At 41.1% G+C, this 69,008-nt stretch overlaps 2 protein-coding genes and 1 pseudogene across 2 annotated transcripts; all 3 read left to right on the forward strand.

The window, feature by feature from the left end:
- The first annotated feature begins 6,333 nt into the window (after window positions 1–6,333).
- Window positions 6,334–20,256, forward strand: nfs1 (NFS1 cysteine desulfurase). The gene is made up of 13 exons (XM_024426381.2): window positions 6,334–6,677; window positions 7,118–7,194; window positions 7,380–7,496; window positions 7,585–7,668; window positions 7,903–8,055; window positions 8,251–8,344; window positions 8,451–8,585; window positions 8,886–9,043; window positions 9,389–9,494; window positions 9,832–9,913; window positions 18,516–18,599; window positions 18,780–18,869; window positions 19,212–20,256. Exons 1-13 carry the CDS (start codon window positions 6,584–6,586, stop codon window positions 19,273–19,275), a joined length of 1,338 nt encoding a protein of 445 aa, XP_024282149.1. The 5' UTR covers window positions 6,334–6,583; the 3' UTR covers window positions 19,276–20,256.
- Window positions 20,257–20,353: 97 nt separating this feature from the next.
- LOC112255223 lies at window positions 20,354–60,505 on the forward strand (annotated as a pseudogene).
- On the forward strand, window positions 32,552–35,176 carry LOC112254123 (RNA-binding protein 12). Its single transcript, XM_042325011.1, has one exon. The coding sequence runs from the start codon at window positions 32,552–32,554 to the stop codon at window positions 35,174–35,176; it is 2,625 nt and encodes an 874-aa protein (XP_042180945.1).
- Window positions 60,506–69,008: the final 8,503 nt, after the last annotated feature.

Here is a 69,008-nt window from a genome sequence, read left to right on the forward strand (position 1 = left end):
ATGTTTTACATAGATATAAATAGTTCTGTGTTACTGAACCTTAACCCATCCAAAATATTCAGTATGAACAAAAGTGTATGACAGGGATGCCAAATTTTGCCATTTTTATTCATTTTGGTTGTGAAACTTCTATCTCTAGATATTCTGAATAATGTAACTCTGTATGGCTTAACTATTTTTAACAAACAAATCAAAATGTCCCAACTGGCTGATGAAGACCAGGTCGCCCATGCCCTTAATGCTATCACTGCATTCTCTATTGCATCAGGATTAAAATGGAATGTTTCTAAATGTGAAATCTTATGTTTATTTTTTTAATTTTTTAAATTTATTTTATTTCACCTTTATTTAACCAGGTAGGCCAGTTGAGAACAAGTTCTCATTTGCAACTGCGACCTGGCCAAGATAAAGCATAGCAGTGTGAGCAGACAACACATCACATTTGACTGTGATGATAAAGAAATAGAAAATATTCCTGTAAAGGACTTTGTTCAATATTTAGGAATAGATCTGTCAAAAAATAAACACTTAGTCAGACAACATATGAATTTCTTTCCTAAAATTAAGAAAACAAAAAATATATTTAATAATTGGCTTCAAAGATATTTTTATACTTGGGAGAATACTTATGTCCAAGGCAGAGAGACTGTCTCACTTTGTGTACATCTCATTATCTTTATTTGTTAATATCGCTACTTGTAAAGAGATCAACAAGACTTAATCTGGAAAAACAAGTCTCACAAACTAAAAAAGTCAGTCCTCTTTAATGAAAGAGCTTAAGGCGGTCTGGAAGTCTTGGATTTTGTTGACATAAATAACACTTTCAAGATCAACTGGTTGAAAAGATGTTTGATCAATACTGATTCAATATGGTATTTCATTCCAAATAATATGTTTAATAAGTTAGGAGCTCTTCAATTTTTTCTGAAATGTAATTATATTCCTGAAAGATAACCCGCTAAATTGGCTAGGTTTTAACAACAAGCTTTTAATGGCCTGGAAAATATGTTTTCTGCACAATTTTTCCCCACATAAAGCTCTTTTGTGAAATAATTCAGACATAACTGTAAGGAATAAGTCATTGTTCTACCCCAGCTGGCATGAGAGGAATATTGACTTTGTTCTTGATGTTTTTGACAACAGGGGTAATATTATTACATATGAACAATTTATAACATTGAATGAGTTTCCAATTCCTCAGAGAGTTTATTTCTGTGATTAAAGCCATTCCCCCTGGTCTAACTACACCAATGAAAATTCATCTTAGCTTTGGTAATGATCACAAAGCTTATCCAAAACTCAATTTCGAAGGTGAGGGGTTACTTGAGAGATCTTGTTGTAATAAATATATAAGACAAATTCTCCATTCGCAGAAACGACTTTCACCTAGAGGAACATTTTTCTGGAACATGCTTATTCCTGACATTGTTTGGAGAAAAGCTTGGTTAAGGCCTTACAAATATTGTAGACCAAACAAATTTAAGGAAGTGCACTTTAAAATTCTACGTGAGAAATTGTCACACCCTGACCATAGTTTGCTTTGTATGTTTCTATGTTTTGTTTGGTCAGGGTGTGATCTGAGTGGGCATTCTATGTTACATGTCTAGTTTGTCTATTTCTATGTTTGGCCTGATATGGTTCTCAATCAGAGGCATGTGTTAGTCATTGTCTCTGATTGGGAACCATATTTAGATAGCCTGTTTGGTGTTGGGTTTTTGTGGGTGATTGTTCCTGTCTCTGTGTTTGTTGTCACCAGATAGGGCTGTTTCGGTTTTCCACGTTTGTTGTTTTGTATTATATTCATGTTTAGTTGTCTTATTAAAAAACATGAACTTCAACAACGCTGCATTTTGGTCCGCCTCTCCTTCGACACAAGAAAACCGTTACAGAAATATCCATGTAATTCTATGTTGTCCAAATTTGTGGCTATTGATGATGTCTGCGTTTTCTGTGAAAAAGGTGAGAATCTGACTCACTTGTTCTTTGAACGTTTATTTGTGTCAGAATTTTGGGAAAACCTTGCAGAATACTTATTTACCATTATGAACACTACCCATGTTTTTGGCATGCAGGATATATGTTACTATTGCAATGACAACAAGACCTTTGAAATGATTGGGGCTGCAGGTAGCCTAGTGGTTAGAGCATTAGACTAGTAACAGAAAGGTTGCAAGATTGAATCCCCGAGCTGACAAAGTAAAAAAAATCTGTCTTTCTGTCCCTGAACAAGGCAGTTAACCCACTGTTCCTAGGCCGTCATTGAAAATAAGAATTTGTTCTTAACTGACTTGCCTAGTTAAATAAAGGTCATATTAAATTGTGATTTTAAAAAATTGTTTTTACTCTTGTTGCCAAATACTTTATACACACAAATATTCCACAATTCTATACCAAAATTACAAATGTTTGATTTAATTATCTTGACATTATCCCAAGTGAATAACAAGAAAAACAATGAGATTTTTTCAGTGAATACAATGGCACTAGAATTGTTAATTTAAAAAACAAACATATTTTGTATATTTTAGTATTTTGTTAATGCCTGTTTTGTTAGACATGTTTGATGTAGCAATGTAAATATGAGTAAAAAAGGTATGGAACGCCGTTTGGGTCTTTGCGTGTAAAAGAAACACCATTTGACCCGTTAAATAAGCTTTTCATTTGACAAGTCAAATAACACAATTCTATTATAGAATGTGTCGTGTGTGCTGAATTTGCACGTGCAAGCCAAGCGCCACCACTATGATCAGTAGCACTGTCAAAGATGTAGAAAGAAAAGTGCACACACACACAGGTCATATGTTTAAAATGTCGTGTTGGTAATAAGGCATTTGTTCGATCGAATGGGAAAACGTCTGTGTGCGCATTTGAAATAAGAGCAGGATCAAAAATGTTTGCAAATATAGTTTATACAGATGTTATTAGAAACTTCTGGGGTAGCTAGCTTATGCGTGGTACCATCCTAGCTAGCACCAATGCAAGCAGCCTGAAAACAATGACAAGAAACTGCAGTCATTTTCAATGTTCATAGCAATGATTTAGGAATCCACGTAAGTATTAGCTAGGTAGCCACTTCCATCTCCTATGGAAATTGAACTTCAGTTTATGAAAATAACTACCTAGACAGCTACTAAACCCTTTTACCCAAGCTAACGTTATAAGCAGCCAGCTTCAATGAGGCTTGACCCTACCGGGTTATGTGTTGTACAGGTAGCAACAATAAGGATTAACCACAATAGTGGAATTGGCGGCTTGCCTTCAAAGTAAAAGTACCCCTTTGAATGTGACGCAAATGTTGACCATTTATGGAATCAAATCAAATGTTACGGGTGCAAACCTTACCGTGATATGCTTACAAGCCCAATACAGTTCAAGAATCAGAGTTAAGAAAATATTTACTAAATAAACTAAAGTAAATACATTTAAAAAAGTAACAATAAAATAACAATAACAAGGCTATATAGAGGGGGTACCAGTACCGAGTCAATATGCGGGGGTACAGGTTAATCAATGTAATTTGTACATCTAGGTAGGGGTAAAGTGAATATGCATAGATAATAAACAGCGAGTAGCAGCAGTGTAAAAAAAAGGGGGGTGGGGGTCTTTAACCATTTTTAGGGCCTTCCTCTGACACCACCTGGTATAGAGGTCCTGGATGGCAGGAAGCTTGGCCCCAGTGATGTACTGGGCCGTACGCACTACCCTCTGTAGCGCCTTATGGTCAGATGCCAAGCAGTTGCCATACCAGGCGGTGTTGCTACCTATCAGGATGCTCTCGATGTTGCAGCTGTATAACCTTTTGAGGATTTGGGGACACGTGCCAAATCTTTTCAGTCTCCTGAGGGGGGAAAGATGTTGTCGTGCCCTCTTCACAACTGTCTTGGTGTGTTTGGACCATGATAGTTTGTTGGTGATGTGGACACCAAGGAACTTAACTCTCGACCCGCTCCCCTACAGCCCCGCCGATGTGAATGGGTGCGTGTTCGGTCCTGCTTTTCATGTAGTCCACGATCATTTCCTTTGTCTTGCTGTCTCATCATTGTCGGTGATCAGGCCTACCACTGTTGTGTCATCTGCAAACTTAATGATGGTGTTGGAGTCGTGCTTGGCCATGCAGTCGTGGGTGAACATGTAGTCAATGAACAGCATTCTCACATAGGTGTTCCTTTTGTCCAGGTGGGAAAGGGCAGTGTGGAGTGTGATTGAGATTGCGTCATCTGTGGATCTGTTGGGGTGTTATGCCAATTGGAGTGGGTCTTGTTCACCTGGACAAAAGTAACACACATGTGAGAATGCTATTAATTTACTACAGCTCAGCGTTCAACAATATAGTGCCCTCAAAGCTCATTACTAAGCTAAGGACCCTGGGACTAAACACCTCCCTCTGCAACTGGATGCTAGACTTCCTGACAGGGCCGCCCCCAGGTGGTAAGGCTAGGTAACAACACATCCGCCACGCTGATCCTCAACATGGGGGCTCCTCAGGGGTGTATGCTCAGTCCCCTCCTGTACTCCCTGTTCACTGATGACTGCACAGCCAGGCACAACTCCAACACCATCATTAAGTTTGCTGATGACACAACAGTGGCTGATCACCGACAACGATGAGACAGCCTATATGGAGGAGGTCAGAGACATGACCGTGTGGTGCAAGGACAACAACCTCTCCCTCAACGTGATCAAGACAAAGGAGATGATTGTGGACTACAGGAAAAGGAGGACCGAGCACGCCCCCATTCTCATCGACAGGGCTGTAGTGGAGCAGGTTGAGAGCTTCAAGTTCCTTGGCGTCCACATCGCCAACAAACTAACATGGTCCAAGCACACCAAGACAGCCGGGAAGAGGGCACAACAAAACCTCTTCTCCCTCAGGAGACTGAAAGATTTGGCATGGGTCCTCAGATCCTTAAAAGGTTTTACAGATGCACCATCGAGAGCATCCTGACGGGTTGCATCACTGCCTGGTATGGTAACTGCTCGGCCTCTTACTGCAAGGTACTAACTGCAGAGGGTAGTGCGTACGGCCCAGTACATTACCGTGGCCAAGCATCCTGCCATCCAGGACCTCTGTACCAGGCGGTGTCAGATGAAGGCCCTAAAAATTGTCAAAGACTCCAGCCACCCTAGTCATACACTGTTCTCTCTGCTACCGCACGACAAGCGGTACCGGAGTGCCAAGTCTAGGTCCAAGAGGCTTCTAAACAGCTTCTACTCCCAAGCCATAAGACTCCTGAACAGCAAATAAAATGGCTACCCAGACTATTTGCACCCCCCACCACGCTGCTGCTGCTCTCTGTTATCATCTATGCATAGCCACTTTAATAACCCTAATTATACCGGTGCCCCTGTACCCGGTACCCCCTGTATAGCCCCACTATTGTTATTTACTGCTGCTCTTTAATTATTTGTTTTTCTTATCTATTTATTATCTTTTGTTGTATTTTCTGAAAATTGCATTGTCGGTTAAGGGCTTTTAAGTAAGCACTTCACTGTAAGGTCTACTACACCTGTTGTATTCAGCGCATGTGACAAATAAAATTTGATTTGTCTCGGGTTTCTGGCATATTGGTGTTGATGTGAGCCATGACGAGCCTTTCAAAGCACTTCATGGCTACCGACCTCAGTGCTACTGGGCGGTAATCATTTAGGCAGGTTACCTTTCGCTTTCTTGGGCACAGGGACTATGGTGGTCTGTTTGAAACATGTTAGGGGTATTTTAGATTATGACACCTAGCTAGATAGTTAACTATAACTACTGAAACAGATTATGTCGTTTTGTTTTTGGGGAAGAACATTATTTGCATACATCAGCTAGCTACCTTTTTTAAAATTCCAAGCACTCTCCCAGAGTTTGGGGAAGTGTGTCTGAGCTCAAGCGCAGCAAGTGAGTGAGTTAGACAAAACTTTACCAGCATCATAACAATCGTTATGAAATACAAGGGATTGTGTAATATCTACGTAAAAATGTTATGTGTTAAATTATGTCACGTGCAGTCATATTCCGGTCCTGATTGGTCAACAAGTTTATTTGAAACGTCAAACAGGATTATTTGATGTGTATCTTTTTTTGACACCCAAAACCCCAAATGGCGTTCCATAGTATGGTAATGAGTATGAATCTGTGTTTACTCCTGCAAAAGTGATTGCTTTTCATATAAAGGCTTTATCTACCTTCCCAATTAAAATACGAACATATAGTTTATGGAAAAGAGATGTTGTATGTTTCTGGACGATGCACCCTGCTGCCTTGTTGACAACATGACCAAACGGTGCAGATTGCTGTTGTATTTGAGAATGACGCTCCTCCCTCGCCGCTTTTGCTCATTCCCGTCGCTGGCCATAGACTCGGGTTAATAGAACTCCCTCGCTGCCATTTTGACCGTTCCTCACATGATGACCGTGTCGACAAGGATTTGATGCGTCTTAATAATTAAACCAGCCTGTTAATCGAATACATTGTTATACCTGGGTCTTACAAAACCAGGCAAACATAGAGATCTGCAAACTTATTTTCCTCGCTGCGAATCCTGTTTGTCACTGGTGAAGGTTAGCTACAACTGTATAGCAAAACATTACTGTGAAGATGATGAGGAAGACTGTTACGACGAAGCTTCTGGGATCCATGCGAGGGTTCCCAAGCCACCGAGTAAACTATGCCGTGAATGCTGTTGCGAGAGGTATTTTAGTTTATGCGGCTTTTTTACACAATGTTTTATTAGCTACTTATCGTCTAGCTAGCTAGCTCACGAGCTAATGATAATCATTCGATGACGCAGCAAGTTCGTTAGATAATGCCGTGTTTAAAATAACTGGGAACTTTGGAAATAAACGAGCTCCGACTGGGAAAAAATCGATTTCAACGGTCATCCAACTCGGGAACTCTGGCCTCTTTTTAGAGCTCAGGTTGTCCGATTTGAATATTGTATTTGTCCGATTTCTCAGTTGTTTTGAACATGGCATCCCAGCCGTAACCAGTTCTCCAACTTTTATGCCGTTACATCACATCCGTGTGACAGTGTCTTTCTGCCCTGAATGCATATAAGACGTTTTCCAATGAATTCCCAGATAAATGTGTATGCTTTCTTGACCCAAATGACACAATATTATGGTGTTACAGAATTGATCAAAAGTAGGGAACTGGAGAACGATGAGTTGCGACCTCTGTACATGGATTTTCAAGCAACAACACCAATGGTATGTGGCTCTTTAACGTTAGCTGCCAGCCTATAGCCTTTCCCACGATCATTATACCAAACTGGTGGCATGTCAAGTCTGTAAAACATTGCATTGAGGCGAATTAATAAGATCCAATGCCATCTTTGAGAACTGCCACCTGCACAGAATCTTCAACTCAGTATATTTTTATCTCATGACTCTAGGATCCAAGAGTTCTGGATGCAATGCTTCCCTATCAAGTTAATTATTATGGTAACCCTCACTCCAGAACACATGCATATGGCTGGGAAAGTGAAAGTGCAATGGAAAAAGCTAGAAAGGTAATTAATTTACAATTAATTGAGTAGCTATTGCATCATGTCATTTGATGATAAGGCAAACATATCTTCATTTGATTTCTCCTTACAGCAAGTGGCAGACCTGATTGCTGCAGATCCTCGTGAGATCGTGTTCACAAGTGGTGCCACTGAATCCAATAATATGTCAATCAAAGTAAGTCTCCCTTTTACCGCTTTAGTAGTCAGATTAACGGCAAAGATTTGGGAGGGTGAACAGTACATGCCAAGAACTGCCAGCTGATGGATAGATTAAGACATAAGAATGAGCTAAGGTCAATCAACTGTTCTGCTGTGTAATTTATTTGTAAATGAGGATACATGCTAACAATTAAGAGGAAAAGGAATTGAGTGGTTGTTTTTGTTTCTTCGTACAATGTATTCCTCCTAGGGTGTGGCCCGATTTTACAAATCCAAGAAGAAGCATGTGATCACCACTCAGACGGAGCATAAGTGTGTGCTGGACTCCTGTCGAGTCTTGGAGGCAGAGGGCTTTGACATAACCTATCTTCCCGTGAAGACTAATGGCTTGGTTGACCTACAGGCAAGCTCAATTGTTTGGTTGTTTTATCTAAATGTGGCAGATGTGCTATGTTTTATACAGCCCCATTGTATGAATCCACTCCACAATCTGCTCTTGTACCAAGAATAAGATCAATTGTTAATGTATTTCTTCAATACGTTTGTATATCTTGAATACCTCACATGCTGATATAAAAATGTTGCTATTTTTTCATAGCTACTGGAGGAAACAATTCGTCAAGACACAAGTTTGGTGTCTGTGATGACCGTGAACAATGAGATTGGTGTGAGGCAGCCTGTCGAAGACATAGGTAACCTTTTTAGCCTAAATAGATTCAGAAGTATATCCACTATGAAATTGAGACATTTCGTTTTATCTTTATTAATCCGCTATTATTTTCACACACACTTCTCCAGGTCGAATCTGCCGGTCAAGGAACGTGTTTTTCCACACTGATGCAGCTCAAGCTGTGGGAAAAATCCCCATCAATGTATCTGACTGGAAGGTAGACCTGATGTCCATCAGCGGGCACAAAATATATGGTCCCAAAGGTACATTGTTGAATATCAGATACTTTCACAGTGTTGGAGATCAATTCCATTTTAATTTAGGAACAAAACTGAAATTCCTGTTTTCATCACTGAAAAGCAAGCAGAGAAAATGTAATTGATATGTCGGTTTACTTCCTGAATTGATATGGAATTGACCACAAGCCTGACTACTACATTGAGTGAACTCTTTTGCGTAGCCACATATTAAACTCCTTTAATTGTTGGTGTTTATGTAAGAACAATGTGAGCAATTGAGTGACTACAAATAATTACAAGTGAAGTATGTTTATGATGTGACAGGGGTTGGGGCACTGTATGTGCGGCGCCGGCCCCGGGTTCGAATGGAGCCACTGCAGAATGGTGGAGGCCAGGAGAGGGGGCTTCGCTCAGGGACCGTGCCCACTCCTCTGGCTGTGGGACTGGGAGCAGCCTGTGATATAGCCCAGCAGGAGCTAGAGGTAGACAACTCATTACTGCCTGAAACAAACTTACACGGGATGTTGTTCATCAATGCTTGCTTCTGTTTGTTTTTCCTGTTTTCATTTTTTTTTATAGCTTGAGTTCAGAAGACATTGGAAAAAACAGTCAGAATGTTGAGGCTTGCACAGCAAACTGATAATGTTATTTTATCTGACCAATCCCTACTGCTTTATATGAAAGGTTCCATCATATATTTTTTGCTGCATGTTGTGTTGATGGGTAAATGAGAAGTGTTTACTGTAGTTGTGAATTCTTTATAGTGAAAGAATAAGTTCACATATTATTATTATTTTTGTTGCTTATTGGTCTTCTCTCCTTTCCAGTATGATCACAGCCGGGTGTCCATGTTGGCAAACCGCCTTGTGCGCAAAATCATGTCAGAGATCCCTGATGTTGTGATGAATGGTGATCCGGAGCAAAGATACCCAGGTGAAGCGCAGAGCAAGGGATTTGTGGACAGAATAATAGACACAGGCATATAAGTGGGTGGAAGTGGAATTCATATTTTTCATAATAATCATTAGATGTAATTGGCTGGTAATCTGTTAAATAAATCACCTTATTCCTTATGAGTTGTGTATGAGTTAAATCAAGTACTGTGCTGTACATTATCATAATCACATTAGAGCAATAGCATTTTGCATATGCCTACAGATGAAGTGAAACACAATAGTTTGTGGATTGTACTTTAGTCAGTTGATGAATCGGTGAAGAATTCCTTAAATGTTGATGCTCTATTATTAACTTGAATCTTTGCCTGACACAGGATGCATTAATTTGTCCTTTGCCTACGTGGAGGGAGAGAGTCTGTTGATGGCCCTGAAGGATGTCGCTCTATCATCCGGCAGGTCAGTAGCAAATAAAGAGCTATTAGATGCTTTTATTTATATACAGTACCAATCAAAAGTTTGGACACACCTACTCATTCCAGTGTTTTTCTTTATTTTTTACAATTTTCTGCATTGTAGAATAATAGTGAAGACATCAAAACTATTAAATAACCCACATGGGTCACCAAAAAAGTGTTAAATATATTTGAGATTCTTCAAAGTAGCCACCCTTTGCCTTGATGACAGCTTTGCACACTCTTGGCATTTTCTTAACCAGCTTCATGAGGAAGCTGGAATGCATTTCGATTAACAGGTGTGCCTTGTTAATTTGTGGAATTCCTTTCCTTAATGCGTTTGAGCCAATCAGTTGTGTCGACAAGGTAGGGATGGTATAGGGATAGTCCTATTTGGTAAAATACCAAGTCCATATTATGGCAAGAACAGCTCAAATAAGCAAAGAGAAACGACAGTCCATCATTACTTCAACACATGAAGGTCAGTCAATCTGGAAAATGCATCCTGCAGAGGATAGGTTCATTAGAGTTACCAGCCTCTGAAATTGCAGCCCAAATAAATGCTTCAGAGTTCAAGTAACAGACACATCTCAACATCAACTGTTCACGCAGGTGACTGCGTGAATCAGGCCTTCATGGTCGAATTGCTGCAAATAAATCACTACTAAAGGACAACAATAAGAAGAAGAGACTTGCTTGGGCCAAGAATACACGAGCAATGGACATCAGATAGGTGGAAATCTGTCCTTTTGGTCTGAGTCCAAGTTTGAGATTTTTGGTTCCAACCACCATGTCTTTGTGAGATGCAGAGTAGGTCAACGGATGATCTCCGCATGTGTGGTTCCCACCATGAAGCATGGAGGAGGAGGTATGGTGACACTTAACCAGCATGACTACCACAACATTCTGCAGTTATATGCCGTCTCGTCTGGTTTGCGCTTAGTGGGACTATCATTTGTTTTTTATATATAGATTTGTTTTTATATATATATATATATAAAATATCGTACACACACTTGAAGTCGGAAGTTTACATACACTTAGGTTGGAGTCATTAACTCGTTTTTCAACCACTCCACAAATTTCTTGTAAACAAACTAGTTTTGGCAAGTTGGTTAAGACATCTACTTTGTGCATGACACAAGTCATTTTTCCAACAATTGTTTACAGATGGATTATCTCACTTATAATTCACTGTATCACAATTCCAGTGGGTCAGAAGTTTACATACACTAAGTTGACTGTGCCTTTAAACAGCTTGGAAAATTCCAGAAAATTATGTCATGGCATTAGAAGCGCCTGATAAGCTAATTTACGTAATTTTAGTCAATTGGAGGTGTACCTGTGGATGTATTTCAAGGCCTACCTTCAAACCCAGTGCCTCTGCTTGACATGGGAAAATCAAAAGAAATCAGCAAAGACCTCAGAAGAAAAAAATGTAGACCTCCACAAGTCTGGTTCATCATTGGGAGCAATTTCCAAACTCCTGAAGGTACCACGTTCACCTGTACATATAATAGTTCGCAACTATAAACACCATGGGACCACGCAGCCGTCATACCACTCAGGAAGGAGACTCGTTCTGTCTCCTAGCGATGAATGTACTTTGGTGTGAAAAGTGCAAATCAATCCCAGAACAAATGCAAAGGACCTTGTGAAGATGCTGGAGGAAACGGGTACAAAAGTATCTATATCCACAGTAAAACTAGTCCTATATCGACATAACCTTAAAGGCCACTCAGCAAGCAAGAAGCCACTGCTCAAAACCGCCATAACAAAGCCAGACTAGGGTTTGCAACTGCACATGGGGACAAAGATCGTACTTTTTGGAGAAATGTCCTCTGGTCTGATGAAACAAAAATAGAACTGTTTGGCCATAATGACCATCGTTATGTTTGGAGGAAAAAGGGTGATGCTTGCAAGCCGAAGAACACCATTCCAACCATGAAGCATGGGGGTGGCAGCATCATGTTTCTTCGGGTGCTTTGCTGCAGGAGGGACTGGTGCACTTCACAAAATAGATGAATTCATGAGGAAGGAAAATTATGTGGATATATTAAAGCAACATCTCGAGACATTAAAGTTAAGTTAAAGTTAAAGCTTTGTCATAAAATGGGTCTTCCAAATGAACAATGACCCCAAGCATACTTCCAAAGTTATGACAAAATGGCTTAAGGATGACAAAGTCAAGGTATTGGAGTGGCCATCACAAAGCCCTGACCTCAATACTATAGAAAACTTGTGGCCAGAACTGAAAAAGCGTATGCGAGCAAGGTGGCCTACAAACCTGACTCAGTTACACCAGCTCTGTCAGGAGGAATGGGCCAAAATTCACCCAACTTATTGTGGGATGCTTGTCTGTGTGAGTGTGTGTGCACGCCTACACATACATATTTATTAATTCGAGATTAGACAGTATGAAAATTTCAAATCATGATTAGTGACCAAAATCATCACGGTTATCAGTATTATAGCGATATTATTAAAATGTGCTGGAAATGTTCAAAATGTACTGATACACACACTGAAATAATTTCAACAAGTTATATTGAAAGCCAACAAACAACAAATAAAATTAGCAGCACTATGCACTTTGTGCATGAACATTAAAGATGGCACCATGTGGTCATGAGAGTTAAGTTTCCCTAGTGCAATCAAATTTGCATTTAAAAGAAACACAAGTAAAGCAATGTGCAAGTAAGAACAATACAACTATGTAAACAAATCCAATGTGCAGGTGTTGACATTAAAACAACACTATGTAAACAAATCAAATGAACAGCACTGATTGTATGTCTGTTCTCTCCTTCATAAATAAATAAGGTGCTGCTGGTCTAACATCCTGTATGTCCGTTCTCTCCTTCATAAAGAAATAAGGTGCTGCTGGCCTAACATCCTGTATGTCCGTTCTCTCCTTCATAAAGAAATAAGGTGCTGCTGGCCTAACATCCTGTATGTCGGTTCTCTACTTCAGAAAGAAATCAGGTGATGCTGGCCTAACATCCTTATGTATGTTCTCTCCTTCATAAAGAAATCATGAAGTAAGTAAGTTGAGGTTGGGTGATTGTGGATGCCAGGTCATCTGATGCAGCACTCCATCACTCTCCTCCTTGGTAAAAATAGCCCTTACCCAGCCTGGAGGTGTGTTGGGTAATTTTTCCTGTTGGAAAAACAAATGATAGGCCCACTAAGCACAAACCAGATGGGATGGCGTATCGCTGCATAATGCGGTGGTAGCCATGCAGGTTGTGTTCTTTGAATTACAAATAAATCACTGACCGTGTCACCAGAAAAGTGCCATCACACAACCTTCTCCATGCTTCACGGTGGGAACCACACTTCCGGAGATAATCCGTTCACCTACTCTGCATCTCACAAAGACATGGCGTTTGGAACAGAAAATCTCAAATTTGGACTCAGACCAAAGGACAGATTTCCACCAGTCTAATGTCCACTGCTCATGTTTCTTGGCCCCATCAAGTCTCTTCTTCTTATTGGTGTCCTTTTAGTGGTTTCTTTGCAGCAATTCGACCATGGAGGCCTGATTTATGCAGTCTTCTCTGAACAGTTGATGTTGTGATGTCTGTTACTTGAACTCTGAATCATTTATTTCAGCTGCAATTTGGCTGGTAACTCTAATGAACTTATCCTCTGCAGCAGAGGTAAATCTGGATCTTCCTTTACTGCGGCGGTCCTCATGAGCCAGTTTCATAACGCTTGATGCTTTTTGCAACTGCACTTGAAGAACTTTCAAAGTTCTTGAAATGAAATGTATTGACTAACCTTCATGTCTTAAAGTAGTGATTGTTGACTGTTGTTTCTCTTCGCTTATTTGAGCTGTTCTTGCCATAATATGGACTTGGTCTTTTACCAGATAGCCCTATCCTCTGTATATCACAACTGATTGGCTCAAATGCATGAAAGAAATTCCACAAATAAACTTTTTGCAAGGCAAACCTGTTAATTGAAATGCATTACAGGTGACTGGCTCATGAAGCTGGTTGAGAGAATGTCAAGAGTATGCAAAGGGTGGCTACTTTAAAGAATCTCAAATATATTTTGATTTAACACTTTCTTGGTTGTTACATGTGTTATCTCATCGTTTTGATGTCTTCACTATTATTTTACGATGTAGAAAATAGTAAAAATAAAGAAATCATGGAATGAGTAGGTGTCCAAACTTTTGACCGGTACTGTGTATGTACACACTACCGTTCAAAAGTTTGAGGTCACATGTCCTTGTTTTTGAAAGAAAAGAAAAAGAAAAGCACTTTGTCCATTTAACAGCAAAAAAAATGATCAGAAATACAGTGTAGACATTGTTAATGTTGTAAATGACTTGTAGCTGGAAATGGCTGATTTAATTTATTTTATTTTAATTGAATATCTACATGGGCGTACCATTATCAGCAACCATCACTCCTGTGTTCCAATGTCATGTTGTGTTAGCTAATCCAAGTTTATCATTTTAAAAAGCTATTTGATCATTAGCACAGCTGAAAACTGTTGTCTGATTAAAGAAGCAATAAAACTGGCCTTCTTTAAGACTACTTCAGGATCTGGAGCATCAGCATTAGGGCATTCGATTACAGCTCAAAATGGCCAGAAACAAAGACTTTCTCATGAAAAACTCGCCTGTCTATTCTTGTTCTGAGAAATGTAGGCCATTCCATGTGAGAAATTGCCAAACTGAAGATCTCATACAACTCTTACAACACCCGCAAAACACCAGTCTCAATGTCAACAGTGAGGAGGCAACTCCAGAAAGCTGGCATTCTAGGCAGAGTTGCAAAGAGAGCCATATTTCAGACTGGCCAATAAAAATAAAAGATTAAGATGGGCAAAAAAAACACACACTGGACAGAGGAACTCTGCCTACAAGGCCAGCATCCCGGAGTCGCCTCTTCACTTATGTTGAGACTGGTGTTTTGCGGGTACTAATTAATGAAGCTGCAAGTTGAGGACGTGTGAGGCGTCTGTTTCTCAAACTAGGCACTCTAATGTGCTTGTCCTCTTGCTCATTTGTGCACCGGGGCCTCCCACTCTTCCTGTTTTGGTTAGAGCCCGTTTGTGCTGTTCTATGAAGGACTAGTCAAATCAAATTTTATTAGTCACATGTGCCGAATACAACAGACCTTAGTGAAATGCTTACTTAAGAGCTTACTTACTTAACCAACAATGCAGTTTAAAAAAAATACAGTTAAGAATAAAAGTAACTAAAGAGCAGTGGTAAAATAACAATAGCGAGACTATATACAGGGGGTACCGGTACAATGTGCGGGGGCACCGGTTAGTTGAGGTAATATGTACATGTAGGTAGAGTTATTAAAGTGACTATGCATAGATGATAAGAGTAGCAGCGGTGTAAGGGGGGGGGGCATTGCATATGGTCTGGGTAGCCATTTGATTAGCTGTTCAGGAGTTATATGGCTTGGGGGTAGAAGCGGTTTAAAACTTTCTTGGACCGAGACTTGGTGCTCTGGTACCGCTTGCCGCGCGGTAGCAGAGAGAACAGTATGTAACTAGGGTGGCTGGAGTCTTTGACAATTTTTAGGGCCTAACTCTGACGCCGCCTGGTATAGAGATCCTGGATGGCAGGATGCTTGGCCCCAGTAATGTACTGGACCTTTTGCACTACCCTCTGTAGTGCCTTGCAGTCAGAGGCATAGTAGTTGCCATACCAGGCTGTGACGCAACAAGTCAGGATGCTCTCGATGGTGCAGCTGTAGAGCCTTTTGAGGATCTGGGGACCCATGCTAAAGTCTTCTGAGTGGAAATAGGTTTTGTCATGCCATCTTCACAGCTGTCTTTGTGTGTTTGGACATTTTTTAGTTTGTTGGTGATGTGGAAACCAAGGAACTTGAAGCTCTCAACCTGCTCCACTGCAGCCTGGTTGATAAGAATGGGGGCGTGCTTGGTCCTCTTTCCTGTAGTCCACAATCATCTCCTTTGTCTTGATAACATTGCGGGAGAGGTTGTTGTCCTGGCACCACACGGCTAGGTCTCTAACCTCCTCTCTATAGGTTGTTTCGTCGTTGTCTGAACAGTGTTGTCATCAGCAAACTTAATGATGGTGTTGAAGTTGGGCCTGGCCGTGCAGCCATGAGTGAACAGGGAGTACAGGAGGGGACTGAGCACGCACCCCTGAGGTGCCCTTGTTGAGGATCAGCGTTGCGGATGTGTTGTTACCTACCCTTACCACCTGGGGGGCGGCCCGTCAGGAAGTCCAGGATCCAGTTGCAGAGGGAGGTGTTTAGTCCCAGGGTCCTTAACTTATGAGCTTTGAGGGCACTATGGTGTTGAACGCTGAGCTGTAGTCAATGAATAGCATTCTCACGTAGGTGTTCCTTTTGTCCAGGTGGGAAAGGGCAGTGTGGAGTGCAATGGAGATTGCATCATCTGTGGGTCTGTTGGGGCGGTATACAAATTGGAGTGGGTCTAGGGTTTCTGGGATAATGGTGTTGATGTGAACCATTACCAGCCTTTCAAAGCACTTCATGGCTGCAGACGTAAGTGGTACGGGTCAGTTGTTGTCATTTAGGCAGGTTACTTTAGTGTTCTTGGGCACAGTTACTATGGTGGTCTGCTTAAAACTCCTTTGTATTACAGACTTAGACAGGGAGAGGTTGAAAATGTTAGTGAAGACACTTGCCAGTTGTTTCGCGCATCCTCGCAGTACACGTCCTGGTAAACCGTCTGGCCCTGCGGCCTTGTGAATGTTGACCTGTTTAAAGGTCTTACTCATATCGGCTGAGGAGAGCGTGATCAGTCTCCAGAACAGCTGGTACTCATGCATGTGTCAGTGTTATTTGCCTCGAAGCGAGTGTAGATGTAGTTTAGCTCGTCTGGTAGGCTTGTGTCACTGGCCAGCTCTCGGCTGTGCTTCCCTTTTGTAGTCTAATGGTTTTACAAGCCTTGCCAAAGCCGATGGAGTACGATTCGATCTTAGTCCTGTATTGACACTTTGCCTGTTTGATGGTTCGTCGGACTAAAGACTAATGTGGTGTTCTCCTCAATGCCATTCGAGGAATCCCAGAACATATTCCAGTCTGTGCCAGCAAAACAGTCCTGTAGTTTAGCATCTGCTTCATCTGACCACTTATTGACCAAGTCACTAGTGCTTCCTGCTTTAATTGTTGCTTGTAAGCAGGAATCAGGAGGATAGAATTATAGTTAGATTTGCCAAATGGAGGGTGAGGGAGAGCTTTGTATGCGTCTCTGTGTGGAGTAAAGGTGTTCGAGAGGTTGTTGTTTTTTCTCTCTAGGTTGCACATTTAATTTGGTAAAACGGATTTAAGTTTCCCTGCATTAAAGTCCCCAGCTACTAGGAGCACCTCTTCTGGGTGAGCGTTTTCCTGTTTGCTTATGGCGGAATACAGCTCATTCAATGCTGTCTTTGTGCCAGCCTCTGACTGTGGAGGTATGTTAACAGCAACGAAAAATACAAAAACTTTCTAAGTAGTTAGTGTGGTGTACAGCTTATCATGAGATACTCTATCTCTGGCGAGCAATAGCTCAAGAATTCCATAGTCTGCTGGCCTTTGTTTTACCAGACGCCGCTGCTCTGTCCTGCTGGTGCAGAGTATAACCTGCCAGCGGTATGTTTATAGTCTCGTCGTTCGGCCATGACTCTGTGAAGCATAAGATATTAGTTTAATGTCCCGTTGGCAGTTTAATCTTCCTCGTAAGTCATCTAGTTTATTGTCTGAAAATTACACGTTTGCTAGCAGAATGGAAGGAAGTGGGGGTTTATTAGATCGCCTACGGGTTCTCAGAAGGCAGCCCTCCATCCGGACCCTTTTTCTGCCTCCTCTTCACGCAAATCACTGGGATTTGGGCCTGTTCCTGAGAAAGCAGTACATCATTCGCGTCGGCCTTCTCAAAGGAAAAAAAGGATTCTGCCAATCCGTGGTGAGTAATCACAGTCCTGATGTCCAGAAGTTATTTTTGGTCATAAGACACGGTAGCAGCAACATTATGTACAAAATAATTTAAAAAATAAGTCAAACAATGCAAATAAGCAAACAAAAAACACGGTTGTGGGCCTGTAAAACGTCTGCCTTCTCCAGCGCTATCTTGCCTCAGCATTGTATGAGCGCTTCAGTGTCTTGGTAATTTCTCAACAAGAACAGCGCCTGTAATCGAACCCACAAATGCTGATGCTCCAGATACTCAACTAGTCTTAAGAAGGCCAGTTTTATTGCTTCTTTAATAAGCACAACAGTTTTCAGCTGTGCTAACATAATTGCAAGAGGGTTTTCTATAATGATCAATTAGCCTTTTAAAATTATTAACTTGGATTAGCTAACAACGGGCCATTGGAACAATTGCCCGATGGTTGCTGATCATGGGCCTCTGTATGCCTATGTAGATATTCCATAAATCTGCAGTTTCCAGCTATAATAGTAATTTACAACATTAATGTCTACACTGTATTTCTGATCAATATTATGTTATTTTATGTTATAAAATTGCCCTTCTTTCAAAAACAAGGACATTTCTAAATGACCCCAAACTTTTGAACAGTAGTGTATATCAAATGGATTAACCGCTATTAAGTTGGATCCAAATAAATACTGTACGTTGATGATGCTATCTTCCTGCAGTGCCTGCACTTCTGCTTCATTGGAGCCTTCATATGTCTTGAGAGCTATTGGAACAGATGAGGACCTGGCCCACTCCTCAATCAGGTGAATAACGGTTAGGAACACAACTCAAGAAGATCAAATGGATGGTCATGGGATTTAAATGTTTATTTTTATCATTCCTAATTACAAAAGAGCAGGGTCAAGAATAACATGTTGCAGCTGAATGGTATTATTTTGGTGTTTTACCCAGTCTGTTTTTGTTGTTACTCCAAATACCTGAAGATTTGGAATCGGACGATTTAGCACGGAGGCAGAAGTGGACTATACAGCGGACAAGTGCATTCAGCAGGTCAAACGCCTGAGAGAGATGAGGTGAGTGAAAAAGAGTGGAATAGCATGCATACAGTAGTTTACCAGACACAGATTAAGACTAGTCCTGGACTACAATTCAAGATTAATGGAGAATCTCCATTGAACATGCTTTTTTTGTCCAGGCTTAATCTGTGTCTAATCTGCTTCTAGGAAACCACTGCAAAATGTACATGCTGAATGTCACTTAACTAGGAATTTACTGGTGGAAAGAGATTAATATTTTTTTGTACACAATAGTGATCTAATGAATTAAATACTTTATAATAAATAGCCTTTTAATTTGCAATATTATTAATGCACTCAGGTTAATGTATTCATTGTTGTCCAACTTTTTCTCTTCAGCCCCTTGTGGGAGATGGTGCAAGAAGGAATCGATCTGAAGAGCATCAAATGGACGCAGCACTAAAGAAAGCCTTCAGGAAACATACCTAAGAGCATTGTGAATATTAAGCTTGTTTAGTTTGCTGCATACTATGCCACTCCTGTGATGAGTGGTCATTATTTCTACTGTCAAGAAACACGCACAACTTCCTGACTTACTTTAGTGTAGGCTTATGACTAGATTTTGTATTGGTAGACCTGAATAATTTTTCCTTTTGTATTTGACAAAGTATTATTATTGATGCATATATTGTGCTCTTAAGTAGTTAAAGTTTGTGTTCATATGCACATCCTTAAAAATGTAGGTGCTGGGCTAATAAAGAAACCTTGTAAAGAACAAAGTCCCTTAAAACATTTAATTGGGAGCATAAATTTGTGTGCATACCTTCCTGTTCTTTACAAGTGCTCTTAACATAATTTATCAGCTGCTTTGACCATGGGATTCCATGACTGAGAGCAAGTTACAGAATGGTTTATTCATGTAGCATGTGCAACATTCCATTTAGTTCATGGATAAGTCATTATATGTTGACAGCATGCTAACAAGGTTAAAGTACAGGTTTCATGTCATTTAATGAGGAAATTGATAAAATATTTCCCTCATCTCAATGTGTGAAATTTAATGCCAATCTTGTAGGTTAAAAGTCTTCCAATCATGGAAATTCTCCCCAGTTGGTTTGTATACAGTCTCTGGCAAAAATGTATTGTTTGTATGAATCTTGCATGTTATCATTTAAACTGATTTGAAAATTTATTGTGAGGGAAGTATGCCAATTCATTTACATGGCCAGCTGTTTTATGATATCAGTATAATCTACCACCACCGTGACTGAACATTTACAGTGCTTGTTGTTTCTGTTTGCTGTGCCATCTGCTGCATGTACAGACTCATTACTCTTCCCAAAATGTCTTTCCATAATGTCCAACAGCAATTAATCTCACATAATACATACATACATGCATATGTTTGTAGCTAGCACTCCAATAAAAATTTGATTCGGCCTGACCCTGAATTATTATGTTAGTATTTTATGTAGTTGGTCGATTGGTTCTTAAATTATTCTCCACGTGCTCTGATTGAATTATAGTATATTGAGTTAGTACAGCATTTTGACACAAATCAAATGTTCTAAAACATGTTTGAGTCCAGTAGATGGCGTCATTATATCATGGGAGCTGAGGAGTTCTACGTCACCGCTGGAGTTCGTCGCGACCGACATTTTACTACCAGCTACAAGAAGAGAGAAGAGCACGGAATGGAGAGAACGCTACACAAAATAAAATAAAGATCTTTTAACAGATATTTCGGTAAGGACAAAAGAGAAACAGCAAACAAATGCCACTTATGTTGAAATGGTTATCCATCAGTGAAATATAATCCTGCAGACATGCGGGGACTATAGCGAGAATGAATGGTTAGCTAGCTAACAGCGTCGGTTTTTATCGGCATTTTAGATGGTTGGCCTGCCCAAATGGGGTAGCTAGCTATATTTTTAGTAAACAGGCTATATATAATGTTAACTACCACTCTCATCCTAGCCATGGTTTAAGTTTAGAACGGTTGTGGAGAAACATTTAGGTTCGCTGTTCTGTCTTGTTTTGGTTGTTTAGCTAGCTAGCTACTGTGATGTTACTAATCTGAAGTACGTTGAAGTGCAATTGTTCTGTTTTTAGCAAATGTTGCTGCGAGTAACTACCAATCTTGTTTGGCCCAGCTTCCCATAAGGATCTTATGGCTCAGTTAATCGTTAGAACCATTCAATGGTTCTAACTATGATCTTAGCCGTAATATACCTTTGGGAAACAAGGCCCTGGTTAATTAACTAGCTAGCTTCTATAAAGCATTTTCGCCACCAGCGCCATCTTGACTGTGCTCTTTTACATGAATCACACTAGCTATCTAGCATGACGCTATTCCTCAAGTACATATCAGTGGTGCACATCCAACTGGACAATAATGGCTACAATGATTAAACAATACTGGATGTAATTTGTATGCGGTCTTCCTGTAGTTTTGCAGAATTTGCTGTCTACCTGCAGCCCTTCAGATTGGCAACTGCTTTTGTACTCTGACGGACTGAGCTTTTAGCTAACGGTACGTTACTGGCGAATGTGTTTTACAATGAAGTATTGCAGCGTTGTTCATGTTGACAGCGTTTTTGTGCACATACAATTTCATTGCTGCTATTTCATCAATTTACCTGTGTGTGCTATTTGTCCTGTGTAGAGATTGGGGAACAACAAGCATGAATAGGGCAGCCCAGGTCCCTCTTCAATGTAAGAGGTTTTAACGTCAACTCTAATGCGTCCTTTGGAGACCTCAAGTCTGGGTTGTTGTCTACCACTTATTTGTATGGGCAATAACCTTGATGTTTAATTGTTACGTACTCAGGCTATTCTAGGCCAAGTTAACATCAAGATGGAATACAGATAGAAACATACTGGTATGTGGATCATCTGAATCAATATGTATCCCTCCAGTTACCTGAAGAATAGGCCAACATTTTGAAATGATTTCATTTGAATGGCAAGACTAGAAGAAAAAGCCCATATGCAGGGCTTGACATTCAGATACATTTGCCAATGGCACACTGGGCCAGTACCAAGTGAAAATGACTGGCCCGAAGGAGAAATGAACTTGCCCAGGCCAAGTTCACAGGAAAGCAAGTTATGAACCAGAATTTCAATCATGGGTTTTTTCATGTTTAATTTACAGTCCATTTTTTTCTAAAAATGAATCCAAACTAAAAAAATACACCCTCCTGAGCCCAATAACCTATTGATCAACAGTAATATATTTAGGTGCCTGTACATGGTCCATATTGCAGGCTGGTGTGCCATTTTAGCAATGAGTAATATATTTAGGTGCCTGTACATGGTCCATATTGCAGGCTGGTGTGCCATTTTAGCAATGAGCATTATCACATGTAGGGGAATATTACATTTTAAAACAGTTTTCAGCATAGCCTTTCTAATCGACCTGGCCCGGGTATCCTGGAAGGACATTGACCTCATCCCGTCAGTTGAGGATGCCTGGTCATTCTTTAAAAGTAACTTCCTCACCATTTTAGATAAGCATGCTCCGTTCAAAAAATGCAGAACTAAGAACAGATACAGCCCTTGGTTCACTCCAGACCTGACTGCCCTCAACCAGCACAAAAATATCCTGTGACGGACTGCAATAGCATCGAATAGTCCCCGCGATATGCAACTGTTCAGGGAAGTCAGGAACCAATACACGCAGTCAGTCAGGAAAGCTAAGGCCAGCTTCTTCAGGCAGAAGTTTGCATCCTGTAGCTCCAACTCCAAAAAGTTCTGGGACACTGAAGTCCATGGAGAACAAGAGCACCTCCTCCCAGCTGCCCACTGAACTGAGGCTAGGTAACACGGTCACCACCGATAAATCCATGATTATCGAAAACTTCAACAAGCATTTCTCAACAGCTGGCCATGCCTTCCGCCTGGCTACTCCAACCTCGGCCAACAGCTCCGCCCCCCGCAGCTACTCGCCCAAGCCTCTCCAGGTTCTCCTTTACCCAAATCCAGATAGCAGATGTTCTGAAAGAGCTGCAAAACCTGGACCCGTACAAATCAGCTGGGCTTGACAATCTGGACCCTCTATTTCTGAAACTATCCGCCGCCATTGTCGCAACCCCTATTACCAGCCTGTTCAACCTCTCTTTCATATCGTCTGAGATCCCCAAGGATTGGAAAGCTGCCGCAGTCATCCCCCTCTACAAAGGGGGAGACACCCTGGACCCAAACTGTTACAGACCTATATCCATCCTGCCCTGCCTATCTAAGGTCTTCGAAAGCCAAGTCAACAAACAGGTCACTGACCATCTCGAATCCCACCGTACCTTCTCCGCTGTGCAATCTGGTTTCCGAGCCGGTCACGGGTGCACCTCAGCCACGCTCAAGGTACTAAATAATATCATAACCGCCATCGATAAAAGACAGTACTGTGCAGCCGTCTTCATCGACCTTGCCAAGGCTTTCGACTCTGTCAATCACCATATTCTTATCGGCAGACTCAGTAGCCTCGGTTTTTCGGATGACTGCCTTGCCTGGTTCACCAATTACTTTGCAGACAGAGTTCAGTGTGTCAAATCGGAGGGCATGCTGTCCGGTCCTCTGGCAGTCTCTGGGGGTGCCACAGGGTTCAATCCTCGGGCTGACTCTTTTCTCTGTATATATCAATGATGTTGCTCTTGCTGCGGGCGATTCCCTGATCCACCTCTACGCAGACGACACCATTCTATATACTTCCGGCCCGTCCTTGGACACTGTGCTATCTAACCTCCAAACGAGCTTCAATGCCATACAACACTCCTTCCGTGGCCTCCAACTGCTCTTAAACGCTAGTAAAACCAAATGCATGCTTTTCAACCGTTCGCTGCCTGCACCCGCACGCCTGACCAGCATCACCACCCTGGATGGTTCTGACCTTGAATATGTGCACATCTATAAGTACCTAGGTGTCTGGCTAGACTGTAAACTCTCCTTCCAGACTCATATCAAACATCTCCAATCGAAAATCAAATCAAGAATTGGCTTTCTATTCCGCAACAAAGCCTCCTTCACTCACGCCGCCAAATTTACCCTAGTAAAACTGACTATCCTACCGATCCTCGACTTTGGCGATGTCATCTACAAAATTGCTCCAAAACACTCTACTCAGCAAACTGGATGCAGTTTATCACAGTGCCATCCGTTTTGTCACTAAAGCACCTTATACCACCCACCACTGCGACTTGTATGCTCTAGTCGGCTGGCCCTCGCTACATATTCGTCGCCAGACCCACTGGCTCCAGGTCATGTACAAGTCCATGCTAGGTAAAGCTCCGCCTTATTTCAGTTCACTGGTCACGATGGCAACACCCATCCGTAGCACGCGCTCCAGCAGGTGTATCTCACTGATCATCCCTAAAGCCAACACCTCATTTGGCTGCCTTTCGTTCCAGTACTCTGCTGCCTGTGACTGGAACGAATTGCAAAAATCGCTGAAGTTGGAGACTTTTATATCCCTCACCAACTTCAAACATCTGCTATCTGAGCAGTTAACTGATCGCTGCAGCTGTACATAGTCTATTGGTAAATAGCCCACCCATTTTCACCTACCTCATCCCCATACTGTTTTTATTTATTTACTTTTCTGCTCTTTTGCACAACAATATCTCTACCTGTACATGACCGTCTGATCATTTATCACTCCAGTGTTATTAATCTGCAAAATTGTAATTATTCGCCTACCTCATGCTTTTTGCACACAATGTATATAGACTCCACTTTTTTTTCTACTGTGTTATTGACTTGTTAATTGTTTACTCCATGTGTAACTCTGTGTTGTCTGTTCACACTGCTATGCTTTATCTTGGCCAGGTCGCAGTTGCAAATGAGAACTTGTTCTCAACTAGCCTACCTGGTTAAATAAAGGTGGGGGAAAAAAATAGTGGCCACATGGCTGAAGCATGGGGATGCTCATCTGCATTTACCCCGATCATTAGCTAGATATCAGACTCTAAATATGATCTAGTTTAATATCCTAAAATACCACCATCCCAATACAATCATGTGATTTTTACAGTGTTTAAATGGTGTAATTGTGTGAATTTTACATTCTAGGCCTACTGTTTACACACTAAAGACCATGACGCGCTTCCTGCAGTTACTTTTTTTTGTCATGCCAGACACTCGGATTGTAAAATGCTGCAATTGTGCAAAAATTGGAGTTGCGAAATAAAACTGTATGGGAAATCTGGAATCCCGCTCTTTTCAATAATTGCCATCTAAATTGTATTTTCTCTAGATTGCATTTAGGAATGTTACACAGTGACTGGGTTTATTCGAACACGTTTCTTTCCATTCAGCAATCGGCTGTATGAGGAGCTGCACGCTCTTGCCACCCGACATTGGATATTCCGCGGATGTACTACAGCTCATTAACAGCTTCTGTAAATATAGAATTGTTTAAAAAACCAAATCAAAGACTACAGAGAGCAGCATTAGAAAATATATTTGTATTTATTTCCTGTTTTTTATTTTACCAACAAGTGATTTTGTTTAAATCATTTTCATGTTTTGACAATCAGGAAGCTACATAGTATATGACTAGGCCTACAAAAACCTTTCTTTGTTAATAAAGACATTGCTCTGTAGGATGTATGATATGAAAAATGGCTGGTGGAGGACTTTTATTCTGTGATTATGGAATGTGTGTGCCGTTGTTCAACTCTGATGGTCTGGAGCGAGTATCCAGGCCTTACTAAGGCGGGGCTCACTCGAGACGGAGAGGGAAGGCTTTGACATTCTTGCCTCCGCTTAGAAACCGTATGCTGATTGATAACAAGTGTGAAGTGTCACGTAGGGAAGATTAAATAGACCCCATTATTTTCTGTTTTGGAGTGTGTAATAGGTACTGGCCCAAGCGGGCCATATGAAAGCTTGATTAACTGGCCCGGTGAGCTCGGCAGATGTTTTTGGGCCAGCCGACAGCCCTGAATGTCGAACCCTGCCATATGGCATTAGCAGTCGTTTTAAAGTCGTAACAGTGGATATGCACCGGTGTGCTGACTGAGGTCCTACTTGAATAGACTGTTTTAGCTTATCTTTTTATCTCCATGGTCATAACATTTTCCAAAAAACGATACTTCCTTTTTCTCGATTTGGAAGGCACTGTTGTCTTGACTTGTGTTTCCAGCAGCGGTGGAACTCCCATAATGAGAGAATATTGACTCCCCCCAAAATGGTAGCATATGCATAGATGGATTATTTTATGGTGCAACAAACCTTTACTTGGCAATACTTCCTTAAATATTAACCTCAGCTAATATTAATCTGTTGCTAATATGGCATGTGCATTGAAGTGAACTTTCTCTCTTCTAGCTTATTTCTAGCTTTATTATTGTTGCAAATGATTTCACATTTTGTCATCCGAAGGGTTATATTCTGCTTTGTCATGTTAAAGTGCACACGTCCATTGTTGCTGATGTGTACGAAGTGGCTAGGTACTCTCAGGAGTGACCTTTGTCTCCTGTATCTTTTGAAGAAAGATTCCCACACAATTGAGAGATTGTCGTGTGCTGGAGCTTTGAAGTTACATTGATGAGTGTTAATGTGCGGGTGGTTGTTTTTTCTCTAACATTTTGTATACGATATAAGGAATATGGGAGGCTGCATTTCATTGTAGGCCCAGGCTTATATTTTTCATGGGGCAATACAATCCTCAGTGCGATACTGACACAACGGGCCTGATTTAAGGTTTGTCCATAGACTGGCTGGTTGTTTAGCAACAAAACTGACTCATGTGCGATAGTGATGCGCGGGTTAACTCATAACCCGGAGTCACTGTGGTTATATCTGTGGGGACGGTTGGTTTAGGGTCATTAAATATTGTGTGGCTGAAGGGCAGTTGGCTGGCAGGCGAGTTGAATGTAGAGAAACAATGCCTTAAATAATCCATAAATGTATCATTATTGTGCAATTTATTTTGCCTACATTAATGTTTTTCTTTATTTTAGGCTATCTAGTATTAGTGCATAAGCTTTAGGGCTAAACTGGCAGAAAAAGTTAATCATGTCCTTTTGCCACCGTGGATTGAAGTTAAAGTTTAATTCAATAAGACAAGCTGTGAATGGAGAGTATAAAAAAAGAGAAGGGGGGGACAGAAAAGTCATGCTTGGAAAAGATTTGGTGAAGTGGTAAAAGAGGATCATGGTATGTGTGATGGTTGTGAGGCTCTCTACAAATTAGACAGTCACAAGACAGGACTTCAAATAATCCTGTGGCGTTTCAAGGAAAGAATGGCCTACTGTTTAGATGGGTTAAATGGAAACTGACATCTGGACATTGACTAACCAGAATGACTTACTGTATTGGCAAACTCCAAAGTCCTCTAATACTAGCCCAGTGTGAATCGACATCCTTGTGGTTTGAGGTGTTGCTCGTGGTTTGAGCAAGAAAACAATAACTGATTCAATAAATTGAACGAAGTGCTGCCTATATACAGTGGGGCAAAAAAAGTATTTAGTCAGCCACAAATTGTGCGTGTTCTCCCACTTAAAAAGATGAGAGGCCTGTAATTTTCATCATAGGTACACTTCAACTATGACAGACAAAATGAGGGGGGAAAAAATCCAGAAAATCACATTGTAGGATTTTCAATGAATTTTTTAGCAAATTATGGTGGAAAATAAGTATTTGGTCAATAACAAAAGTTTCTCAATACTTTGTTATATACCCTTTGTTGTCAATGACAGAGGTCAAACGTTTTCTATAAGTCTTCACGGGGTTTTCACACACTGTTGCTGGTATTTTGGCCCGTTCCTCCATGCAGATCTCCTCTAGAGCAGTGATGTTTTGGGGCTGTTGCTGGGCAACATGGACTTTCAACTCCTTCCAAAGATTTTCTATGAGGTTGAGATCTGGAGACTGGCTAGGCCACTCCAGGACCTTGAAATGCTTCTTACGGAGCCACTCCTTCGTTGCCCGGGGAGTGTGTTTGGGATCATTGTCATGCTGAAAGACCCAGCCATGTTTCATCTTCAATGCCCTTGCTGATGGAAGGAGGTTTTCATTCAAAATCTCACGATACATGGCCCCATTCATTCTTTACACGGATCAGTCGTCCTGGTCCCTTTGCAGAAAAACAGCCAGAGCATGATGTTTCCACCCCCATGCTTCACAGTAGGTCTGGTGTTCTTTGGATGCAACTCAGCATTCTTTGTCTTCCAAACACAATGAGTTGAGTTTTTCCCAAAAAGTTCTATTTTGGTTTCATCTGACCATATGACATTCTCCCAATCTTCTTCTGGATCATCCAAATGCTCTCTAGCAAACTTCAGACGGGCCTGGACATGTACTGGCTTAAGCAGGGGGACACGTCTGGCACTGCAGGATTTGAGTCCCTGGTGGCGTAGTGTGTTACTGATGGTAGGCTTTGTTACTTTGGTCCCAGCTCTCTGCAGGTCATTCACTAGGTCCCCCCGTGTGGTTCTGGGATTTTTGCTCACCGTTCTTGTGATCATGTTGACCCCACGGAGTGAGATCTTGCGTGGAGCCCCAGATCGAGGGAGATTATCAGTGGTCTTGTATGTCTTCCAATTCCTAATAATTGCTCCCACAGTTGATTTCTTCAAACCAAGCTGCTAACCTATTGCAGATTCAGTCTTCCCAGCCTGGTGCAGATCTACAATTTTGTTTCTGGTGTCCTTTCACACCTCTTTGGTCTTGGCCATAGTGAAGTTTGGAGTGTGACTGTTTGAGGTTGTGGACAGGTGTCTTTTATACTGATAACAAGTTCAAACAGGTGCCATTAATACAAGTAACGAGTGGAGGACAGAGGAGCCTCTTAAAGAAGAAGTTACAGGTCTGTGAGGGCCAGAAATCTTTACTTGTTTGTAGGTGACCAAATACTTGTTTTCCACCATAATTTGAAATAAATTCATTAAAAATCCTACAATGTGATTTTTCTGGATTTTTTTCCCTCATTTTGTCTGTCATAGTTGAAGTGTACCTATGAAAATTACAGGCCTCATCTTTTTAAGTGGGAGAACTTGCACAATTGGTGGCTGACTAAATACTTTTTTGCCCCACTGTATGTGAAGGGCCTACATGTATTAACTTTTACAATGAATGCTTTTCTTTATACGTTTTGTGCAAATTAATTGAACATCACCAAATGCATCATAAAAAAAAACATTGCGCTTATTTAATGCAAACAGCATAGAACTGAGCTAAACGTTTGGAACAAGTTCACTTTCTCAATCATAGCCCACCCCAAAAAAGCATATTAAGTGCAAGTTAGCTGTTTAGCTCATATCTGAAGGCTGGGGCGCATTTAGGAAGTCTTCTACTGCGGATCGCTAAAATATCATAATGATTATGATCACACTTCCTCAATTCAAATTTTATGGTGACATTATACCAAAGATGGTTTAGGAACTTGAGCTTGGTTCCCAAGTTATCAGTGTAGCCTGTTGTGGCTTGGACTTGTTGAAATAACTAAACACTTAGAAAAAAAATCTCCAGGCTTTCATCAATTTATTTCAAAAAATAATAATTAAAGGGGGCAGTTTGTGAAAGAAACGTATCGTCCTAATCGTCCGCTGGAATGGCAGACATTCTGGGGTAATAAACACAACCAACGTTGTCTAATAGTACTAGTCACGTGCGAATAGGGCTATAGCCTTAACTCCTGCAGAATTAAGCATTTCTTGCAGAAGAAATACACCAAATGTAGGCAAAATTTGGACGTGGGAACAGGAGTGGAAAAATATAATTTATTTCTGTATCTCGAGAGAATGCAGTGCTCAGAGACGCTTTGCAGAGGTGCTGTCTTCATAAAAGATGATGCTATTTCAACCACATAAAATATGCATTGAAGCTGAACTGAAATCTTATCAGAAACGTGTCGTTTTCACAACTTTCTTTTTCCTTACAACCAGCCAAACTGTCATTTGGACATTTTGCACAGAGAATCTTTCTTGTTTGTTTTTGCTTTATTGTAATTTCTCCCCGTCCCCAAACGTCTTTGCTCCACAAAAGATGACAGATGTCCAATGTCAGATTACCAATGTCAACTTGATTAAAGCATTCATTCTTTTGATCTATTACATTATTCTGTTGAGCAAGGGTTTATTTAGTAAATAAATGAATCTTAAATTATACTTTTTTTGACTGAATGAGGCAATTTAGCTATTAGGATTAGTTATCAGTAATGGTTATGATAAATTAGGCATTGTAGCTCACTGTTGGCACATACTGTATATTGCTAGAGGCTGGTGGGAGGAGCTATAGGAGGATGGGCTCATTCTAATGGCTGGAATGGAATTGATGGAACTGAGTCAAACGTGTGGTTTCCATATGTTGGATGTGTTTGATACCGTGCCATTACAATGAGACCATCCTCGTATAACTCCCACAAGCCTCAACTGCTGTAGATAAATGCTTAAACAATTTTCCAGTGAGAAATTCTACCCTCGTTCTAAAAACAGCTTCTTTACTATATTTTTGTAATTTAGTAAACAACAAAAATCATGCAAGTACTCAAACAGCCACAAAAGGTAAAATGCACATCCCTACCAGCGAACAATGAACTGAAAACTCGAAAGAGTCATGGTTCTACAAACCTGTCGTTCATAGGGGGCTTTTTCAGAGTTGTCACTTGTGACTTAGACTTGTACATTGTTTAAAGCACAGTTTTGCATTTGATTGCTAGGCAATCTGCACATTGCTAGGTGAACTGCACATCCCTCAATTACATTTAGAGATGTTATCATTTACGTTTTTGTATAGAATACTTTAGAAATGTACCTAAGAATAAGCTATTCCGTTAGAATGGGGGGAAATTCTGTCTTTCACTGCTGAAGTTTTTCAATGGCATGCATGTTTATTTTGCTGTTATGGATTGCTGTGATGAATGAAATGTCTCTATGCTTGATGTCAACATGAGAAATTATGAGATGCATGATTTTTATTATTAATTGTGTGGCTTTTGGCAAGGCAGCCATTTCAGAGTTTGCTCTTATTGTTGATGCCAATTTACAACATTTCTCTGACCATCTACTGACACAAAAGAGCTGATATGGTGCTGGGGTTGAATCAAGAGTGTTTTGTACATGTTGTTCACTAAGGATGCCTAAATTTGCCTGCTCATGTTTTTGCTTCCATTTCCTATTCTTTTGTTACAGTCTAGAATTGATTTAAATTGCTTGCCGTCAGGATTGGCTTGGATATCCTGTGCCACAGTTTTAACGAAGCACCACTTATTATTACAGGTAAGCTTGTAAATATGTCCTGAACATAGGTTCATTCAATTGACTGCCAGTCCGACTTTCACAACCTCCTGTGGGCTCTTGGTGGTTTTTACCAGTAATTATTCGCTTTGTTAGGCTATGTTCATGGACCTTATTGATTCCCTTTGGGCTCAATGTTCACTCCATTGTGGAAACCTCTGAAGGTGTGGAGAGCTAAGAATGACCTACCAAGGTATGAGTGGTATAGAGGGAGTGCATGGTATGTTAGTGGCTTTCTTTGGCAAAATACCGCATCCACAAAGCCCTAAGTAAATGTCTCCACTTCATGACCTGACTGCCTTCTGTGGACCACATTCTCTCTACTTGCTTTTTGATAGGCTGTTTTGTCCAACACTTGCTCTAAACAATGCTTGAGACTCAGGCCTAAGCATAGGCTAATTGTTTTGCTCTTTTAATGTTTTAATATGGTTGGTGTCGTGATAAAACAACATTTTTGACTGGTATTTAAATGATTCATAAATGCATTATGTTTACCAGTTGCTACTGAGATGGCACAGTGTCGTCCAATTGCTTAGGGATACTGCATTGCGGTAATATCAAATTGACACATTTTTATATTTTAAAGGTTGAGTAAGTTGGGTATTCATCCACAAATGTACCCAAATTCCTATAGTATGTAAATAATTTAGAGTTAGTGACTGCCATAGTGTAGTTATTTTGTTGAGGTCTATTAGCTGAGGTCTTACTTTTTCAAAGCCATTTTAGCTGTCTCGCTAATTGTTTGGTACAAATCTAGCATAGAATCATGTAAAATGTTCACTCTGCCAGCATTGTCTCCCTTTCGAGGAACTGTGAATTTCCTGTACAGGCCTGCTACCCCTGCTGACTAAAGACACTGAAAAACGTGCTAGCCAACATTTGCACTTTGTAACTAAATACTGCATTCTGAACCACAGAACATCTTTGCTACATTCAAGATAGTGTAGTTAGACAAAGGAAAGTCAACTTCAGAACGGGATGTAGCATCCTGCAAGCTTTGAAAATGACTTACTCAGCCTTTAAATTCAGGCACCTTCTTCCACCTGACCTTTACTGGACATAGACCTCATGATGCATCAGATTGATAAATTGGAAGTTGGGCTACAGGTTCATCCAATTTACAGTATTGAAATGTGTGGTACTCTGGGTCTAATTATGAGCAAGATTTAGGCCTACGAGCTAAATTTCGGCCAAGATTTGCATATTAGACCTTGGGCTGACACAATCTCCTTGAGCCAAGGCTGATGTATGTGGTAACTGAAGCAATGTGTGGATGGCTGTGTAAGAGTGGTGATGAGTAGACAGACGGCCTAGTACTTGCACATGTATTTTGAATTCCTCTATTGATGCATTGGGCTCTCATCGAATACCTCCAAACGTAAGCTGTTTTCTAAATCATGGTTTGTCTCCTGCTCTTTTTGTTTTGTCTGTTCTTTACTCTTTCCTCTAGTCTTACGGTGGTTGCCTTTTTTCACCTGCAGGTGTGTGTTGTTTCGCCTCAGCAGCATGGCTGTGGTCATCCGCTTGCAGGGTCTCCCGATAGTGGCGGGCACCATGGACATACGCCATTTCTTCTCTGGATTGACTATCCCGGATGGTGGGGTGCATATTGTAGGGGGTGAACATGGTGAGGCTTTTATTGTTTTCGCCACAGATGAAGATGCCAGGCTTGGCATGATGCGTACAGGGGGAGCAATCAAAGGTTCTAAAGTGTCACTTTTGCTGAGCAGCAAGACAGAGATGCAGAATATGATCGAACTTAGCCGCAGGCGTTTTGAAACAGGCAATGTGGAGGGAGCCGCAGGAAACGGTAGCAGGCCAGGCCCCACGGTTCGCACAGGTGGGAGGGGCAGTTTACCCACCACTTTACAAGGCTTCAGCAACACCACACCAACCACAGTCACCACAGCTGCATCTGCACATGAAACTATAAGCAACAAAAATGTGTCCACGTTTGCCACAACTGGCATGGGAAACATGCCCCCCAGTTTCAGCAACAACTTCAGCAGCCCAAATCTTACCATGGGATCCACTATGACAACAGCCATGTCCTCCCTCAACTCTGTACCACCACCTATCCCCCCTTTGCCAACCATGCCATCCCTTCCACCCATGCCTTCCATACCCCCCATGCCCCTTCCACCACCTGTGTCCTCTATGCCTCCTGTTCCCACTGTGTCACCTTTAACCCAAGGCCCCCCTGTCCTTCCCATGAGTCATCTGTCCCACATGGGCTCAATGCCACCATTTAACCCAGGCATCCCACCCCCTGGTGGACTGGCCTCAGGGCTGCCTCTAGGAACCCCAAACCACATGTTTCTGGGCCATATGAACCCTCTGTTAAATATCCAGGCACACATGAAGGCAGCAATAGGTAATTCAGATGAGTTATATGTCCACCTTCAAGGCCTGCCCTTCTCAGGTACAGAAATGGATATTAGGGAGTTTTTCCGTGGGTTAGCGGTGGACTCCATCCGACTGGTCAGGGACAACATGGGCAGGAGTAGCGGCAGGGCGCTGGCCAAGTTCTTTTCCCCTCAGGACACTTTTGAGGCACTCAAAAGAAGCACCGGAATGTTAGGGCAAAGGTATGTTGACATCTCTCCGGCCACAGAGAGGCAGTGGATGAGTGTCAGCAGTGGTGGCATCGGGGTTGGAGGGCAAGCCCACTCAAAATTCAATAATGAGCCGCAAGACCAGCACCGCCGCAGCAACATGAGTTCAGCGTCCCCGTCAACCAGAGACCGTGCGAGGTCCCGTTCCCCTCACAACAAGGAGTTCTGTGTTTACCTGAAAGGCCTGCCCTATGAAGCAGTAAACAAACAGATCTGTGAGTTTTTCAAAAACTTGGATATTGTGGAAGACAGCATTTACATTGCTTATGGACCCACTGGCCGAGCTACAGGCGAGGGCTTTGTCGAGTTCAAAAATGAAATGGACTACAAAGTTGCACTCGGCTGTCACATGCAGTATATGGGTAGCCGATTCATACAAGTTCACCCCATCAGTAAAAATGCTATGTTTGAAAAGATTGGTTCCATTCGTCAAAGGATGCAGGGTGGTGATAAGAAAAACAACTCAGAATCAGTCAAGAGCCCTAGAAACTGTGCTCACATCTCAAATATTCCATATAATGTGTCAAAGAAAGATGTCCGTCTGTTTCTAGATGGCATTTCAGTATTTGACGAAAGTCTTAAAGTTCTGGTTGACAGCAGTGGTAACGGTCTAGGTCAGGCTGTTATGCAGTTCAGGGCAGAGGAGGATGCACTAAATGCTGAGAGACTACACAGGCAGAAGTTAAATGGCAGAGATGCCTTTGTACATTTGATCACCTTTGAGCAGATGAAGGAAATTGAGAGAAACCCACCACCACAGGTTAAAAGAGGCCAGAAACCCCAAGGGAACACTCAAGGCCAGGCACACAGCCATGTTCAGGCACAGAATCCAGTTCAAGGTCACCCCTTTGCCGGTATGACAGGAGATGAGTTCAACTTCCTCAGAAATACCGTAGGCAATTTAGGCAATGGTCCTTTTACGCCGTTTACTGTCCCAGGTAATGGACTAGTGGGCCCCCCTCCACCCCCACTTGCAGCAAGTCTTGGGGATGTAGCCCTTAGCATACCCCCACCCATGGTTGCCGGTCACTTGCCTGGAGCAGTTCTGGAACCCCCGGGCTTCCGACCAGGCAGCAACAATGGCCCACCTGGCTTTGGGCCAGAGGGATTGAGGGGCATGCCACCTTTTGACAATGGCCCTAGAAAGAGCAGAGGCCTCAACCACAACAACCGAGGAGGTGGCCATGGGCAATCAGGAGGGTGTCCTCAGTCTGCCTTTGGCCCTGGCTCTGACCCTCTGAGAGGACAATCAACCGGAGGCCCTGGTAACCCTCGTGGACCTACCATTGTAAAGATTCAAAACATGCCTTTCACTGTAACAGTTGATGAGATTCTCGATTTCTTTTATGGGTATCAGGTGCTGCCTGGTTCAGTCTGTCTGCAGTTCAGTGAAAAGGGCCTGCCCACCGGTGAGGCAATGGTTGCCTTTGAGTCACACAAGGAGGCAACATCTGCTGTCATGGATTTAAATGATAGGCCTATTGGGGCTAGGAAAGTGAAGATAACCCTAGGATAAGACTCCCAATTTTCCCCTCTACCAATAATGATTAAGTGAAACATGCGGTTTAATTAATGCAAAGGTAAGAACTTGCATTTAGGATGCATTTAATCTCCCAACTATCTTTAGTTCCTTTACCAAAGTTTGTAGCGTAGGAATGAAATGGAAAACTGCTATATCTATTTGATGTATGATATGATTACAAAAGTAGGGTGTGGATTTTCAAATGGCAAAAAGCCAACTGTTGCCATGTTGATGCAGCTTGAGTCCAATCCCGTTTCGAGCAAGAGCGCTGAAATTCATTTCAAAAGTCAAAATAATATGGTTAGGAGGAGGATAGTCTCTTATTGCTGTGCTGAGACATCACTTTCACTTGGAAGCATGTATCATTTTCAAATGCCCTGACACATTTTGTGTTCTTGTATTTCTTCCATAGATGTAACATTCTCTTTACTTTTACCTGTGCTTTGTGACGATATTCTAAAGGGGGTACTCACCAAATGCTGCCATGCATGGTGTTAGTACAGAGAACACTTATTGTGCCATGGTTAAAGCATTTGCTTATTTGCTCTATGCTGTTTTTCACTGTTAATAAATGCAAATGTTAATGTTAGCTATGATGTGAGATTGTACTGCTTGTTTCTGAGAAAAATATTTAGAACTTTGCATTTGGTTTAATGGTCTGCAGAGCTCTTTAGAACGTTTTGTATCTGCCAACCCTCCCACTGCGTGCGATATGTTCTTTTTGAAATTATGAGCTGTTTGGAATGTCTTAGTTTTGTAGTGTTGCCTGACAAGATACATTTTTATGTTTCATTTTTGGGGACGTTCCAGTTTATTATTTCACAAGTGTGTGTATATAGCCTACTGTTTAGCTTACACTTTTGTCAATAAAATGACATTCCTGACATAGATCTATCTACAAGGCATTCTATTTTTCTCCAATGCTTTTTCACTGCTTGCTGATTTTCCATATGAACAATTAAAAGGGTTTTGGAAGGGAAGGCACCAAGTTTTTCCCAAACATGTTCCAGGTATGAAAGAAACTTTAGATAGGCCCTAAGTATTGCTGTTAGGGATGGTTAAGTTAACCTTAAAGGGTCATATAGGTGTGGCTATATCTAGGTTTTTGCAAGTGAACATATAGGATATATAGGGGTTGAATGGGAAATTCAATCGGATCTTACCAAAAACTTATCTACCCGGTTTCCCAGACCCAGATTAAGCCTATTCCTGGACTAAAATGCCTTTTTCATGGCAATTCTGTTTAGAATCATTTTTAGAACAGGACCAAGCTTAATCTGTTTTAGAAACCATCCTTTAGAGTAACTCTCCAATGAAAATCTCACTTTTTAAAAGTTCATTCTGTTAACTTGTACCCAAATAATGTTGTTGACCTGTCTTATTTGTGGCCAAAGCAAATATTAGAGAGAAAAAAACTTCAAATCCCCAACTCAAAGTTGTATCTCAAACAGTTTAAAAAATGCTTGCAATTTCCTCATAGAACATGTCATGTTGGCTCATTGGCTGAGCTGGCCAATCAGCGGGCTACCTCCATGAATATTTGAGAAGGGGGGGTATTTAAGATACTCTTTGAAGAGGTAGTGTTTCAGATTTTTTCGGAAGATGGGAAGGGACTCTGCTGTCCTAGCTTCAGGGGGAAGCTGGTTCTACCATTGGGGTGCCAGGACAGAGAAGAGCTTGGACTGGGCTGAGCGCAAGAGACCAGAGGTGGCAGAACGGAGTGCTCTGGTTGGGGTGTAGAGTTTGAGCGTGGCCTGACGGTAGGGAGGGGCAGTTGCTTTTGCTGCTCCGTATGCAAGTACAATGGCCTTGTGGTGGACCATCCAAACCCATAAAAGCTGTATTTTAGCAAGGCCCAATATAGCTGTTTTTAGCTCACTATCAAATCATTTCTGAGTAACAATCACTGACTGTTTTCAATTAAAATGGTCAAAGAGCTTCTTAGCAAGCACAATTTCTCAAGCAAGAATTTTGCTAGGAGTGTGGAGGGGAAAACTGAAAACGATCTCTTATTGGCAGAGTTTTCGAACTCCCTTATTGGTCTGTTAACTAATTTACCACCTGGAAATGTCACCAGGCAGGCTAAAACTCCATCCCACCAAAAAAAGCATGATATTTCAAGAGGTCTTTTCAAACAGCTCTTACACTAAAAGGGCATTCTCTTTTCCACAGTATTATTCCAACCTCGTAGTGTGGAAATATATAACACAGGAAAATCTACATTTTGACTGCACTGGGCCTACAAGTACTTTTTTTTTTTTTTTGGACAGAACTATTTGGCTCATATTGTTATTTAATTATAGGTCAAATTACATAGAAATCTGGAAACACTGGACAGTTACTTTAAAACACATGTCAAAATCCAAGTCTTGAGGGCCAAGTTCTGCTTGTCTTTACTCCCCCCTTGTACTTGATTGATCAATTAAGGTCATTGATTAGTTAAGTACTCCCTTCACCTGGTTGTGTAGGTCTTAATTGTACAAGAATTAAAAAAACATCAGAAACATGGCTCTCCAGGAATTTAGTTTGACACCCTTGCCTTTACAGGGATACTTTGGGATCTTGGCCATTATGCCCTGTCTAGTTCCACAGAGTCAGATGAAGCCGTGGATACTATTTTTGTCTCAGTGTGTAGTTTGAATTTAGTTGCTAACTAGCGTTAGCACAATTGCTAACTAATGTTGCCGCAATGACGAAGTCAATGGTAACTGCTAGCATGCCAGTAGTTACCATAGACTTCCAGTCATTGTGCTAATGCTAGTTAGCATTTGCTCGACAAACTACCTTTAACCGCCTTCATACTGGATGTAGAGAGACACAAATGATATCCATCCATGAGTTTGTTAATCTGGGGAGGTAGATAAAGGGCTTCATTGTCAAAATCTCAAAGTATCTCTTGGAATCACTTCACTCAAATGTTTTTTATTTGAAAGTATTTTGTTCAGTAGGCCACTGTTGATATGGTCCCAAACATGTTACATTACAGCAGTAAAATTGTCAAGGTGGAACACTGAATATAATTCTGTTCATAAATTGTCTCTGTGTTTGTGGTGAGAGTGGAATAAATCGTGTACTGTCACAAGGCTCACTTTCAATTCCACTATAGATGCTAGTGGCAAACATGCCTACTGTAAGTAAGGCTAAGAGAGTCTTTGTTTCTTGTGTTACAAGCTAGCCTACCGCTCAACCTACATTTGTCTTGTTTTTATAATGTGGTTTAATGGAAAGTTATTGACTGAGTTCATATAAGCTCTCTGAACATTAATTATATATGTTTAAATGTCATTATCTATACAGCCTTGTTTTATTTTCAGTCTATAAATCAGGCAGAGTAATCATATAGGGTGGTCATCAAATAAGTTGTTTACTTCGTCACGTTTGAAAGAAGAGTGAAATGCTGGGGGTTCTAACGATCCACGGCTTGAGAAGGGCCTAGTTTTCAGCACTGGGGTGAAGTGGTGTGTTGTTGGGGACAGACATGACAACCTAGGGCATGGTGTGAACTAAATTGGCCTGAAAGATGCCTTTGTGTCTGTTAGAGAAAGCCGATGGAAAGAGCAGATGAATTGCGATGCAAAGCAAGTTGGGACTGACTTACCTGTCATTCAGTATTCATACATACCTATTTTGGTTTGCTTCCTTTCAAAGTCACAACAGAAGTCACTGAGTGTGCTTCTGGATTTAACTTTTTGAATATTATGCATTACACCTACTTTTTGGGTACCAAGCTGTTGGGTGTAAGGCAATGAGAGCCACTTGGTTCACTATTGGATATACATGCAAAGGTAAGTACTAGTTATTTTTACGAATTGTGCGAGGTGACACATGGTGTGTAATAAATGAAGTATTTGAGCCATTATGCTAATATGTAGGTTTGCTGGACTTGCTTTATTGTGGTTTGACTTAAGAGGGGAAAAGCAGGAATATAGTTCTCACACTCTTGAAATTAAGCAGTTAACCGGATTGTTACCTAAAGCAGTAAGCTACACTATATATACAAAAATATGTGCCCTTCAAATTAGTGGATTCAGCTATTTCACCCACACCTGTTGCTGACAGGTGTATAAAATCGAGCACACAACCATGCAATCTCCATAGACAATAATTGGCAGTAGAATGGCCTTAGTGAAGAGCTCAGTGACTTTCAACATTGCACCGTCATAGGATTCCACCTTTCCAACAAGTCAGTTTGTCAAATTTCTGCCCTGCTAGAGCTTCACCAGTCAACTGTAAGAGCTGTTATTGTGAAGTGGAAACGTCTATGAGCAGCAATGGCTCAGCCGCAAAGTGGTAGGCCACACAAGCTCACAGAACGGGACCACCGAGTGCTGAAGCACGTAGTGTGTAAATATCCTCAGCTGCAACACTCACTACCGAGTTCCAAACTGCCTCAGGAAGCAACGTTATGACAAAAGATTATCATGTGCAATGCTAAGTGTTGTCTGTGCTTCCAAATTTGTGGAAACAGTTTGGGGAAGGCCCTTTCCTGTTTCAGCATGACAATGCCCCCATGCACAAAGTGATGTCCATGCAGAAATGGTTTGTTGATCGGTGTCAAAGAACTTGACTGACCTGCACATACATATCCCTGACCTCAACCCCATTTAACACTTTTGGGAGGAACACTGACTGCGAGCCAGGCCTAATCGCCCAACATCAGTGGCTGACCTCAGTAATGCTCTTGTGGATGGATGAATGGAAGCAAGTCCCCGCAGAAATATTTTAACAATCAATCAAATGTATTTATGAAGCCCTTCTTACAACAGCTAATGTCACACAGTGCTGTACAGAAACCCAGCCTAAAACCCCAAACCGCAAGCACTGTGGGTGTAGAAGCACGGTGGCTAGGAAAAACTCCAGAGGAAGAAACCAAGAGAGGAACCAGGCTATGAAGGGTGGCCAGTCCTCTGGCTGTGCCGGGTGGAGATTATAACAGAACATGGCCAAGATGTTCAAATGTTCATAGATGACCAGCAGGGTCAAATAATAATATTCACAGTGGTTGTCGAGGGTGCAACAGGTCAGCACCTCAGGAGTAAATGTCAGCTGGCTTTTCATAGCTGATCATTCAGAGGATCTCTACTGCACCTGCTGTCTCGAGAGTTGAAAACGGCAGGTCTGGGACAAGGTAGCACATCCGGTGAACAGGTCAGGGTTCCATACCCGCAGGCAGAACAGTTGAAACTGGAGCAGCAGCACGACCAGGTGGACTGGGGACAGCAAGGAGTCATCGTGCCAGGTAGTCCTGAGGCATGGTCCTAGGGCTCAGGTCCTCCGAGAGAGCATACTTAAATTCACACAGGACACCGGATAAGACAGGAGAAATACTCCAGATATAACAGACTGATCCTAGCGCCCTGACACAAACTACTGCAGCATAAATACTGGAGGCTGAGACAGGAGGGGTCAGGAGAGACTGGCCCCGTCCGTCGAATACCCCCAAACAGGGCCAGACTGGCAGGATATAACCCCACCCACTTTGCCAAAGCACAGCCCCCACACCAGTAGAGGGATATCTTCAACCACCAATTTACTATCCTGAGACAAGGCCGAGTATGGAAAGTGTGGACACAGAGTGGAAAGCCTTCTCAGAAGAGTGGAGGCTGATATAGCAACAACACCATCTCCATGTTAAAATTTCACATTTACATTTTAGTCATTTAGAAGACACTCTTATGCAGAGTGACTTATAGTAGTGAGTGCATACATTTTTGCCCATGATTTTGGAGTTCGGTGAGCAGTTGTCCACATACTTTTGGCCATGTAGTGTATATCAAATTTGCCATATAGCTGGTATTTGTTGATATAATAGAGGGCCACACAATCCTAAATCCTGATTGAATCTGACATGGGACACTAGGACAGCCTTCTGCAGAATAAGCCACAGCTCCATCACTTCCAACTGACAAATGGGGTTTTTCTTTTACTAATATTTTAGTTCAGTAAATTATTTTCCTAATTTGTGTCGTTCCCTATTAGAAGTCTCACTCAAATCTACAATGAAATAAATGTATAAATGTAACAGTGTTGGTCTCATGAACTGAAAAAAAAATCCAAGCATGATCATTACAGAGGTGCACCTTGTGCTGGGGACAAGAAAAGGTCACTTTAAAGTATGCAGTATTGTCACACAACACAATGCCACAGATGTCTCAAGTTTTGAGGGAGCGTGCAATTGTCATGCTGACTGCAGGATTGTCAACCAGAGCTGTTGCCAGAGAATTTAACGTCATGTCCAACCAGCCTCACAACCATAGACCACATTCATGGCGTCATGTGGGGGAGTGGTTTTCCAATGTGAACAGAGTGCACCATGGTGGCGGTGGGGTTATGGTATTGGCAGGCATAAGCTACAGACAACAAACTCAATTAGCAATTTATCAAAGACAATTTGAATGCACAAAAATACGTGATGATATCCTGAGGCCCGTTGTGAAGCCCATTTTTAAAAAAGATATCTGTGACCAACGGATGCATGTCTGTATTCCCAGTCATGTGAAATAAAAAAATTAGGGCCTTGTGAATTTATTAAAATTGATATATACAGTTGAAGTCGGAAGTTTACATACACTTATGTTGGAGTCATTAAAACTCATTTTTAAACCATTCCACAATTTTCTTTTAAACAAACTATAGTTTTGGCAAATCTACTTTGTGCATGACACAAGTCATTTTTCCAACAATTGTTTACAGATTATTTCACTTATCATTCACTGTATCGCAATTTCAGTGGGTCATAAGTTGACTATACCTTTTTAAACAGCTTGGAAAATTCCAGAAAATTATGTCATGGCTTTAGAAGCTGCTGATAGGGTAATTGACATAATTTGAGTCAATTGGAGGAGTACCTGTGGATGTATTTCTTCTAAAAGAAATCAGCCAAGACCTCAGGGGGAAAAAATGTAGACCTCCAGATGTCTGGTTCATCCTTGGGAGCAATTTTCAAATGCCTGAAGGTACCACGTTCACCTGTACAAACAATAGTACGCAAGTATAAACACCATGGGACCATGCAGCCGTCATACCGCTCAGGAAGGAGACACGTTCTGTCTCCTAGAGATGAACATGCTTTGATGCGAAAAGTGCAAATCAATCCCAGGACAACAGCAAAGAATCTTGTGAAGATGATGGTGTAAACAGGTACAACAGTATCTCTATCCACAGTATAACGAGTCCTATATCGACATAACCTGAAAGGCCACTCAGCAAGGAAGAAGCCACTGCTCCAAAACCGCCATAAAAAGCCAGACTACGGTTTGCAACTGCACATGGGGACGAAAATCGTACTTTTTGGATAAATGTACTCTGGTCTGATGAAACAAAATACAACTGTTTGGTCATAATGACCATTGTTATGTTTGGAGGAAGAAGTGGGAGGCTTGCAAGCTGAAGAACACCATCCCAACTCTGAAGCACGGGGGTTGCAGCATCAGGTTGTGGGGGTGCTTTGCTGTAGGAGTGACTGGTGCATTTCACAAAATAGATGGCATCATGAGGGAGGAAAAGTATGTGGATATATTGAAGCAACATCTCAGGAACTTAAAGCTTGCTTAAAGCTTGCTTCCAAATGGACAATGACCTCAAGCATACTTCCAAAGTTGTGGCAAAATGGCTTAAGGACAACAACGTCAAGGTATTGGGAGTGGCCATTACAAATCCCTGACCTCAATCCTATAGAAAATTTGTGGGCAGAACTTAAAAAGCATGTGTGAGCAAGGAGGCCTACAAACCTGACTCAGTTACACCAGCTCTGTCAGGAGGAATGGGCCAAAATTCACCCAACTTCTTGTGGGAATCTATCAAAACGGCTACCCAACACTTTTGACCCAAGTTAAACAATTTAAAGGCAATGCTTCCATATACTAATTGAGTATGTAAAACTTCTGACCCACTGGGAATGTGATGAAAGAAATACAGCTGAAATGAATCACTCTACTATTCTGACATTTCACATTCTTATAATAAAGTAATGATCCCATCTGACCTTAGACAGGGTATCTTTACTAGGATTAAATTTCAGGAATTGTGAACAATGAGTTTACATACACCTTAGCCAAATACATTTAATCTTCTGACTTTTACTGTAAACTGTAACTTTGGAATTGTTGTTTGTTCAAGTGCAATGTGCAATGTTTCCAACAAATGTTTGTCTGTTTATTGAGCGAAGTTGATAGGCCTACTATACTAGAAGGTTGGATGTGTTGGGTTGTAAATGGCTAGGTAATTATTATTGAGAAAAATCATTCACCTCCTCAGTAATGCAGTGAAAGGCTAACACTACACCATTGCTTGTGTCATTAACTTAAATTATTTTACACATAGCACATAATTCCTATGCTTAAACTTGCTGCACTGTCTGTTGCCCTGTATCATGAGAGCTGAATAGACCACCGGTCCAAGGATATGTGCAGAAATGTATGTATAGCTATCAAATGTATACTGTAGGTGTGGAGAAATGGATAGGCAGAATTTGAGAGAAAAAATGTGTGGAATGTTAGTAGGCCAACATAGGAAATGCAGCCCTGCTATATACAGAAATTGAATTGTTTGCCCATTGTGTGTGGTATAACATAACACTGTTATTTGTAAGTATGAATATTTTCCTTTATTGAAATGTGCTAAGATTGTTTTTAACATCAAGACGAGTAGTAGTGCAGAAATGTGTAGTTTCACGTTTTGATAAGGACCGAATTCATTTGCAAATTCGCAAGGCATGAGTGATCTAACACTAAAGTAAATATTGTGCAGTTACGCATACATTTGTATCTGGTTTAGTTAGCTACGTTTCCAACTGTGGTTATGGCTGTTTATTGAGCCGAGTTTATACGTTAACATTGTATACCGGTACATCAGCTGTATCGGCTAATTGTAAAAAGCTACTACATTTGTATTATCTCTAGGGGTGGGAAAAAATATTTGAGTGCAGCCTGAACAAAGTGTGTGTGTGTGTGTGTGTGTAGTCACTTCCTGCACTGGGGGCACAGCGTGAGTCACGTTGCCTCTTGTCCAATAGGAACGTTTTTATGCTGGCTGCTTATCCAATTGTTGAGCTATCATGCTCACTTGACCATCTGCCACACCTTTTTGTCAGATAGCAAATTTAATAAATCTTAGCTCGACATTTATATCGCGTTTACTGCAGAGTGCACTTGAGTTGCATGTCAGGTACAACTGTTTCATAGTGACACTCGTCCGATATATTGCCGTTTCGTGCGACAAGGTAATATTTGTAACATTTGCCTACTTATTTTTCTAAAGTAAACCAATGCTTGATTTGAGTTTGAAGAGGCAAATCCGGTGATTGTTCTTTTATGGGCGTTCATGTGCCCATGGAATTCTTGTCAGTGTCTTCAAAAAGGGCTTTTGATGAAAAATGGTTGTTGCCTTCATAGAAAGCTCTCTCCTCCAAGTCGAGTCTTTACTGTAAAATACGCACTTGGTAGGTTGCATGCAAGGTGTCTGGTTCAATGACAAGTTGACAGATGTGAACTAGTAGGCTACCTGTCCAGTTTTAATTGTCCCTGTGCTTATCAGGGTGAGAAGCGTTTATTCGCAAAATTGCGATTTTACTGAGTAGTGTACGTTAAAACTTAGCCGGGGATATGGGAAGCTATTTTAATGGTAATTTCAATTCATCAACAAATTCTTATTTACAATGCCGGCCCACACCGGCCAAATCCAGTTGAAGTTGGGCCAATTGTGCGCTGTTCTATTACAGTGGAAACGCGTTCTCTGGAGTGATGAAACAGGCTTCACCATCTGGCAGTCCGATGGGTGAATCTGGGTTTGGTGGATGCCAGGAGAACGATACCTGCACGACTACATAGTGCCAACTGTAAAGTTTGGTGGAGGATGAATAATCGTCTGGAGCTATTTTTCATGGTTCGGGCTAGGCCCCTTATTTCCAGTGAAGATACATCTTAATGCTACAGCATACAATGACATTCTAGACGATTCTGTGCTTCCAACTTTGTGGCAACAGTTTAGGGAAGGCCCTTTCCTGTTTCAGCATGACAATGCATCTGTGCACATAGGGAGGTCCTTCCAGAAATTGTTTGTCTGCAAAGAGCCCTGACCTCAACCCCATCGAACACCTTTGGGATGAATTGGAATGCCGACTGCGAGCCAGGCCTAATCGCCCAACATCAGTTCCCTACCTCACTAACGTTCTTGTGGCTGAATGGAAGCAAGTCCCTGCAGCTATGTTCCCACCTAGTGGAAAGCCTTCCCAGAATAATGGAGGCTATTATAGCAGCAATGGGGGGACCAACTCCGTATTAATGCCCATGATTTTTGAATGAGATGTTTGACGGGCAGGTGTCCACATACTATCTATGAATTTGAGAGGATTTTCCTTTCCCTGGCCCTATCCCTCAGCTTTATACCAAAACAAGTGGCAAGGGCCCCATTGTTATTGTTTTTAATTGCAGAGCAGACTGTGGCTTTAATATACAGTCATAGATTTTTTCCCCCCTGTGTTTTTCAGGTGGATACTCAATGTGTGTCAAAAGTAGAGCTTTCCATTTCACGCAGCAATCTCCTCAACAAAGACGTTGGATCCAAGTCCGACCCCCTCTGCGTGATGATGCAGAGCATCGGGAATGACAAAGTGGATCGAGGTAGGGAGAAAGAACTAACTATTTGAAACATCTAATAATTGTTAATGTGCATAATGAAATGGCCTATGGTTTGTTCATGCAGATGCTTTCTGTCTCACTATACAGTTGGACCGCACGGAGAGGGTGAAGATCTGCCAGGACCCTGAGTTCTCCAAGAAGCTGCTCCTGGACTACCACTTTGAGAGAGTGCAGAAGTTGAAGCTGGGTGTCTGACATGGACAACAAGTCTGTTGATCTAAATGATGATGACTTCCTGGGGGGGTGTTGAGTGCACACTGGGACAGGTTAGGATATAAGAAAGTGTGGACCAATTATTCTCACATCATTGTGTCCTTGTGTTGCTACTTTTATTTTCTCAGGTATTAACTTAACCAGTAGATGCTGCTGAGGGGAGGACCGCTCATAAAATTGGCCGGAACGGAGCAAATGGAATGGTATCAAACACATGGAAACCATGTTTTTGATGTATTTCATACCATTCCGCTCCAGCCAATACCACGAGCCCGTCCTCCCACATTAAGGTGCCACCAACCTCCTGTGAACTTAACCCAATGTTGTTTTTGAATTTCTCTATGAATGGTGGTGTGCCTCCAACGAACAACCATTTGTCTTTCAGATTGTGTCCAGCAAGAAACTTACCAGACCTCTACAAATGAAGAAGGGTAAGCCTGCAGGCAAAGGCATCATTACTGTAAGTATTTAAGTGGCTGTGTAAATGTAAAATGGTCCCACTTATGTAAATGTTGTGATAACAACCATAAGGCAAATGCAAACAGTGTCTTGAGATGATCATATGAATTCCCTAAATTGTGCTATATTTTGTGTGTTAAAGATTACTGCTGAGGAGATAAAGGATAACAGGGACATAGTGCTGGAGTTGGAGGCTAAAGGCCTGGATAAGAAGGTACAATAAATGTTCTACATTTATTATGGAGTAATAAACAGTTTTCTAAATTCTCTCCCACCCATTATTCATTTGCCAGTGCTCCTATTTGTCTCTCTCTCTTGCAGGACTTGTTTGGGAAATCTTATCCATTCCTAGAGTTCTTTAAGCAAGAAGATGATGGCAAGTGGCAGCTGGTTCACAGAACAGAGGTACTTATCACAATATTTGTTTGTCTTAAGTACCTAATGGCTACCGTTGACTGGGTGTGTCGAAAGAAATGGGGGTGTAGAATACAGGTGTATGGAATGCGCAAATGTAATTGGTCTGACTTTGTCAGTTCTTGCCAGCGAGTGCAGAAATTTGTGGAGACCAGGCTTGTAGAGAGAAAAGCGCATCAAAATAAAGTTGGGGGAAACTCAGAATGAACTTGTCAAAATCACTCACTGTGGAAAAACAAGCATGTAAATTAGCACGGACCCCAATCAGTTGACTGGTTTATATACAGTACCAGTCAAACGTTAGGACACAGCTACTCCTTCGAGGGTTTTTCTTTATTTTGTGACAATTTTCTACATTGTGGAATAATAGTGAAGACATCAGAACTATGAAATAACACACAGAATCATGTAGTAACCAAAAAAAGTGTTAAACAAATCCAAAAATATTTTAAATAAGAGATTCTTCAAAGTAGCAACCCTTTGCATACTCTTGTCATTCTCTCAACCAACTTCATGAGGTAGTCACCTGGAATGCATTTAAATTAACGGGTGTGCCTTGTTGATTTGTGGAATTTCTTTCCTTAATGCGTTTGAGCCAATCAGTTGTTGTAACAAGGTTTGGGTGGTATACAGAAGATTGCCCTATTTGGTAAAAGACCAAGTCCATATTATGGCAAGAACAGCTCAAATAAGCAAAGATAAATGACAGGCCATCATTACTTTACTTTAAAACATGAAGGTCAGTCAATCAAAAACATTTCAAGAACTTTGAAAGTTTCTTCCAGTGCAGTCACAAAAACCAAGTGCTATGATGAAACTGGCTCTCATGAGGACCATCACTGGAAAGGAAGACCCAGAGTTACCTGTACTGCAGAGGATAACTTCATTAGCATTACCAGCCTCAGAAATTGCATCCCAAATGAATGCTTCAGAGTTCAAGTAACAGACATCTCAACATCAACTGTTCAGAGGTGATGTGCATGAATCAGGCCTTCATGGTCGAATTGCTACAAAGAAACCACAACTAAAGGACACCAATAAGAAGAAAGGACTTGCTAGGGCCAAGAAACACGAGCAATGGACATTAGACCGGTGGAAATCTGTCCTTTAGTCTGAGTCGAAATTGTGAGATTTTTGGTTCCAAACGCCGTGTCTTTGTAAGACGAAGAGTACATGAACGGATGATCTCCGCATGTGTCCACCGTAAAGCATGGAGGAGTGATTGTGTGGGGGTGCTTTTCTGGTGATACTGTCTGTGATGTATTTGGAATTCAAGGCACACTTAACCAGCATGGCCACCACAGCATTCTGCAGCGATACACCATCCCATCTTGTTTGTGCTTAGTGGGGGTATCATTTGTTTTTTCAACAGGACAATGACCCAACACACCTCCATGCTGTGTAAGGGCTATTTGACCAAGGAGAGTAATAGAGTGCTGCATCAGATGACGTGGCCTCCACAATCACCCGACCTCAACTCAGTTGAGATGATTTTGGATGAGTAGGACCGCAGAATGAAGGAAAAGCAGCCAACAAGTGCTTAGTGTATGTGGGAATCCTTCAAGACTGTTGGAAAAGCATTCCAGGTGAAGCTGGTTGAGAGAATGCCAAGATTGTGCAACGGGTGGCTACTTTGAAGAATCTCAAATATAAAATATATTTTGATTTGTTTAACACTTGTGTGATTCCTAATGTGATATTTCATAGTTTTGATGTCTTCACTATTATTCTACAATGTAGGAAACTGTAAAAATAAAGAAAAACCCTTGAATGAGTAGGTGTGTACAAACTTTTGACTTGTACTGTGTGTGTGTGTGTATACATACACGTACGTACGTGTGTGTGTGTGTGAATGATATCTCTCTCTGAACTAATGCATTGCGGAAGCCTAGACTAAAAGCCAATTTATGTTCGGTTCAAAAATGTGGACAGAGGCTCCATATGAAGGGTGTGATGCAATTGCGGAGCCTCTAGACGCATGCGGAGGCCAAATCGAGCTCTTTACCGCATTGCCACGTGCCTCCTAAATTTTGTAATAATGTGGAGGACTCTGTATAGCTCCGCATTGACATGATTGGTTGACGGTAGTTGGGGGTGGTACATCCTGTATAAACACAAACTCACTTCCTTGACAACGGCCCTGCACTGCTCCGCAAAGTGCAAGAAGTATGAATGCCCTGACTTCTGCTTAGGCCATACCACTGTAAATGCTGCATGGCCAATGCAGACGTTGGATTGACCACACGCCCAGAATGCACTTCCCTCTCCAGAATGCGCTCTCTCTCGCCAATTTGTGCACATTCATTGTTTAATAACTCCGTGGTGTGAATTGTTTGCATTTCATTGTTGGTGTATATGAATTCGTCATTACATATATCACCAGTCGTACATACATTTACTGTTATTTCCTGTAATTTGTCATCTACAATGTTTGCTACTTTGGTTATGGGAATTTCTTTTAATGCATTCAATATTATTATCATCATTATTATTATTATTATTATTATTATTATTATTATTATTATTATTATTATTATTATTATTATTATTATTATTAGTCTTCCTGTTCTCATTGTCTGAGTGGACACATTGTTTGCAGAGTGCATGCAACACTTGTGAGACACATTTTGTTTTATTTAATTTAATTTACAAGTTCTGTCAATTTAGTCATTGTCTTTTGTTTGGAGTGCTCCTGTCAATGTTGATGCATAGAAGTAGGCCTATAGGCTACCTGGCCTGCACACAAATGTCGGCACATAAATGTGCCCATTTGAGGATCTGATAGTGTTTCTGATTGGCTTACCTGTGGAGCTTCTCAACGTAATGTTTTCTTCACCTCAAACAGCAAACAAAGTCTGTTTTTTCCATCCATTGAGAATTACAGTAGTTCCTCAATGTTTTTGAAAACTCTCTCTTCGATAACCACTCAGCGAGAAAGTGAAAAATGTCATGCCCTGATCCAGTGGAAACGTCATAAAGTAGGCGTCTTATCAGTGCATGATTTGGACTGAAATAGGTTCCGGTACTCATTTTGGGTGCTGGTACTGTTTTTATATTTAGGTTCAGGAGCTCCACAGTACTTTTTAGCTAATATTCTATAAGAGGCTCCGATGAGATCCTGCCAAATTCAAGCATTGATTCTTATCTCTTGAGCAAACAGCCTACAGCTGTGTCTGTCCAGAGCTCACTGGCATGTTCAACTCTGAGGGCACAGAATATTTTATGTGATGTTGCAAGTTTGCAAGCTTCAGGCAGGACCCAAGTTTCAAGTTCTTTGCAGACAGGCCATGTATAGCTAATGTGATTTATAGGATATTTATTTTCTTCAGGATATTTTCTACTTGCAGGCTGCAATGGTATTTGTTTGGCTATCTTTACATAGTTGGCAATATGTTATTTTTTAGGTATTTAATTTTTGATATAATTTTGAATAACCACATGACAATGTTATTATACATTTAAATTAAACTGTTTCACGAAAATGTGCTTATGAAAACTATAACTGGCACGCAGATCGGTAGAAATGGTAAGATAAATTGGCGTTCACGTGAGGAAGGTTGCCAACTCCTCATGTAGCCTATTACTGGCAACTTCAGGAGAGAATAGCAGAGTCTGTGAAAGCCAACAGGAGCGGTAGGAGAATAGATGGTTAAGGTTTTTTCTTCTGGTTATCTAGATCTCTGGCGCCCTCTTGAGGCATCAAACTGTAAGCTTAAATAGTCAGACAAGCTCTGCATATAGTTGATTATATTTTATATGGAAAACTACACGTTAAAAAATTTACAGAAATTGATGGGTCGAAAGAACAGACGACTTTCGGTCTAACAATATATTTTTTTCAGGGCAGCCCAATTTGTAAATGCTCGCACCATAACATGCTTTTTTGTGTTGTGAACATTTTACATTATCACGTTTCATTGCAGTTGTGTTCGTTACTGTGTCTAATGTCGAAGGTTAAACTTGTCAATGTGATTTCTAAACACCAATAGCAAGCTTGCGCAAGGGCAGACCTATTGGTTTGCCTGCCCGGCTAGAAGTTTGCTGGCAGAAATAGCCTACCATCTGATATCAAGATGTTATTATATCAGGAAAGTAAAATTAGATTACACATCCTCATGTTTCGTCATGATTGAGTTTTTTTTTGTTTTTTTTGCATGTGAACTCAAGCTCTTTAGCAGTCATGTATTTCCTCAAGGAAATTGACTAGGAGGCTGAATAAAATACTCTTCGGATGTTCATGATGAATAGTGTACTTTGTCATGTTTGCTTTCATAAAAGATTGAGTTGTGTAGGTAATTAGAACTGCCTTGGCAGTTAACCTCCATGCATTTCCTCAAGGAGAGGGAACAAAATGGGATACTCTTCTGAGCAGTGATGGCAATGTTCAATCAAGAGACCATCCAATAACGGTGCGCTTTCGCCACGCCCATTTCTTTTGATACACCCACTTCTTTCCACCCGCCCATTACTCCGAGACCAATCAGGGACACAGCTACCTATACTGTATTTTTTATTATCTTTCTGATGAAGTTAATTTGACCTGAATGGTGTGCTTGAAACATTCTCTAATAAAGTGGAAGTTGTTTTATGGAAAGCGTATCGTGCCTGACCTTCTAATTTGTCTGTTGTTATTTTGGCATAGTACAATTTGCATTTTTAAAGTTTTCTGTATAATTACACAAACTTCACTATTTACAAATTGGGCCAGTTTCTGTTTGTAATTTAATTATTGTTCTATGTGCCTTTTACAGTATAAATATCATATGCTTTGCATTGCGTTTGGATAGTATTCAGACCCCTTGACTTTTTCCACATTTTTTACAGCCTTATTCTGAAATAGATTAAATAGTTTTTAATGACAAAGAAAAAAACATTTTTAGATAGGTTAGCACATTTCTTAAAAATCTAACTGAAATATCACATTTGCATAAGTATTTAGACACTTTACTCATTACTTTGTTGAAGCACCTTTGGCATCGATTACAGCCTCGAGTCTTCTTCGGTATGACGTTACAAGCTTGGCACAACTGTATTTGGGGAGTTTTTGCCATTCTTCTCTAGAGGTCGACCGAATATGATTTTTCAACGCCGATACCGATTATTGGAGGACCCAAAAAAAAGCCGATACAGATTATTGGAGGACCAAAAAAAAACGATACCGATTTTAAATCAGCCGAGATATATTTGTAATATTGACAATTACAACAATACTGAATGACACTTATTTTAACTAAATATAATACATCAATAAAATCAATTTAAAATAATGAAACATGTTCAATTTGTTTTAAATAATGCAAAAACAAAGTGTTGGAGAAGAGAGTAAAAGTGCAATATGTGCCATGTAAGAAAGCTAATGTTTAAGTTCCTTGCTCAGAACATGAGAACATATGAAAGCTGGTGGTTCCTTTTAACATGAGTCTTCAATATTCCCAGGTAAGAAGTTTTAGGTTGTAGTTATTATAGGAATTTGTATTTCTTATACCTTTTGACTATTGGATGTTCTTATAGGCACTATAGTATTGCCAGCCTAACCTCGGGAGTTGATAGGCTTGAAGTCATAAACAGCGCAATGCTTGAAGCACAGCGAAGAGCTGCAGGAAAATGCAGGAATGTGCTGTTTGAATGAATGCTTACTAGCCTGCTGCTGCCTACCACCGCTCAGTCAAACTGCTCTATCAAATATCAAATCATAGGCACAATTATAATAACACACGGAACTACAAGCCTTAGTTCATTAATATGGTCGAATCTGGAAACGATCATTTTGCAAATAATTTCATTAAAAATCCTACAATGTGATTTTCGGCATTTTTTTTCTCATTTTGTCTGTCATAGTTGATGTGTACCTATGATGAAAATTACAGGCCTCGTCTTTTTAAGTGGGAAAACTTGCACAATTGGTGGCTGACAATACTTTTTTGACCCACTGTACATGTTAATATATGTATTCATACATATATTAATTTGCGAAAAGGAATAACATGTTTTCACTTTGTCATTATGGGGTATTGTGTTTAGATTGATGAGGAACATAAGAAAAGGCTGTAATGTAACAAAATGTAGAAAAAGGGAAGGGGTCTGAATACTTTCCGAATGCACTGTATTAACTACATGCATAAGATCTGAGCAACTTAACGTAAAGGGTTTCCACCTCATTTATCTAATCATGGTGAAGGTAGTTTATTATTTGAGTTAATGTTTATATTAAACCGTTTTATTGACGTTTAATCAGGTGGAGTTTGACTGTCCATCCAGAGAAGAAGAAGAAGAGTTCCAAAAACTCTGGAGTAATCAGTGTCAAGTGCTGCCAGGTAGGTTATAATTAATTGCACAGTAGCTTATCGTTAGCCCTTAGATTTCTTCTAAATTTTGTTACTTCTAAAGCTAATTGTAATTTCCCCCTAGATACAGGCACAACACATTCCTGGACCATGTCATGGGAGGTTGCCAAATAAATTTGACAGTAAGTGCAAGCTCTTCGGACACAATCAGAAATAATAGGTTGAAGTTGTGCTTATTAGTTAATGTTCAAAACTCAAGCATTATCTTTGATGGATTGAAAATTCACTAATGAAGATAAGTTAAAGGGGCAATCCGAGATACAAAAAAACACCCCACCATTTGTTTTGGTGAGCAGCTGAGGCATGGGGCTGTAGAAATGTAACCACTCTCAAATTCATAGACTGAGGACAGTTTTTGTTGACAATTTCATTGATTATTAACAATGGAGTAATACAAGCTTATATTTTGGGTTCTGATGGGGTTTGACAAATGGACTAAGATTGTGAGGTATTTACACGTTATATTCTTTAAAGAGCAATTTTAAAAAATTCACAATACAATACGAGTGTTTACATATGTGAAAACGGTGCATTTCTACATTGTGCCGAAAAAATATCAAAAGTTAAAACATTTTAGAAGCACTGTAACATGGGGAGCAAGAAAATACTCTAGCTCTGGCTAGAAACCCGTTGAAGGTTTTGAAAGTCACTGTGTAAGTGGGACGACTGTCTTACTTTTAATCCTACCCTGTGAGCTGGTTGAAGGAAGGAAGGAATGGAGGGAAAGGGGGATACCTAGCCAGTTGTACAACTGAATGCAATTCAACTGAAATGTGTCTTCTGCATTAACCCAGTGATGAAGTCTGCTGATTATCTTGTGGAGGGCAGCCACTTGACTTCTAACCACAGATCATAGAACCGTGTTGTTTTCACAAATGTAGACACTGGTTTGGTGCTGGAGATAAATGAGTATGAAATGTGGCGGAATTGCCCTTAAAAAAAATCAATGGCTACATCTTTTAAACATTGCTTATTTTAAATTAGTCTTTATTTGAGCTTTTTTGTGCCAATTGGACTTCATCACTCAGGGTTCCTATATTTCTCTAAGGTGGGCTTTGACTTCACTGGGTCGAACGGCGACCCTCGATCCCCACAGTCCCTGCATTACCTGAGTCCTGACGTTCTGAACCAGTACCTGGCGGCCATCTGGTCAGTGGGCCTGGTGGTCCAGGACTATGACACATAAGAATAACTCTTTCTGCTCTGTAGAACACCCAAGAGGAAAGAGGCCATGAGTAAATGAATAGATGGCTTTCACCCGCCACCTAATTTATTTTAAATGTGTTATCTTGTTTAAGAAATCTGGTGGATACACTCTCGAGCCAATGCTAACACCAATCAAATGCTGTTGAAAGTGCACACTTTGGGGGGATGCGAAGAGAATCAGAATACAGCAACGGAGCACTTGGCTTGCCTTCCTGGTTGGGTAGATATCGGTTGTGGAAATGTTTAGCCCTAAGGATCATTACCAAGTTATTTGTGTCGAGGCATGGACCTACAGTGCCTTCAGAAAGTATTCATACCCCTGACTTATTCAACATTTTGTTAAAGCCTGAATTCAAAATGAATACAGTATTTTTCTCACCCAGCTACACACAATGCCCCAAAATGAGAAAATGAAAACATATTTTTAGACATTGCACATTTATTGAAAAGGAAATACAGAAAAATATTTACATAAGTATTCACACCCCTGAGACAATAAATGTTAGAATTACCTTTGACAGCGATTACAGCTGTGAGTCTTTCTGGGTAAGTCTCAAAGCTTTGCACACCTAGATTATACACTATTTGCACATTATTCTTCAAACTCTGTCAAATTGGTTGTTGATCATTGCTGATTGTTGATCATTCAAGTCTTGCCGTAGATTTCCACGACGATTAACTAGGCCACTCATTCAAGGTCGTCTTTGTAAGCAATTCTATTGTATATTTGGACTTGTTTTAGGTTATTGTCCTACTGAAGGTGAATTTGTCTCCCAGGTTTTTCTCTAGAGTTTAGCCTTAATTCGTTTTTTTTATTAAGGATCCCCAAGGCAGCAACATTAAGGCACTTGTATACAATAAAAAATATTATATGACATTACATTTCATAACACTTTTCACAACACATTGTGCGCCCTCAGGCCAATACTCCACATATCTAGAATCAAAATCGGTGTGTCTCTTCAGCCCTCATTGGTGTTTTTTATTTTATTATTATTTTACAAATCTGATTCTATTGCTTGCATTAGTTAACTGATGTGGAATACCTGACATTGCTCTATGTAAACTCAGCAAAAAAAGGAACGGCCCTTTTTCACGACCCTGTCTTTCAAAGATAATTCGTAAAAATCCAAATACCTTCACAGATCTTCATTGTAAAGGGTTTAAACACGTTCCCATGCTTGTTCAATGAATCATAAACAATGAATGAACATGCACATGTGGAACGGTCGTTAAGACACTAACAGCTTACAGACGATAGGCAATTGAGGGCACAGTTACTTTCTACTGAAAAACACAAAAAGATGACCAGGGTCCCTGCTCATGTGTGTGAATGTGCCTTAGGCATGCTGCAAGGAGGCAGGAGGACTGCAGATGTGGCCAGGGCAATGTCCGTACTGTGAGACACCTAAGACAGCGCTACAGGGAGACAGGACGGACAGCGGATCGTCCTCGCAGTGGCAGACTACGTGTAACCACGCCTGCACAGGATCGGTACATCCGAACATCACACCTGCGGGACAGGTAAATGATGACGACAACAACTGCCCGAGTTACACCAGGAACGCACAATCCCTCCATCAGTGCTCAGACTGTGCAATACGCTGAGAGATGCTGGACTGAGGGCTTGTAGGCCTGTTGTAAGGCAGGTCCTCACCAGACATCACCGGCAACAATGTCGCCTATGGGCACAAACCAACCATCACTGGACCAGACAGGACTGGCAAAAAGTGCTCTTCACGGACGAGTCACGGTTTTGTCTCACCAGGGGTGATGGTCGGATTCGTGTTTATCGTCGAAGGAAATGAGCGTTACACCGACGCCTGTACTCTGGAGCGGGATCGATTTGGAGGTGGAAGGTCTGTCATGGTCTGGGGCGGTGTGTCACAGCATCATCAAACTGAGCTTGTTGTCATCGCAGACAATCAACGCTGTGCGTTACAGGGAAGACATCCTCTTCCCTCATGTGGTACCCTTCCTGCAGGCTCAAATACAAATATTTACACGTTAAGTTTGTTGAAAATAAATGCAGCTGACAGTGAGAGGATTTTTATTTTCTTTGCTGAGGTTTGTACTCCCATAGTAGCCTCCCATAGTCTGTTCTGGGCTTGGGGATTGTGAAGAGACCTCTGGTGGCATGTCTTGTAGTTAAACAGAGAGCACGGAGCATTCAACATGTCATAACACTGCATAGAGAGATCTATAAGACAACAACATAGCATGGCATCAACACATGAAAACACATGGTAGCAACACAGCATGGTAGTAGCACAGCATGGTAGTAGCACAAAACATGGTACAATCATTATTGGGCACATACAACAGCACAAAGGGAAAAGGTAGAGACAATAAGTCAGAGACAACAAACCATCTTGGCTACGATTGCATTAACATGTTTTGACCATGAAAGTTTACAGTCCAGGGTTACTCCAAGCAGTTTAGACACCTCAACTTACTCAATTTCCACGTTATTTATTTCAAGGTTTAGGTGAGGTTTAGGGTTTAGTGAATGATTTGTCCCATATACAATGCTTTTAGATGTAGCACTAACTTTTTTTGCCACCCATACTGAAACTGACTGCAGCTCTTTAAGTGTTAACTGTTGAGTCCTCTGGACATACACAGGCACACTGGCTTTACTCAAAGTTCCATTATAGAACACTCTTTGTGTTCTGTTAGACTGGTAGTTCATTATCAACAATATAGCAGGGGGTGTAAAGCCATAACACACATGTTTTTCCCAGCAGCAGACTATGATCAATAATGTCAAAAGCCGCACTGAAGTCTAACAAAAAACAACTCCCTCAATCTTTTTAATCAATTTCTCTCAGCCAATCATTAGTCATTTGTTTAAGTGCTGTGTTTGTTGAGTGGACTTTCCTATAAGCATGTTGAAATTCTGTCAATTTGTTTACTGTAAAATAGCATTGTATTTGGTCAAACACAATTTTTCCATAGGTTTTCAGAGGGTTGGTAAGAGGCTGATTGGTCAGCAATTTGAGCCAGTAAAGGTGGCTTTGCTTTTCTTGGATAGGGGAATGACTTTTGCTTCCCTCCAGGCCTGAGGACACACACTTTCTAGTAGGCTTAGATTAAAGAGGTGGCAATATAGTCAGCTATCATCCTCAGTCATTTTCTATGCAGCTTGTCAGACCCAGGTGGCTTGTTATTGTTGATAGACAACAACAAAAAATAATCCTCTTCCACACTCACTTTACGGAATTCAAAATTTCAAAGCTTGTCTTTGATAATTTGGTCAATTATACTTGGATGTGTAGTGTCGTTGTTTGTAGCTGGCATGTCATGTCTAAGCTTGCTAATGTTGCCAAAGAAAAAAATCATTAAAGTAGTTGGCAATATCCAGTAGGTTTTGTGATGTCACAATGATGCATCTGATTCAATGAATGATGGAGCAGAGTTTGCTTTTTTGCCCAAAATGTAATTTATGGTGCTCCAAAGCTTTTTACAATTTTGATGTCATATATATATATATATATATATATATATATATATATATATATATATATATATATATAATTATTATTATTTTTTTCAGTTTATTTGCATGATTCCTGAATTTTCAGTACGTTTGCCAATCGGTTGTGCAGCCAGACTTATTTGCCATTCCGTTTACCTCATCCCTCTCAACCATACACCTTTTCAATTCCTCATCAATCTACAGGGATATCAGTTTTTACTCATTTTCTTAATGGCTGCATGCTTATTAGTAACTGGAATAAACAATTTCATGTGTCAAGTGGGGTTTCTGGTTGCCCCTCATACACCACAGACCAGCAAATATTATTTACATCAACGTAGTAATCATTACAAGATGTATTGTGTTGACCTCTTTATATTAGGCCCTCTACCATCAATGGATTTGGATACTGCTTTAATACAGATTTCTGCAGCATTAGTAAAGATGTGATCAATACATGTGGATGATTTCATAAATACCCTGGTTGCAGGCACTTGTTACAGTTTGAAGCTTTTTCTTGAGTGGGCAGCTTGATAAAAGTCTGTTAATATTTAGGTCACCCAGAACATATACATCTCTGTTGATATCGCATACATTTATCAAGCATTTCACACACATTATCTAGATACTGACTGTTAGCACTTGGTGTATAGCAACAATGGGCTTTAGGTGAGGCAGGTGAACCTGTAGCCATATTACTTCAACGGTATTTAATGAGATCCTCTAAGTTTAACAGGAATGTGGCTCTGAATATAGACTGCAATGGATTGGCTTTTCTGAAACCGTGTATTGCTATCACTATTATCTATAGTGAGTTTCCCGGAGTCTCCTCTTCACTGTTGATGTTGAGACTGGTGTTTTGCGGGTACTATTTAATGAAGCTGCCAGTTGAGGACTTGCGTCTGTTACTCAAACTAGACGTTAATGTACTTATCCTCTTGCTCAGTTGTGCACCGGGGCATCCCACTCCTCTGGGTCACGTCCTCCACATCCATTTTGCTGTCATTTGTTAATGTGTTTGAAGTTTGTGATAACCAATTTATTGATGTGATTATGATAGGCTATATATAGGTCAGGACCTGTTGGTCACATGCATGCGACGCTTACATGTTTCACGTAAAGAGCCGAGGATTGCGGGAATAGGAATTACTGCCATTTGGAATTTATGTTGCAGCTTCAGCATGGACAGCGCAATAAACACTTGCAATGGTGCCTTTTTTGCTGCAGTAGGGAGGAGAGAAAGACAATTATTTAAACAAACAGTGTGCTTCAAGCATCAGACAAGCTCAGTGCATATGTAGTTGACCTAAGATTTTTGTTGTTGTTGGGGACAGCCCTAATGTACAAACATACAAATCAGACATTTGCAGTAGACGGGCTACTCAACCATTTTGAAAATAGTCTCTCAGAATGAACACTGGATAGAGGAAGAATTTGCCATGTCTACCTCATTGTGTTCATTGCAAACTGAATTAAATTTAACAAACTGTTCTGTCCTCTGCTTTTAATTTCCCTCAGCAATACTTTGTCCTACTCATCATCACCGATGGGGAGATCACAGACCCTGGACCAGACCCGGGACGCTATCGTCAAGGCCTCACGCCTGCCCATGTCCATCATCATCATCGGGATGGGCGAAGCCAACTTCAAGGCAATGGAGCTGCTAGATGGAGACGAAGGCATTCTCAAGTCCCTGAGTTGCGAACCCGTGGCCAGGGACATTGTACAGTTTGTGCCCTTCAGACAGTGCCAATGTATGTTTATTTTAGTCTGTGGTTGTTATTGTGCAGTGTGGTGTCAGTACCACTGAAAAGATTCACGATGGAACATCACTTTACATCAGTCTAGTCTGTAATAGTATCCGTGGGTAGTGAAACACCATTCCATACCACTTTGGTAAAATATTGACAGATTTGACATACTTTTCTATCTTGAGTTTTTGTTTTGTTGCCCCGCTGTTGGCACTCATTCCATCACACTGTTATTCCGTCCTCTGCAGGATCCTAAGGAAGCCCTCGCCCAGAGCGTCTTGGCTGAAGTGCCAAGTCAACTTGTGTCCTACTTCAAGATGCTGAAACTAGATCCAGTCAATGTTGCTGCCATCAAGACTTAGTGGAGCAAGCAGAACTGCAGTGCTTCGCCCTTCTAGCCACACGAGGGAGCCAACACACCACACAGGGAAATGAGTAGGCCCATTATCAGAAGTGTAAATCACATCCTTGAATTACTGTGTTAATGCTCATTGTACCTTTTGATACCAATTATGTACCACATGTAACTGTATTTTCTATTTTATTTTCAACAATCATAGATATTTCTTATTCTATTCTGCTTCAGATATTCTTCTTTCATTCCTCTGAGTCAGGAATTAACAAGGAGTTCAACAATGGTGATAATCCAAAATTGGGGAAAAGGAGGGCTTTAATGCATTTCATGAAATGCACCTTCAAACATTTGATGGAATAAAGTAGGCTACTCACGTAACAACAATGGTTTAACTGGTGGTGTGTGTGTGAGTAATATATACACTACTGTTCAAAAGTTTGGGGTCACTTAGAAATGTCCTTGTTTTTGAAAGTAACATCAAACTGATCAGAAATACAGTGTAGACATTGTTCATGTTGTAAATGACTATTGTAGCTGGAAATGGCAAATAAAAAAATTGAATATCTACATATAGGCGTGCAGAGGCCCATTATCAGCAACCATCTCTCCTGTGTTCCAATGGTACGTTGTGTTAGCTAATCCAAGTTGATCATTTTAAAGCCTAATTGATCATTAGGAAACCCTTTTGCAATTATGTTAGCACAGCTGAAAGCTCTGCTACCACAAGTCCTCAACTGGCAGCTTCATTAAATAGTACCCGCAAAACACCAGTCTCAACGTCAAGTGAAGAGGCGACTCCGGGATGCTGGCCTTCTAGGCAGAGTTCCTCTGTCCAGTGTCTTGTGTTCTTTTGCCCATCTTAATCTTTTCTTTTTATTGGTCAGTCTGAGATGTGGCTTTTTCTTGACAACTCTGCCTAGAATGCCAGCATCACGGAGTTGCCTCTTCACTGTTGATGTTGAGACTGGTGTGTTTGCGGGTACTATTTTTACTATTTAAGCTGCCAGTTGAGGACTTGTGAGGTGTCTGTTTCTCAAACTAGACACTCTAATGTACTTATCCTCTTGCTTAGTTGTGCACCGGGGCCTCCCACTCTGTCTATTCCGTTAGATCCAGTTTGCGTTGTACGAGATCTTCAGTTTCTTGACAATTTCTCAAATGGAATAGCCTTAATTTCTCAGAACAAGAATAGACTGATGAGTTTCAGAAGAAAGTACTTTGTTTCTGGCCATTTTGAGCCTGTGATTGAACCCACAAATCTTGATGCTCCAGATACTCAACTAGTCTAAATAAGGCAAGTGTCTGTTCTTTTGGCCATCTTTTATTTTTATTGGCCAGTCTGAGATATAGCTTTTTCTTTGCAACTCTGCCTAGAAGGCCAGCATCCCGGAGTTGCCTCTTCACTGTTGACGATGAGACTGGTGTTTTGCGGGTACTATTTAATGAAGCAGCCAGTTGAGGACTTGAGGTGTCTGTTTCAAGTCCGTGAAGAACAAATTCTTACAATGACTGCATACCCCGGCCAAACCCGGACGACGCAGAGCCAATTGTGCGTCGCCCTTTGGGACTCCCAATCACAGACGGTTGTGATACAGCCTGGAATCGAACCAGACTCTGTAGTGATGCCGCAGGCACTGAGAAGCAGTGCCTTAGACCGCTGCGCCTCTTGGTAGCTATCATATGTGCCTTTTACTGAGGACTGGCTTCCATCTGGCAACTCTTACATAAAGGCCTGATTGGTGGAATGCTGCCAAGACTGTTGTCCTTCTAGAAAGTTCTCCCATCTCCATAGAGGAATTCTAGAGCTCTGTCAGGGTGACCATTGGTCACCTCCCTGATCATGGCTCTTCTCCCCCAATTGCTCAGTTTGGCCAGGCGGGCAGCTCTGGGACGAGTCTTGGTGGTTCCAAACTTCTTCCATTTAAGAATGATGGAGGCCACTGTGTTCTTGGAGATCTTTAATGCTGCAGACGTTTTTGGTATCCTTCCCCAGATCTGTGCCTCGACACAATCCTGTCTCGGAGTGCTATAGACAATTCCTTTGACATCATGGCTTGGTTTTTGCTCTGACATGCACTGTCAACTGTGGGACCTCATAGACAGGTGTGTGCCTTTCCAAATCATGTCCAATCAATTGAATTTGACTCCAATCAAATTGTAGAAACATCTCAAGGATGATCAATGGAAACAGGATGCACCTGAGCTCAATTCAGAGTCTCATAGCAAAGGCTCTGAATACTTATGTAAAGAAGGTATTTCTGTTTTAGTTTTTATAAATGTGCAAAATATCTAAAAACCTGCTCGCTTTGTCATTATGGGGTATTGTGTGTAAACTGATGAAGGAAAAAAATCTATTCTTTACTGAAGTGTCATACCTACAAAACTGACTGTTCCCAGTTATGTTTACATGTTGGCATTTGTGACAAATCCACTTTCCAAGCATATTAACTGCAAGGTGGCGTATGACATGAGCTCTCATACAGTGCATTCGGGAAGTATTCAGACCCTTGACTTGTTCCATATTGTGTTAAGTTGTGGAAACCGTCAAGGAGTCTGAATAGTTTCTGAATGCAGAGAGCTGATATTCTACACCATCTTGCACTTAATATGCTTGGAAAGTGGATATGTCACAAATGCCAACATGTAAACATAACTGGGGACACAGTCATTTTTGTAGGTATGACACTACAGTATAGCCATCAAAATAATATAGGTAACTCAATCAATCTAGCCAGCTAACTAACTTTGCTAACTGTGAAACAAAACTGACCATGTAGTGAATGTTTTGGATGTATCTACTTTACAATGGTGTTCTCATACATGAGTTAGAATATCATAGAATGCTAAATAATTTTGATACATCTGCTGCAATAGAATGTATGCTATGGATTATACCAAAGATGAATAAGAATTGCCTTAAGAGTAGTGCTGTAGAACCTCTCACGGATTGTTTACTACTCCCATTAAAAAAACATTGTCAGGAATTGCTATTGATCCAGATGTTGTTAGATACTTTCACCCATTCTATTTTCTTACTTTATAGAGTCGTTCCACATGAATTAAAGTGGCTATGTTTGAGCGTGCCCCATTTCATTAGAACAAAACTTGCATGCATATTTACTAGGGGTGATAAGGTTCACAAAACTCACGGCTCGGTACATTTTCAATACATCAACAAAATAAATGCCTGAGAAATATGTAATTTGTATTTAGATTTTCCATGTATTATAATAGTTAACATGGGTAGCTTGAATTCCCAGGAGCATATGGAAACAAAGGGACAACAAAAAACAGCAGTGCCTGCCTTATAATGAGATTTTCACATTTCTTTAAGAACATTAGTTTATCCATGTTTAGGCCCCTTTGGGTTTTTTTCTATTTTTACTAACGACATGCCACTGACTGAGTAAAGCCAGAGTGTATGTATGCGGATGACTCCACACTATACACGTCAGCTACTACTGAAATGACTGCAACACTCAACAAAGAGCTGCAGTTAGTTTCAGATTTGGTTGCAAGGAATAAGTTGGCCCTAAATATTTCCAAAAGTATTGTATATGGAACAAAACACTCAGTAAACCCTAAATCTTGTAATAAATCATGTGGAAATTGAGCAATTTGAGGTGACTAAACTGCTTGGAGTAGAACTAGATTGTAAACTGTCATGGTCAAAACATATTGATGCAGTAGTAGCTAAGATGGGAGAAGTCTGTCTATAATAAAGTAATGCTTTGCCTCCTTAACAACACTATCAACAAGGTAGGTCCTACAGGCCTACCTACAGACTTCATCACTACTTTTATTTATGAGAGGTATTGACATGTTGAATGCACTGAGCTGTCTGTCTAAACTACTAGCACAAAACTTGGACAGCCCAGCATACCCCACAAGACATACCACATGAGGTCTCTTCACAGTCCAGAACAGACGATGGGAGGCACACAGTACTACATGGAACTCTATTCCACATCAAGTAACTGATGCAAGCAGTAAAATTAGATTTAAAAAACATAAAACACCTTATGGAACAGCAGGGACTGTGAAGCAACACAAACATTGGCACAGACACACGCGATAACATACGCTCTATACATATACATGGATTTAGTACTGTAGATATGTGGTGTAGTAGGGGCCTGGGGGCACACAGTATGTTGTGAAATCTGTGAATGTATTGTAATGTTTTTAAAATTGTATAAACTGCCTTAATTTAGCTGGACCCCAGGAAGAGTGGCAGCTGCTTTGGCAGCTGATGGGGATCCATTACAAATACTAATCTGCAGTGAGCACAGATCGGCTTGCTGTGACAATGTCAGCCACTGTGAAGAATATTTTTGCTAGGGACAGAGGTCCCAGGCACAGCCAGGTAGCACCTTACTAACATGGCAACATGAGGGTATCTTAACTCTTTGGTCCTCCACCATGTAAGTGGATCAGCATCCAGGGGAATTACAGTCCACTTCCCTGTATGAGGACACCTCTATGACCTTGACCTTTGACTTGGTTCCCTGCTCCTGCGTCGTGAACAACATCCCCCAAAAGCTCAGCCATGGCAAACTTATTTTCTGGAAGAGAACCCCTGTCGTCTCTGGAGAGGGGTTGGCTCCTCTGGTATCTGTGGCTTGACCCTGCAGAATTAAATTTGATAAATTACTTTCTGAAGTGGCTTTAAAAATATGATTTGTTATTAGAAATATCTATCAGACACTATTATGACAATTACAGTTGTTACTTTATAATTAATTGTTAATTCACTAATTAATAAAATGTCACATTAACTAAATAAATACAACACCTGTTGTATATTGGTCACAGTCTCTGCTGTGAGTTCATTGTGACTCTCAGACGAGCAGCAGCATCCAAGTGCAGCAGGGACTTGAACCGGGGGTCCAAAGCGGTGCTCTTGTGTAAGAAGTCTTGGCCACCAGGGTCAGCATATCTAGGCTCCAGGTTAACTCTGATAGCAGTCTTGACATCCCTTACTGCGGGTTCATCTTCATCAGATGCCACCATTGATTTCAGGATCATTGTTTTCATGGGCAGGACCATCGAAACTGATGGAATGCTCTCAGTGCATATCAGTGTTGTGACTGTTTTGAGAGGTTTGCAGTCTTATGTCATTTTCAGACAAAATCACAATATATTTGACATTCTTCCTCACAGCTTGATCAGTGTAAAATACACCGCAACTTTCTGCTCAAAGTATCTCTTAACCATGTCATGGCTTGAATCTAGTAGGGACATCTTGGATTAGTTTGTGGTTTGGCAGCTCAAGCATCTCCTATTTCGTTTTGAAAACGTGTGCAGCAGTTGTGCTTTTATGAAAGGATACCACCTTCTGATCTTTTGCTAGCAGGCGAGAGATTGGATTCACTGACATTGCTTTTTGAGATGCTATATTAATAACGTGAGCAAAGCATCCAATCTGTGGCCCCAATCCAACTAGTGCAACTGCATTTACAATATTTCTAGAGTTGTCAGTGGTCACAGGAATCGTTACATTACCCCTCTCCAACTTCCACACTACAACTACTTCCCTTAGCTCTTCCCCCAAGTTTACACTGGTGTGACTACTCTCAAGGGGACGTGTTTGAAGGACATGGCTTTTATCTCTCACTCTGCAGTAATGAAATGAGCCGTTACAGTAAGGTAGCTCTAGACGTCCAACTGTCTGTTGTTAGAGCAACAGACCATGTTTCTGACAACTCGCTCTCAAGTGGTTATTTTGTTTTCTTGTATAAGGCAGGTATTAATGTCTGGGTAAAATGTGTACGGGGAAGGAGTAGTGAAGCGCGGCTCGACCACTTAAAACATGTTTCTGAACACCGCATTCTCTGCCACAGAGAAGGGTCTCATATCTGCCGCTATTGCATTTAGCTATCGCTGCTTTGATTTCTTTATCCCTGCCAGAGTCAGCCGCATATTGTTGGCTGTGGGAAGAAGTGGTTGCCGTTTCATTTTTTCGCCTAGTCCCACCGATTGACACTTTGGGGTGATGTTGGTGCAAATGAGTAACTTGTATCGACAAACAGAGCCTACATGTTGTATAAGTTTTATCTACCACTCGTTGGCAATCTCCGTTTTAGTTTACAGGGAAATGGAAATGTTCCCAGACGGCAGACCTGAATGATACTGGGGAGTCTTCTAGTTCTGGTTCACCAATGCTTGCCATGTTGCTCCTTAGCATTTAGCTAACTGCTAATTCCTTCATAAGGAATTAGCATTTAGATAACTGCTAATTCCTTCATGCTACGACGGTCCCGGCCCTGTTCTCACTAGAGTGAAATAACTCATGAGCGGAGCTACATACAGCTACGAGAAGAAACAACTTTTTTTTTAAATACAACTTTATTACTATGTGGATATTTTTCCCATGTTAATTTATACGCCATTGGTTTATGCAATATTGTTTTTACAATGAAATATACATTTTCCTAGCTATAATACACTGCTCAAAAAATAAAGGGAACACTAAAATAACACATCCTAGATCTGAATGAATGAAATATTCTTATTAAATACTTTTTTCTTTACATAGTTGAATGTGCTGACAACAAAATCACACAAAAATTATCAACGGAAATCAAATTTATCAACCCATGGAGGTCTGGATTTGGAGTCACACTCGAAATTAAAGTGGAAAACCACACTACAGGCTGATCTAACTTTGATGTAATGTCCTTAAAACAAGTCAAAATGAGGCTCAGTAGTATGTGTGGCCTCCACGTGCCTGTATGACCTCCCTACAACTACTGGGCATGCTCCTGATGAGGTGGCGGATGGTTTCCTGAGGGATCTCCCAGACCTGGACTAAAGCATCCGCCAACTCCTGGACAGTCTGTGGTGCAACGTGGCGTTGGTGGATGGAGCGAGAGACATGATGTCCCAGATGTGCTCAATTGGATTCAGGTCTGGGGAACGGGCGGGCCAGTCCATAGCATCAATGCCTTCCTCTTGCAGGAACTGCTGACACTCCAGCCACATGAGGTCTAGCATTGTCTTGCATTAGGAGGAACCCAGGGCCAAACGCACCAGCATATGGTCTCACAAGGGGTTTGAGGATCTCATCTCGGTACCTAATGGAAGTCAGGCTGCCTCTGGCAAGCACATGGAGGGCTGTGCGGCCCCCCAAAGAAATGCCACCCCACATCATGACTGACCCACCGCCAAACCGGTCATGCTGGAGGATGTTGCAGGCAGCAGAACGTTCTCCACGGCGTCTCCAGACTCTGTCACGTCTGTCACATGTGCTCAGTGTGAACCTGCTTTCATCTGTGAAGAGCACAGGGCGCCAGTGGCGAATTTGCCAATCTTGGTGTTCTCTGGCAAATGCCAAAATCCTGCACGGTGTTGAGCTGTAAGCACAACCCCCAGCTGTGGACGTCGGGCCCTCATACCTCCCTCATGGAGTCTGTTTCTGACCGTTTGAGCAGACGCATGTACATTTGTGGCCTGCTGGAGGTCATTTTGCAGGGCTCTGGCAGTGCTCCTCCTTCTCCTCCTTGCACAAAGGCGGAGGTAGCGGCCCTGCTGCTGGGTTGTTGCCCTCCTACGGCCTCCTCCACATCTCCTGATGTACTGGCCTGTCTCGTGGTAGCTCCTCCATGCTCTGGACACTACGCTGACAGACACCGCAAACCTTCTTGCCACAGCTCGCATTGATGTGTCATCCTGGATGAGCTGCACTACCTGAGCCACTTGTGTGGGTTGTAGACTCCGTCTCATGCTACCACTAGAGTGAAAGCACCGCCAGCATTTTGCACGCCCAATTTTTCAGTTTTTGATTTGTTAAAAAGTTTGAAATATCCAATAAATGTCGTTCCACTTCATGATTGTGTCCCACTTGTTGTTGATTCTTCACAAAAAAATACAGTTTTATATCTTTATGTTTGAAGCCTGAAATGTGGCAAAAGGTCACAAAGTTCAAGGGGGCCAAATACTTTCGCAAGGCACTGTATAATATATGATTATTGTACTGCACCGTGGACTCTGTACCGAACGGTTCAATACAAATACACGTACCGTTTCACCTCTAATATTTACCCATGATAGAAATTGTCTGAATATTAATATTTGACATGAATGATAACCGTTCAGGAGATATCAGTCCTCTAAGTTGGACCCTTTAGCCTATACTTGGATTCCCCCACACTACCATGAGACATCAATATCTTGGTCATTGATTAAGACAAAACGTTGATTTTGAGGTTTTAAATAATAATCTCAATCTTCTATAGGAAACATACTTATATGATAGAATTGACATTCCCATTCAAGTTGACATTCAATAGTGGGAGGACCGGGTGTTGGTCTGAAAATCTCCCCCCCTGCCAGAATTCCCCCATCTAATTTCCTTAATTTTGTGGCTAGAGTCAAATACTTTCTATAGAACAAACTCCACGTCAGGATAGGCAACCGAAATGAATAGTTAATGTATGTGTGTTGGGGGGTAACCTGTAACCGAAAGGTTGCTAGATCGAATCCCAGAGCTGACAAGGTAAAAATCTGTCATTCTGCCCCTGAACAAGGCAGTCAGTTAACCCACTGTTCCTAGGCCATCATTGAAAATAAGAATTTGTTCTTAACTGACTTGCCTAGTTAGATAAAGGTTAAAAAAAAAGTAAGCTAAACTGACAACGGCGTAATGAGCAGAAAGCAAGTCGTAGCAATGAAGAACGCAAAGGGAAGTGTATTCTGGCAAGGGGGAGATTTTCATCTTTGTGGTAGTAGTTGGAAGTTAAAATGTCAATGCTATTTCAATTTCAATGGTGTACCAGCTAGGGTCTGAAAGGATAGGTCCAATCTGTGAATTATATTTGTCGGATTGAAATTACACCCACCCTGTATTCAATAGTATTTCCGTGTTACAACAAAGTAATGTGCTTTTGATGCCAAAGAAGTGGATTTGACGTTTTTTGTGATACACACACAGTGCATTCGGAAAGTATTTAGACCCCTTCCCCTTTTCC

This window comes from Oncorhynchus tshawytscha, linkage group LG07 (assembly GCF_018296145.1).
Source record: "Oncorhynchus tshawytscha isolate Ot180627B linkage group LG07, Otsh_v2.0, whole genome shotgun sequence".
In the NCBI taxonomy this organism is placed as follows: domain Eukaryota; kingdom Metazoa; phylum Chordata; class Actinopteri; order Salmoniformes; family Salmonidae; genus Oncorhynchus; species Oncorhynchus tshawytscha.

Excerpts from the sequence above, each read along its gene's own strand:
- nfs1 (XM_024426381.2), top strand. The coding sequence starts at position 6,584 with ATGATGAGGAAGACTGTTACGACGAAGCTTCTGGGATCCATGCGAGGG. Across the intron at positions 8,586-8,885 it reads CAAAATATATGGTCCCAAAG|GGGTTGGGGCACTGTATGTG; the intron begins GTACATTGTTGA and ends ATGATGTGACAG. Across the intron at positions 9,495-9,831 it reads TCCGGAGCAAAGATACCCAG|GATGCATTAATTTGTCCTTT; the intron begins GTGAAGCGCAGA and ends TGCCTGACACAG.
- LOC112254123 (XM_042325011.1), top strand. The coding sequence starts at position 32,552 with ATGGCTGTGGTCATCCGCTTGCAGGGTCTCCCGATAGTGGCGGGCACC.